This window comes from Colius striatus, chromosome Z (assembly GCF_028858725.1).
Source record: "Colius striatus isolate bColStr4 chromosome Z, bColStr4.1.hap1, whole genome shotgun sequence".
NCBI classification, from domain to species: Eukaryota; Metazoa; Chordata; class Aves; order Coliiformes; family Coliidae; genus Colius; species Colius striatus.
Genome location: NC_084790.1, coordinates 20,105,915 through 20,178,003, shown reverse-complemented (window position 1 = coordinate 20,178,003; position 72,089 = coordinate 20,105,915). Strand labels below are relative to the sequence as shown.

Below are 72,089 nucleotides of genomic sequence, written 5' to 3'. Positions count from 1 at the left end.
TTGTTGGAGTGTCCAGAAAATACTACAATTACTGTTTTGTAAGAAATAGTTTAGAGAATTAGTTATTTGTTTATGTTTGGAAGTCTCTAAATTGTAGCTAGATCATTATTCCCCACTGACTATTCTTCTTCTAAGACCCTTTTATTTTAAAGTTATACTTTCATCAAATTGAATTGTATTCCAAGTTTAAAACATACTTGCCTAACTGCTTGAAGTGCTAGGCACCCAGCTCAAAAAAAAAGTTTAAGTTGTTTCTCTCAATTTATACCATGTGTGCCTCAGCATCTCCTATGTAGAGCTAGGCAATATTTCATTGATATCATATTTGTTCTGTTAGTAAGCTTACTGTGAAACACTTGTAAAGACACACTTGCAGGTAGTGAGATTTTGTTATTAAAGCTCTAATTTTTTGTGCTGAAAGGTACTGTCTCTGACACATGGAAATTTGAAAATGCTTATATGTGTAGGCAGTAATTATATTCATGTCAGTGGTCCCATTGAGTTAATGAGATTATTAACTAGCAAAAAGTTGTTCCTACTTAGATATTTTCAGAATTACACCATCTTTGTTTCTCTGTTTTAAAAAATCTTGGAAGCTGTTTAAATGGTACCTTTTCCCTCAGATCTTCTTATTCCTTACTATTACATCTATATGTTATGGAGAAATGCCATTCAAGTCCTTTAAGCAGCTTTAAAGATCTAAGACTAATAGACTTGATACATGCCTATGCGAATGCCGTCACTTTCCTTGTTTCTTTGCGGATTCTTACAAGCATTGCAAATCAATACAACAAAGAAGTGTGATTTTTTTTTTTAATCTCAGTAGTTCTTAGTCTGTTTGTAGATGGTCTCACATTGTAAAACAAAACAAAAAAACCCACCACAATGATTATCTCCCTTTTTCACAAATAATATTTCTTTCTGTTTTTGTTGGAGGTAGGATTGTGTGGCTCCTGGTATGCTCCAATGTAGCTGGAAAAAGGCTCTTCCTTGAACACCTACAGCAAGAAAGCCAATCAGGTCCAAGAGTAGTGAGGAAGAAGTCATGCTGTCAAGGTTGTGCAAGAAAATGGTTACAAAGATCCTCTTTGAACATAAGAAGTTGAGATATATATATATATTTTTTCACTGGAATGACTTTTAAGTTACTGATAACCAAAATGTGAATGCTTGCTAGGACAAATTCCCTAATTTCTGAAGAACATGATTTCCTTCTACAGACGGTCTAAGTTATAGTTTGTTCTTAAGCTTATTCCAATGACTACATAGCAATATATCTTGATTCTATTAATTCTGCCATTTATTATAAAAGTACAAAACCTTTTATTTTGTTTTTATTATTTTTAAGATTTTCCAGTAGTGGGAGGAGATTCCTAATCCTGATTGAGATACAAATAAAATGTAAGTTTGCCTAGTGCCAGTTCAACAGAAATTTTGAAACAGCAATAAAAAAAGAATCAAATAATGTAAAACAAAAGCAAAAATTACTGCAATGGTTTAGAACAGATATTTACCATATTTTATTTTAAAAATCCCAAGGACTTCCTACTGAAAGAATTTCTAGTTGCATTAACATCAGTAGTATAACTGCCTCTATTTGAAGAGACTCAATACATTATCTAAAAAAAAAAAAATGGAAAAGTGAAAAACCTTTTAAAAATCAAAATGGTAGCAAAAAACAACTTGAATACATGTTCTTCTGTACATGTCAATATTAGCTTCTAACAGTGTGACCATGTTATGAGGTTTACAACATTAGGTGGACTTTGCAAAATGCAGCTAGCTCTTATTTCATGATGCGAGTGTAACTTACCTGCCTTATACTCCTATTGGTTAAATAGTCTATAGGCCTTGCCAATTTACTTTTAATTAAATTAAATTTAATTTTAAAATAAACAATCGCAAGGTCTTTTCCTGGAAGACTGACCTAAACATTCTCTCCAGCCACCTTTCAGACATGTAAATTTTAGGAACGATGCAGACCAGTCAGCAGAACAGTCAGTAAAATGCTCAATAGTTCTGCAACTTAAATATTTTTTATTATTATTTAGGAAAATTTAATTTATTTAAGTATTGTTAATCTAGACTTAACAATTCTGGTTATACAATGCAAAGTGTTGAGTTACATACAAATTTCCTGTTGGTTTCTGGACAACCCAGTAAACTGGCTGAAAAATAAGCCTATGCATGTATTTGAATCTAACCACATTCATCTCTCCCTCTTGGCTACAGCAATTTGAATTTTCACATATTTTTAGGACGTAATTGAGCAACTCATATTAACTTTTCCTAATAACCGTGCAGGAAAACATTACCATCAGAGAAAATCAGTCAGATACTAAGCAGAGCCCACTTCGTTATACAGTAAATGCCACTGAAACTCATTTCTTCAAAAGTTACAGTCTGGCAGGACAAAGAGTATTACAGAGGTGCTGGGAAGAGCATTATACCCTTCTGCTCTCAAAATGCACAGATCAGTTGGTAGCACTGCTGGTCCCTTAAACACCTTAGCTGAGCCTTGCATAGTTGGCTGTCAGCTTGGCTGGTCTTATTCACGTCTACATGAGCCATAAGATCCTGAGATCTGAGCCAGACCCACTTCTGGGGCTGAGCCAATCCTTGTGGATGCCTCCACAATCACATTTTAATAAAAAACTGGAAAAAGAGAGTTCTTCCTGTTCCTTCTTGTTCTGTCCTTCCTCCTTTTCTGGTTAGTGGTGCCAGAAAGAAGAGAAGCGACCATGTAGACCCCAAGGTCAGTGAGGGATGAGGGAAGAGAGGAGGAGGTGTGTTGGAGCAGAGAACCCCCTGCATCCTGTGGGCAGGAAAAGTGAAACAGAGATTTGTTTGCAATTTGTACAAGACCCCATGTCAGGGACAGTGACTATGCCCAGAAGTGCCCATGTCCCTGCGAGGGACCCTGTTTCAGAAGAAGCTGCAGCTGCTGGGAAGAACCCACACCACAGAAGTCTGCGAATGCCAGGAGGCACCTTCATCTGAGAAGAGAGAAGCGGTAGAGATCATCTGTGACAGACTGACCACATCCCCCATTCTCTACCGCACCGAGCAGCTGAGGGGGGAGGAAGTCGAGCTATCGGGAGCAGTGAGCTGAGCTTGGGAAGAAAGGAAGAATGAAGGAGTGAGATCTTAATGTGCTGGTTGTATTTTTCTCATCCTGCTCTGTTTTTGGGGTTTTGTTCTGTTCTATTTCTAGTTGGTAGTAGAATAATTTTTCCTTACTTTCTAAATCGAGTACTAGAGTCAATAAAATTGACTGGGACAAGTTGCCAAAGACATAGTTTAAGCTATGAACACTCTGCCTTAACTACCAATGTTAAATAATAAATATCTGACTGCAGATGATGACAGAGTCATCATGGTCTAGTTTTGACTGTTTATTTTGAGACAATATTTACCTTTGCAATATGTCAAACATATCAGTTAAAACAGTCAAAGAGACAGAGGACTGGAGTAAAAATCAACTTTGAAGGATACTTCACCTATTCCCTCTGTAAAGAAGTGAGCTTTAGGAGACTACAAGGAGAGATCCAGTCTTGACCTCCTGGAAGAGCTGGAAAAAGGCTCTTCCTTGAACACCTACAGCAAGAAAGCCAATCAGGTCCAAGAGTAGTGAGGAAGAAGTCATGCTGTCAAGGTTGTGCAAGAAAATGGTTACAAAGAGCAATATTTCTTCTGTGGTTTTCAATGCACATTTACAGTGCACAGAAGAAAATTTGCCCCTCTTGGATACAAACCACTATCTTTATGGTATTTAGAATGTACTCTGAGATAGCTTGGATATCTTTCTCACTGTACTGCATTGCATATTTACACTGTATTGTGTTGCATCTTAGCTTCTTAGATTATCTGGCTACATTCCATCTATGCCTTTTAGTTTACACAGTTATCCTGAACTATCTATCTGTAAAGAGGTTAATTTAAACAATAATGTGCAGCACTACAGGAACTGATTGCTTGGGCTCCTTTAGAAAGAATATATGAAAGACCTCCCTAAAGGCTGTAGTTTTCAGCTTGAAGCCCAGAAGAATGGAACTGCTACTAAGAAGCAATGACTACTATGTAAAAAGATACTCCAGAAGTACCGGGCCCTCTTGAAACTGCTTCTTGTTCCTGTTTGTCAAATACATTTTTCAGCCTGCATATGTCTGGAAATTGCAGCATTATTGTGCTGTCTGATTCACTAGCTACTTGGGAAATAAAGGATGAAGGATTGTTATAAAAATTTTTGTTTCTCCAAGTTGGAAGTCTGAATCTCACTAAATGACATTTAATTTTACTTCTGCTGTTATGTTACCATTGCTCTATATGTAGCTTGAGCTAAAAACAGCCCACAGCAACCAAAACAAAAAAAAAAGGTTTCTTTTGACACTTTATCCTGAATGTTAGAAGTCCTAAGTGCTGCATGCCATGCACTAACCAAAAATTAAGTACTCCTGCAATTTATTTCTTTAGCTTCATGTCGACTTCAATTCATCTGGTTTAAACATTTCAGATCTTAGATGCACATCAAGCAGATTTTTCTCCATAGTAGTAACAATTTCTAAGTGTCCATCAGAATCTATGTCAAAAATTAATAATTATGTGCTGAAAAATAGGTCAAAATTCTTTAATCTAGAAGTTCCTAATAAAAGAAAATATTTTTATCGTCTCTTCCCAGAATAAAAGAAAGCTTGACTATCAATTAAGGAAAAAAAAAATAAAAGAAAGAAAAAAAAATCATCTCAACCTAAAGCTGCTCTTGAAGATTAAGATACAGTCCAAATTTATTATCTTGCTTTTTCTCTGACATCTATCTAAACTTGGTCAATATGACTTTGACAAAATATGGAGTGAAAGTGCCAGTTTAATAGAAACAGTGACTTGTCTTACACTAGTCTCTAATGAAAGAGAAACATTACCTGTGATTTATGACAAATTTAGAGATGGGGTACGGAGAAGGGCTCAAACCAATAAAAATTACCAACCTGGTTCACATAATGCCATCAGCAGAAGGGATGATGAGAACAAAAAGATGAGAGCAAATGTAAGAAGAGAAGAGGAAAAGAAATATTAATGGAGAACTACAGACTGAGACTTTAGGAACTGGGAAGGAAGAAAAAGGGTAAAATGGAGCACAATAAAGCAGTGTTTGCAGAAGAAGCTGTCAAACATAGCAAGCTCAGGATCCACTGATCTAAAGGAAATTAGAAATGTGTTTCAAGTATTTTAACCATTTATTGTAGCTGCATGTTTAACAAGGGTTAATGTGCTTTCCACAGTTATACTAACTGTAGCTCAGGAAGCAGATTATTTGCTTTTAAAAACTCTGCTACCAATTATGAAACAATCAGTAAAATATCAAGTTCCACAGGTATCTCATGTCTTTTTACTTTTTTCATGGATGATAAAAGAGAATTGCATCTCACATATTTCCATCTTTCAGAGGAATTTGTGAGATTTCAAGCATGTCTCTCAAACACTGATGTGAAAGTGAGGTGTTACAATGAACATACTGAGATTTGTGGTACAGTCAGGCCTGTCTTTAAAAAAAATGGAGGGTTCTAACATCATGCTCCTAAATTTTATGGAACAGCACAAAAATCTGACATTTGTCATTCATATTTCCCGATGTTTCCCCCTCATTTGCAAGAGATTGATAGCAAATTATCCCTTTCTAAGTTCTCTAAACCTGCTGTTTTTGTGCATTCAAGGAAATATTACTTCCTTTCTTTGCATAAGGGAGCACAGAGCTAAGAAGCTTCTCCAGAAAAACCCAAGGATTGCTCTCTCTGTCATTGCTAGTGTTAAAACAGGAGGACTTTATTAGAAAAAAGTACCAGAGCAAGAGATAAATTGTATCTTTTTCATGGCTTGGTAAGAAGATGCCACTGAAATGAAGGAAAAGATAAAACTGGCATAATTCCTATGGTGTGTTTGGCAAGATTCTCTTGCCTTTCCTTTTGCAGCAACTGTGTCATCAGCTGCAGTTAGAAATAGCACACACACACTGGGGAAACACTGAAGCTTCTTTAGTAATCATACAGTATTAATAATGAGGTTTTGTTTCTTCAACCTTTCCTTCATAGTCACATTTACTAATAATGGCTGGCCCTGTCAGGCTACACTTTCTGCTCTCCCCCTGTCAGTTATTTCCAGCATTCTGCTTGCCACTGTAACTGCAAGTTCAAGCCTGTGATGTTTATGATGTAGCTTTCCTTGCTTCCTTTTCTCGGGGCAGAGAAAGAAGCTCCTTCAGATTGTGATGCAAGATAGAAGAAGGTAAAAGCACTTATCAATGTCTCATTTCAATATCGTGATGGATGACGACTCCTAGAGATGAAGAATCTAAATACCGTTAATACTGCTGCAAAACTGCAGTCCAGCCTTCTCTTGCTTTTTCTTCCCTCAGAGTCACATCAGGTGAATTTATCCACTTGAATGCATGCAGTAAGTTCTAGTTAAAAAGAAAAATGTCCTATTTAGAAGAATTTAGAATTGGAATGAAAATAAGTCTGCCATCATTGTATCATCCATCATCTATGTGCCCTTGGCAATTTTGTTTAGTCATATGTCAAAACTAAGTGAACCAGAAGCAAACTGAGATGAAAGAATAATAAACTGGAATGAGAACAACAGGGAAAAAAAAAGGAAGAAGGAAATCCAAAAAAGCTCAGAAAAACTTGCATGAGACTTTCCACCATTATTTGTTCCATTGTCACTCTGCTGTTTCTGATTTGGTTTTCTATTCAGTTCTTTTATCTCAGATTATTATTGAAAGACTCTGAAAATGTGTAGGTCACAGCATTATCCTTAGTCTCATTTTAATAGTTGTTAATATAGGAGATTGTAGATATATATTTTTGTCAATGAACCAGCAAAATAAATATCTCAGAGTAAAGAACAGTCTTTAAAGCAGTAACTGAGGAAGTCAAGAATTTTCACAAAAAGTTCCAGAAGGACTCGGAATCTAGTTTTAACCCCTAAGTTTGACAGACAATTTACAGTAATCTGAACACACCATGGATTTCAGTAGTTCCAAACTTTGCTATTTCTAAGGGGAAAAAGAGGTTCTGTGCCTTTCTACCTGTATTGCTCTCTCCTACATAATTTCAAATTCTTCAAGAGAAACACTAGCGTTTACCATACGTCTGTATGCTGCCTAGAGCAATTAGATCCTTTCGTATATTTGCCCTATAGACACTCCCATCATTGAAAAACTCAAATATTGCTATTTTTTAAAGAATTATTTTGATGTGATGTGTTCCCTTAAGAGAATTTATACTGTTCTAGTGTTTCTCCTTCCTATTGTGGCTCATTCTCACTCAAGTTTCACTCCCATCAGCAGTGCACTCAAAGCCGCAAATAATTATAACTAACAAAGATGTCCTCTTTTATTGTTTTTTTGGGGTTTTTTTTTGTGTTTTTTTTTTTTTTAAGACTGTTATGTCAAAAAGAAACTAATAGCTAGAAGCCAATGGCTGTTAGCAGGAGATATGTACCTACTCTTCTCTGCAATGGAGGAAAACAACATCTCAGTGTTAACTATTACTTAGTGACTTTTTTAGTCTGTTCTAGCAGACAAAAATGCAGCACTCTGGAGTGTGCAAGTAAATAGATTTACATATTGTAGTGTCAGGTTACAGGGTTTTCTGTTGTTCTCTGTGTGCAGCTGGATGTAGTTGCTAAATAGGATACAATTACTTGGCCAATAAACCTTGTAACGTTTGTGCTCTTTGCATAGCAAACATTTTTTACTTCAAATACAGAAAAATATATTCCCCATAAGGAAGATACATTCTGAACTAAACGATATATGATTGCATGGAGACCTTTAAGCAACAGCAACCCTGTTTTGCCTCTGGAGCACCAGGACGTGAGTATCAGTAGTTGAGTCAGTGGTTTGTCTTATGGTGCTTTCACCCTTTGGGTTTACACAAACCTGAAGGGCTGGAGCCAATCTCCAACTGGAGAAGCAAGAAATAAGCTCCCTGAAGAATCATCCTCACAATGAACAGTGCTCAGTTGTCACACCAGGATGGCTGCTCTGCCTCCACAGAGTCAGGGTGTGCTTCCCATGTGGCACCTACCAGCCACATACAGCATATGTTCCTGCCTAGAATTAGCTAGGGAATTTCTGCACCAAATCTCATCTTCCAGGTGTCACCTGAGAGTGCTTCTCAGGATCTTATGGCTCATGTAGACTTGAATAAGACCAGCCAAGCTGACAGCCAACTATGCAAGGCTCAGCTAAAGTGTTTAAGGGACCAGCAGTGCTACCAACTGATCTGTGCATTTTGAGAGCAGAAGGGTATAATGCTCTTCCCAGCACCTCTGTAATACTCTTTGTCCTGCCAGACTGTAACTTTTGAAGAAATGAGTTTCAGTGGCATTTACTGTATAACGAAGTGGGCTCTGCTTAGTATCTGACAATGATTTTCTCTGATGGTAATGTTTTCCTGCACGGTTAATAGGAAAAGTTAATATGAGTTGCTCAATTACGTCCTAAAAATATGTGAAAATTCAAATTGCTGTAGCCAAGAGGGAGAGATGAATGTGGTTAGATTCAAATACATGCATAGGCTTATTTTTCAGCCAGTTTACTGGGTTGTCCAGAAACCAACAGGAAATTTGTATGTAACTCAACACTTTGCATTGTATAACCAGAATTGTTAAGTCTAGATTAACAATACTTAAATAAATTAAATTTTCCTAAATAATAATAAAAAATATTTAAGTTGCAGAACTATTGAGCATTTTACTGACTGTTCTGCTGACTGGTCTGCATCGTTCCTAAAATTTACATGTCTGAAAGGTGGCTGGAGAGAATGTTTAGGTCAGTCTTCCAGGAAAAGACCTTGCGATTGTTTATTTTAAAATTAAATTTAATTTAATTAAAAGTAAATTGGCAAGGCCTATAGACTATTTAACCAATAGGAGTATAAGGCAGGTAAGTTACACTCGCATCATGAAATAAGAGCTAGCTGCATTTTGCAAAGTCCACCTAATGTTGTAAACCTCATAACATGGTCACACTGTTAGAAGCTAATATTGACATGTACAGAAGAACATGTATTCAAGTTGTTTTTTGCTACCATTTTGATTTTTAAAAGGTTTTTCACTTTTCCATTTTTTTTTTTTTAGATAATGTATTGAGTCTCTTCAAATAGAGGCAGTTATACTACTGATGTTAATGCAACTAGAAATTCTTTCAGTAGGAAGTCCTTGGGATTTTTAAAATAAAATATGGTAAATATCTGTTCTAAACCATTGCAGTAATTTTTGCTTTTGTTTTACATTATTTGATTCTTTTTTTATTGCTGTTTCAAAATTTCTGTTGAACTGGCACTAGGCAAACTTACATTTTATTTGTATCTCAATCAGGATTAGGAATCTCCTCCCACTACTGGAAAATCTTAAAAATAATAAAAACAAAATAAAAGGTTTTGTACTTTTATAATAAATGGCAGAATTAATAGAATCAAGATGTATTGCTATGTAGTCATTGAAATAAGCTTAAGAACAAACTATAACTTAGACCATCTGTAGAAGGAAATCATGTTCTTCAGAAATTAGGGAATTTGTCCTAGCAAGCATTCACATTTTGGTTATCAGTAACTTAAAAGTCATTCCAGTGAAAATATATATATATATATCTCAACTTCTTATGTTCAAGGAGGATCGGACCCAAAATTCACTGAAGCTTATCACCTGTGTTATCCTCTAATATTGAAGGTCTCACCAGGAAGAGCCGTATCATGCAAATTTGTGTTTAATAGCTGCTTTGAAGCCTAGAATCAAAACCCTTTTATCATTGGACTTGTCTGTCCACTTGACCACAAAACGATGGAGCTTAACAGTGCACAGAATAAATGCAATAAATCTTGAAATTTGAGGACAGTAGCAGAAACAAACTGGTTTAGACACAGTTTCAGCAATAAATTGAGGCTAAACTGTGTCTGTTGGACAAGTAACCAAGCCACAGGAGATGAATTAACACTCTCACAAGAAAAACTGCTTGTGGCAGAAGATTAAATACAGTGTTTAAATACAGAAGATTAAATACAGTGCTATGACAACAATTCACAGCACAAACTGAAAGGTTGATGAATATTGTTGCATTGACACTTACTATTTTTATTAAATAAATAATACTAATTGATTTGGATTCCATGTAGCCACTAGCATGTAGCCTAATTTTACTTTTACACCTTTCTCATTAAGATTAAATCCTGCCATGTCAGTAGCAGCACACTGCGTTTTCAGGCAGCATCAAATTACAAAAGGAGAGTTATTAATAGGAAATCATTAATTTTTGCTACTGGAGTCTCTATCCTGAAGAACAAGAAATGTGTAAAAAATGTCTTACGTATGGTTTCTACATGAAAAAGTTTAGAAATTTAAAAACTGAAAAAGTGAAACCTTCTGCAGAGTCTGCTGTGGGCTGCATATTAGTTCTGTAGCCAAGACTGTTACTCTTGTAGCATGACTCATATGTTACCAGAGACAACTGATGGAAAAATTCATTACATTAATACAATGCAGTTTTAATGGAAGTCTTTATCAAATTACTATAAATTTTTCTTCAAGTTTTGCTATTTATAAAAGACTCTAGATTTTGGTTTTCAAAATATATCATTTCTCAAACCTAGCAGAGTAGGGAAGCTATATGTAAGGGTGAGATTTGATTTCCTTGTCACTAATGGAGTTGGCTGCTATTTTAAGGAGAAATCTGATATTTGGATATTGGGGCAGAGAGGAATTAGCATAAATATTAGAAATCACTACCGTTAGTTTCAGAGCTAACAAATAATTTACATGGATAAAATAGTTTAATTCCTCAAGCTTTTAGGTTTTTTTAAAGACTTTGGAAGTTGGGTTATGTTGGTTTTGTTTATTTCATGAGTTTCTAAAAAAACACTTGTAAAACTAGAAACTAGTTTTTATAGGATTTTTTTCAATAAAACTAATGTCTCTCAAGAAAGAAATGATAAAATAGATGTGTCACTAAAAGTATAGATGTCTGTTTCCCATTGTTTTGGAATAGCTGGTCATCTTGCGGTGTGCTTACAAAAACAGTTATACAGGTAATTATGTAGCTCTTACCAGAACCTGCCACCATCGCTCACCATGTACTGCTTTGCAGTGGGAATACCTCTTCTGTTGATGCTTATTGCTGCTGCTGATCAGTATGAGAACCTGGATGTAGTTAACAGGAGACAAATCCTTGGTGGAGGTACAAAAAGTCAGTAAATCAAGGCATAAATAATGTAATTTTAAACAGATTCAATTTAAGGACTACAAGAAATAATTATTTTACCAGCATATTAAAGACAACTGAATATTTCAGGTTCCACTGGTATACTGTGATTATGTACAAAATAAAAAGAAGTGAAGCCCAGGCAACGCATATAGACAGTGTAGACTCTTTCATAATCCCTGCCATCCCATGCTTTCTGTGATAGTCAGAAAGTAAATATCACAGAAGGACTTGTGAATAATACTACAAATGTACATCCCTCATGATAATCTAATGTGACCATTTTCAAACTTTCTGCTTCCTGTTTTTTCCCCCACTAAGCATCAGCTTTTTCAGCAAACAAAAGCCCACAATGAGACATATGATCTCAATATATTTCTGTTTTCTGTATGCTTTAATTTCAAAGCAACAAAATACAGCAATATTTAGTGTTTGCAGAGGCTTTTTATCATTGTTTTCTGTCTTCTTCCAAAGATCTTTTTCTAGGTTTGATGTATTGGGGGAAGTAGCACTTTCACAGAATCACAGAATGGTAGCAGTTGGAAGGGACCTCTGAAGATCATCTAGGTCCACCTAGATCAGGTCACAAAGGAACAAGTCCAGGCAGCTCTTGAAGACCTCCAAGGAAGGAGACTCCACATCATCCCTGGACAGCCTGTGCCAGGGCTCCTTCACCCTCACAGTAAAATAGTTTCTCCTTATGTTTAAATAGAACTTTTTGTATTCTGGCTTCTTTCCATTACCCTTGTCCTGTCACTGGAGACAACAGAAAAAATTGATGCTCCAGCCTCCTGACATCCACCATTTACATATTTGTAAATATTAATGAGATCTCTCCTCAGTCTTCCCTGGACTAAACAGCCCCAGTTCCCACAGCCTCTCTCATAAGGAAGATGCTCCAGTCCCTTGATCATCTGGACTCTCTCCAGAAGTTCTCTGTCACTCTTGAGCCGGGCAGCCCAGAACTGGACACAGGACTCCAGATGAGGCCTCACCAGGGCAGAGGAGAGGGGGAGCAGAATCTCCCTCGACCTGCTGGCCACACTCTTCTTGATGCATCCCAGGATGTTATTGGCCTTCTTGGCCACGAGGGCACATTGCTGGCTCATGTTTAACTCACTGTCAACAGAAATCCCAGGTCCTTCTCTGCAGAGCTGCTCTCCAGTTTTCCTCTCCTGAGGGCCTATCTGTTTACTTTCTCATTTTTAAAAAATATTATTTATATTTGAATAGCTGCCTGATAGGAGAACAGCCAAAGAGATATTTTGGCTGTAGTCTTGTAAGAGGCTTTCACTAATCTTTTTTCTTTTTAGAGAACATTGGCTATTTGTAAATTTCCCATAAGCCAGCTGGCTGTCATAGTCTAGAACTGCATTAATGTTCAGCTTTCCTGGTCTGCTTGCAGCTTGTCAGCTGTGTATATAGTTACACCTTGCATCACTGTAGCACCATTTAACTGCAATCTTATGTAACAAATACGTACTGGCTGACGTATGCATCTAGATTTGAAAGTACCTGAATGAGTCTGGTGAATATACTGCAGTCATCAGAAATGGTGGTGCAGTTTGGGTAAGGCAGCAGTGTGGATGGGTGTACCCTTCCTGTCTTTCCAAATTTCTTTGTATTATGGAGCTAAGAAGTGGTCTGATTGCATGCAGCTTATTTTTATTGTTGCTTATGAGGTGGTACTTAAGCTGTCATGTTGCTGTAGGGTTCTTGTAAAGCAGTTTCATGACACTGCCTTCACTTTACTCCTAGAGACACTGTGAAAGTCTCCATAGCTGGAAATATCTCAGCTTCAGATAATGCCTCCAGGACTTTCCTATACCTGCACATGAGTGGCTCTGTGCTCCTCACAGGTGACAGTGAGACTTTCCGAACACACTGTTACTATCACACAGCCTCCTGTGGGTAACAGTTCTGCTCTGTACACTTCAGCCTAGACACCCTTCCCAGATGCCAGGGGCTGGTGACTTAACTGGATTACTGATGTGATAAAAGGATAGTTACCAAACAGGAGGTCTGTAGTATTACAGAGGAATGTTCTGCAGAGGGCAATTACGCAGAAGTCTGTAAGTTGTTCTGGGTCTGTCTCATCCAATTAGTCTTAAGCTTGGATGAGATTCTGTTTCCCGGTCTTCTATCAGATTCAACTAGGCCACTCCTCCTTCTACACTATCATTGACTAGCAAAAATAAATCTACAAGAGATGAATGGAGAAGACCATGATGTAAGTGCCTGGCCAATCATGGCTTTTCAGAGTGCTTAGATGTCCTACATCACATGCAAAGTATCTTCCCCCTCAGAGGTGGGTGGCATCTCCTTGTGTGTGCTTTGGTTTTATGAAGTAACCTGTCATCTGTGCAGTCATGTTTTTCCTAACAAGCAACAGAATCTACAGCCAGAAATATGCAGATACACAGGTGTGTGTAGAGGGGAGGAAGGTTAAACAGAAAGATTTTCATTTGTATGCATTGTACAGCCTACAATGCACAGTGGTATGTGACCATATGTGGTTCATAGCAGTGTCTTCTTGTGGGGATTCAGCATTGTCTCAATAGTTACAGGGTGATTTTGCTGATTCATGGAAGGAAAAAACAGAAAAAAACCCCACAGTTCAGCTTCAGTTCGGTAATTGCAAAATGAGCCTTATATTCTTCATCTGTTCCTCTGTTTTTTCACTGGTAAAATGTTATATTGACTATGCTTTCCCTCCATGCTGTCTGGCTTGGCTTTTGTCTTTCCAGTGCAAAGTAAGCTTCTCAGGACAGCGGACTTGTTCAGGAAGACATCTCAGTGTCCAGTGTATTCTCACACCAAAATTTGCAGAGTCTTTTACAAATATTAACCAAGGAAAAAATAGAAAAGAGGACAGACTTAGTCCTCATCAAACACTCTAAATGACTTTATTATCTCCCACAAAGACCAATGTCAACACGTGGACTGGTATGTATAACTCACATAGTGTCCTCAGTCCAGTCCAGGTGCTTTAGGGGAGTAGATATACTGCTGCACCAGAGTGGTTGCATGCAAGAAATCATCTGCCTTCCTGACACTCAGTTTCTTGGAGGTATTAAAAAAAGTACGTAATAAAGCTGAAGGGAAGAAAAGTGGATCCCCTCTGGTGCTGGTTTTCCAAGCCTTTATCTCCCAATTCATTTTTTTTCTCATTCAAATAACATTTTTTCTTACAAGTTGAACTGATAAAACATTGTGCTAATGTGTTTTATCCAGTGTGAAAATGCAGTGTTAATCACAGAATCTTAGAATGGTAAGGATTGAAAGGGACCTTTAGAGACCATCTAGTCCAACCCCCCTGCAGAAGCAGGTTCACCTAGATCAGGTCACATAGGAACATGTCCAGGCGGGTCTTGAAGACCTCCAAGGAAGGAGACTCCTCACCCTCCCTGGGCAGCCTGTACCAGGGCTCATCATCCCTACAGTAAAGCAGATTTTCCTTATGTTTAAGGTGAACTTTTTGTGTTCCAGCTTCATTCCATTACCCCTTGTCCGGTCACTCGACACTACAGAAAAATCCCTCATACTCCATGGGAAGGATTCACATTGGAAAAGATTGTGAAGAACTATCACCAACCATAAGTTTCATTTATTGGCTTGGTTTTTAATTTTCACCTATAAACTCTTGACTTGTGCATTGCTGTTATTCAAAGACAGCTCTTTGCAATCAATACAGCTGTTGACATAGAGTGCAGCTCCCACACTTCTTATTCCTTGCCTGTCCCTTCTATATATTTTATAGCCATCAATCACAGGATGAGAGCTTCATTCTACTCCCCACCCCTGTTTTCCATCTCAGGGAGCTGGGTACCTTGAGAATGGTCGGTCTTACTTTTTCTTGTCCTTTGTCACTATGTTTCCTCTTCATCCAATAAAGGATGGAAATTCTCTATCATTTAATTAATCCATCTTTTAAAGAGGCAGTGAAGCAGAGTTACATAATATGTCAGTTCTTTAAATTTTTCCTTTTAAACAAAAGCTTTTGCTCTTCATAGTGCAGGAAAATCCCCAAAGATTTGTAAAATTTAAAAGTACATCATATAGGTTTAATTTTCTGAGATATATGCATTTTAACTGTAACAAGTCTTGAATCTCAGTAGCTATCATGAATTTAAAATGGAATCATAAACCTAGAACTGTTTAACACTGCTATGCTATTCCATAATTATGTGCATAGTATTCTCTACAAACATGTGTTTATGAACTGTAAATTGCAAATATTCCTGCAAGATGAAAACTGAAAAATACCAAAAAGTATGTATAGCTAAGTACAGATTGAAAAATGTAAAAGTTTAAAAAAAAAAATCTCTTAGAAAAAATGTCCCCAAATTGTTCTAAATCACAATTTTAATATCTATGTTGGCTTTTGAATCTGTGTGTGAACAGTGGCATTGTGACAGATATCTTGTCTGTTGAAGAGTTTTAAATGATAAATTTTAAATGATAAATCTAGTCCATTTGATAATTTAGTCCAATTGATAAATGATTCTATTTTAATTACAGTATTGCTTAGTTCTGTCTTCCTTTGCTATTTGTGTACAAAAAGATAATACTTTCCATGCAATGTTTACTCTAAGATTAACAATTGTCGAACAGGGGTTGCTACAATAGGATTGACCTCTTTTATGACCCCCAGCATTGTGCCTGGAAGGTATAGGTGCTGGGTTGTGTGTTCTTCTCATATGGTAATCAGTGACAAATCTCCAGGAATCGGAGTAACTAGGGTGAATGTCTGCAGGAAGAACAGGGAACAACTAATCCCTATTCTGTAAGTCTCATATAAAGTCATATTCCCTGACTACCATGACTGCAACCTTCTGCACTGCTGCATGACATTCAGATTTATCCCTTCTAATACCGTCCTATTATTAGCTGGAGACTTGAAAGCATCTGCTTAAAATCTTGCTGTAGCTACAAAATAACTAGTGGTGAGCAGTGTAGCATGTGTTCAATGTTGTGTTTGTTTGGGGCTGTTACCTTGCAAAAACTATAAAGCTTAGTATCTTTGAAAGTTCTAATTTAATTACACTTTGCATAAATAAACTTCTATCTGAAATGGTTATATGCTAATCTCTTCCTCAATATCAATAGCACTTTTATTTTTTTAATTAGCTACTGTATGTAAAATTGCTTATTTGCAAGTCTATTTATTTGTTTTCAGGTTCCTCTGTATCTGATAAGCAAGTCATGTTTTGTTGCTTGTTATTTTGATGGTTTTGTTGAAAAAAAAGTAAAACTTACTTTTTCAAGCTTTATTTTTTCTTCATATTATGTGAAATTAACATAGCACATAAAGTAATTCTAGATTGTGCATCGTATTTCCTGAAAGTTTAATTATTTTTTTAAAATTATGTCTTGTTGCTTTATATTACAAGTTCAAACACAGACAATACATTTCAATAGACAAATGAACCCCTGAATGAGAAAACTGGCAAACTCAAATCTTGTATGAGTATCCTTGCCAACAGCTGTGTAGCTGTCATCCATTATCTAAGAACAGTAATCTGATATAGCTGATAAGATCTATGTGAATACGAGTATCATTTCAATGAGTGTATGAATTGGAGGAAAATTGTAAAAGCAAAGTGACTGAACAGTTTCAGGATGATGTACAAAGTGTAAGGAAAGCTATGTCTACTGGGGTTGCAATATAGAAAAAGATTACATATTGCATAAGTTTAGATGTTTTCATAGACTGTTTTATTATTTTGGACAATTCTTCTCTCTCAGGTTCTTCTGTTCTAGATAAATAATACTGTGCTTTAAGAGGCTTTTGCATTTGTCTACTGCGTTATTTGCTCCTGGAAGAAAAAAAGTGCAGGTAATGAAGGTAAGTCAGACCACATGAGCTAACTCATACTGATTGCAAAATACACCCTCAGGCAATCAGAATGGATCAAATGTGCAATTAGCCCAGGAACTCCAATATATGCCCTACAATAATTTGCATCTGGAGGAGAAATGCAGAATCGTACATTTCCACTTTCTCATCTGCAAAAGCAAGATAGCGTTTTTATGTGCCTGCTTCTCTAGGGATATCACTGATGGTTTATGATAGCACATTTAATTCTCAGCAGTGTACATTGTATGGGTTTGGGATTTTTTTTTCTTTTTTTTTAAACTAAAATATAATGCAGACCCTTCACACAAAAAGCTGTAGCTGATAAAACCACATCATGTGACTCCTCATATGAACAATCTGCATGCTTGCACAAACAAAGATTCATAGCTAGTTTTCAGAGCCTTGAGAGTGCTTTAAAGTGAAAGAGGTGAAAATACTTTTAACATAATAAAGTATATTCAATATCCCACGATTGTCTGAGAAAGTGGCACACAAATATTTTTCCATTAGAGGATGCTTTTAATTCAGAGAATCTGTTGTATTATATTTAATCATTAATTATTTTACTATTAATGATAAAGCAAAAGTGTCATTTACTGTATTCAAAAGCCTATTTGAGTAAATACTTTCCAGAGATGTTTTATGCCTATCCTATTTAATCTATATCCTATATTAAAAGATATATTGAAGTGTTAAAACTGGAATCTTAAAATGAACCACAGTTTAAGAACTGTGATTGTATTAAGAAATCCTTGTCAGGAAGCAGAAGTTAGAAGTAATTATCTGCACTTGGCAGAGATACAAAATGACAAAGTTGCCATAGCAAGAGGGGACATTTTAGCATCCTTACACATAGACACTACTGTTTTGAAATCCATTCTTTAAAAAAAGAGAAGACTGATATGTCTTCATGCATTATAAAGGATGCAGATTGAATTCGTAGGTATGATGTAGATCCACGGCTTTGATGTCATCAGTTTGGAGTCAATGATTACCATGTTTTCTGCCTAGTATTTTTTGTAATTTTACATAGGGATTCTGTTCTTGCTTTAAGTCTATTATTTGAGGGAAGTTGATTTTTTTTATGGTGATTGGATCCCTTAAGATGGTTTTAATGGATATAAGCATGTGAGAGTGGCAAAGCGTCTGTCTCAGACTACTCTCCTGAGGCTGTAAGGAAATGCTCAGTCTGAATTAATTTCTACCACAACGTTATTCTACTAGACCACTTCTTATCTTACACCAGGCAGTAAAAACTCAAGATCTACAAAATGCCGATATACTTGAATCTTTAGATGCTTCAAAATTAACAGTACTTCATAGCATTATTTTAGATAGGGAAGAAGGTAAGGAATCTTAGGTAAAGATGGCTACAGTTTGACCTAAATGTGTTGAAAGACTCAGGGAAGTAATAGGAGATGATCACTTTGAAAAAACTGCCTTCATAAACAGTGAGTTGCCTACATTTTCAGGTAAAACCTTAGAGGTGAGATGCCTTTTGTATGAGTTTTAAGTAAAGTTAAATATTCTAAAGTGCACACATCTACTTTCTGTTTTCCAATCTTCAGTTCTGCTTCTTGTACATAGACTCTGGGCTCAAAAATTTACTGAAGTCAAGAACTGGGCCCTGTGCACATGCATACATGTTACCTCTGTTTCAGAAAATCTTCTTGCACTGATTTAAATAAGTGTTTCTTGGTAATTTAATTTTGGTAATGTTGTCTTGGAAAACTTAATGTTGCTATCAGTTTGTGGCTATTTGTCTGCAGAATATGCAAATGGAACACTCATCTGGAAAAAGTACTAGGATTTTTTTCCTCAGTGTTACATGCACCAGGTGAAAGCTTAACATTTAGAATCATATTGTGCAAAAGTGAGGTTTTTGCAGTCAGAGTTTTAAGATTTTAAAAACACTGTCATATTGGCATAACTAGAAATAAAAAATGCATGAAATAAAATACACTTTCTATATTAGCAAATAAATATATTTTTGAAAACAATAAGCAAGAGCAGGCTTGACTGTGGTTATGATGGACTGAAAAGCTGCAGTGTCACATAATACTTCTCTATGTCACTGAAATTAAGTCTGAACCAGCTAGACTTCTTCCTCTTTGCATGTGAACAAAACAGGTATTTCACATCTTCCTCTGGAAAGGATGAATGATGGTCTCTGTCTCCTTAGCAGCCAGTGTTGCAGATGGGATTGGAGCTTTGAAATACAACTGGCAGGTACAAAAAAAAATTCAGGCTAGTACTAAAACTATGAATTCTTTAACTAACAACATCACAAATTCAGGAGGATTAATTCTGGTTCAAACATCACCACCATTTTGTGGCTGTAACTAAGGTAACAACATTGATAATGTGTAGCCATGATGGAGTTCAATGTCTCCCAAGCTTCTGCTCTTAAAATCTTGCACAGAAATTGTTTGAATTTGCTTGTGTTAGGGAAATAAGTACAACTAAATGCAACAGGTTTCTGTGTTGCCTTGCTTCTTAACCATCTAGGGCCTCCTGTGTGCCAAATTGCATTAAACTTATTCAAAATCAAGAAAAATTCAGAAATCAGAAAATTTCAAAATTTATCCTTTTTGTAGACAACTTTTTAAATAATATGCTGCTTTGTCACTCAATTCTGACAGAAAACTCAATACGGTATTTATTGCTTTGATTATTATTAGGTCTTATTTCTCATAGTTTTTACTCTTTTATACAAGAAAAATACATTGTTAAATGGTATATGAAAAATGTTAAAAGTATTTAAAAATGCAAGTAACTCTTGTCTTTTTTATCCTTAAATTGTGTTTTAAACTTAGCTTTTCTTTGAAAATTACTTTTTATAATGTTACAGCATTTTTATATATTTCAATAACCTGCAGCCTCACTGAGGTTGATTTTTCATGTAGTATTGCTTGCTTCCTTGATTACGATTTCAGTAATATTTCTATATTATTAAATATAAATTAAAATATTATTTAAATATTATTATAATATTTCAGAAATTTCAGTGATATTTACCACACAGTTTACTGCATGGAATTTTCTTGTTCCTGTCTTTTAAAGGAAATTCTGTGCTCAGCTGAGCTCCTGTGAGGCAGGCAGAGGACCCATGATTTACAAACTTCTCGAGTCAAGTGGTCATCCATGTGTCCAAGATGTGGTTGTACCCAGTGTTCCCATTCACGCTGGAAACTCTGTGTCTGTGTACATGTATGTGTGTTAGAAGTATATTACTGCCTGATGGTTTTGAAGTGAAAGCAAACAATAAGTTAGTCCACTAATGCAAACTCATTAATTACCCGTCTCTTGGCAAATGAGCAGGAAGACAAAGCAACTCTGTGCAGACAAGTACACATAAAAATGAGTGTACAGCAATTTAAATTGCATGCTTATCCCTTGACCAAGCAGAATAATTTAAGTTAAAATAGAAAAAAATCAACCAGAAATGTTTTGTTTAGGTCAGATACAGAAAAAGCAAATGAGATGCTTTAAATTAGATCTAGTGCCATTCAAAGCCAGTATCAGTGAACATAAACAACCTTTTTTAAACCTAACAAAAACCATCATATTTTAGGGGAAAAAAAGAGTTTTAATATTGAAATTTCAAAGTGAATTCCCTCATAGTAAAGGTGTCACTTGATTACAAAGTAACACAAGGTAATAAAAAAAAAAATTAAGAATTGTTACCCTTGGAGAACAGAAAAAAAATGGCTGTTAACATCTCCTAGCAGTGCTGCATTCTTTCAAACAACATAGTGACACCTTAGAGTACCCAGTTTTTGCAATTTTTAAGTTAGTGACTTGGCAATATTGTACTGGCAACTTAGATTGGTTTTGCCTTTTCATGAGCATTGCATCAAGCCCCACACTTCCTTACGTTCATTTGAAATCCCTATGTTAACAGTATTGCTTTAATGTAGGTAAAGCATTTTTTTAAAAAATGTGATGTTTACTTTTACACAAATGTCATAACTTTACATATGTGCTCTCTGGAATGTTAATGAAGGAACAATTATCTGTCCCAGACAGATAATAGATTGCTTTGTCCTGTATTTTTAGCTCTGCTATTTCTTTACTGTGGTGACAAAAAGGCTGAAAACAATGTTTCTTGCTGTATTTAAGAAATATGCAAGCTTACAGTCAAAACACTGTTCCTATAGCAAAAAAGCTCTAGTATCACTGCCAGTATATCTCTGTGTGGGAACAGGACTGCAAGCATCCAGTGGATACATTTGCCAATGCAGACTTCTGCAGTTATACTGTTTCTAGAACTTCCTGTAGAAGAATAGAGGATCTTCTAAACTAATACTTAATCTTTATTAAACTACATGCTGCTAGGAAGAAACAAACCTCTCTCCTCTCAAAGAACAAGTACTGGTAAGGTATTGAAGTACAGCACTTGACATGATCCCACCTTAGTTTTCTAAGGACTGAGCATTGACTATACCATCTCATTAGCACTGCATGAAGCAGAATGGAATTTTTAACATAAATGTCATACCAAAAGATTTACAGGTTGAAGAATGGCCTTGATCCAGGTTCCTATTATATTTGTGCCTATTGAGAGAGGTTAGTCCACATCCCAGTGTACAGACTCTCAGTCTAAAAAGACAGGGCATATACAATTGTTACTAAATTTGATGACAGAAAAATCCACAACTATTTAACAAGTGCAATTCAAGTAGAGGATTTTGTTGTAGTGCTAAAAGGATTTAAGAAACAGCAATATACTTGCATGCTTGCAACCTCTGACAGAGAAAACATTAATTTTTAAAAACCCCTTCTAAAATACCCAAAATTGATGTCACATCTCAGAAAGTGAAAAATAAACCATGTCCCTCCTCAACATGAAGAAGTCAGCAAACTGTAGTTTGTACTCTCTGCAAATCTGTACAGTACAAATTTACAGTCTTGTACCACACTAAAGAACTAAAGACAACCTTAACTGTCTGGATGAATGCATTTAAGAACAAAGCATGATGCAGTGTGAAAATAGAGTCCACAGCCTTTTGGAATGCAACAAAAAGTAGTTCCTGGAGCTCCATGTGGAATGTTGTATATTCATGTGTCATCAGACTCATTGGTAGGTAACGTCATGTAGCAGACAGAGCTGCTGTGCCACATGCTGGCTGCTGAAGCTGCGACTCCATACAGTTTACATCTTGCTTTCTTCTCTTGACAAATGCCAGTGTCCTGTTAAAATTATCAATGTCTTTTTTTCCCTACCCAAAGCTCAGCATTTTAAACATAGCAATGTAAATGCTTCTCTGAATGTTTTTGAGCATGTGTGTATATCAGGACTTATTCCCCCTTTTGTCTTTGCCCTCTTTTCAATCAGCTCTAAAATTAAAGTCCATTTATGCTGTTTTGCAAGGATGCTCTAGGTCTCTCAACAGTACTGAGGCAGTATTCTCTCCAAGTTAATCAGCTCTATTAAAAAGGTAATGGCTTTAACTCTGCCTGGGATAGCATGACTGTACTACTTCTGAGACCTGTGGCACTGTCTTCTGCCACAAGATGTTTATTGGCTCCTTAGAGGCCAGTATGCCTTAGTATGTGCTGAGTAACATAGCACAGGCATATTTTAAACATCTGCAACAGAACAGAACTCCTGAAATGCAGTAAGAAAATACAGGTTTTTTTTCATTAGCTTTCTCTTTGATGTGACAGTTATGAACTGATATAAAGAAGTTAAACTGCAGTCCTTTGTTTTCAAGTTCTTTAGAAACTGCAGTCTTGCTATTTAGAACTGTCACCTTAGTTTTGCTATTAAATTCAGTAGAGATAAAATAAAATCTACACTTGTACCAGACCTTCTAATGACATCTCTTTCAAGACCTCTCTTTGCGCAACTTCTTTCTCAGTGACTGGAAGGTTATCTTAAGCTCCTAATGTCTTCTAATATCAGCTGGCTTGGAAACCTGTCAAAGGCTTATCAGTAGCTCATTGCTATGGATTGTGGTAAGAGCTAATATACACTCATACCACTTGTCCAGTCCAGGAACTTCTACTAAAGTTTGTACTGAAATGTCTCCAACACATTTGCTCCCTTGTTGCATTTAAGAAGCCTTCTACCATACATAATTAAGAAATATCATTCAGGTAAAAGATGTCTCACAAATAATATCAAATAAGAATTAATGTCATTATTTGATAGAAAAAACCAGATCATATATTTCTTTTAGAACATCTTTACTTGAATAAAAAAAAAAGTTTTTGAGGGGAAAAATTAATAAAGCAGAAAAAAATTATTGCAAAGTTAAAAGATAAGGTATTAGATACTGTTTACATCACTCTTCAGAGCCTAAGATATGAACTGTTTTTATGAAGGCTTCATACCTTCTATGTTAAACAAAATCAAGTAATTAATTAATTAATTCATTAATTCTAGGTTTTTAGAGGCTAATGTCTGCTAAAAAGCTCACACTGAGATCCTGAAACACTCACTAACTTCTGCCTGGCTTATAGATTTATCTAAAGTGTTCAGTGTTTAATTGCTACCTTTATAAATATTCTTTTGTGTTTTTTTTTTCTTCTCCTAGACTTTAGCTTTTGGTTCTAGCTTCTAAATAATTTCTCTTTGTTTTCTATAGCTATATTCTCAAATTCTTTTAGAACAAAGATTTTAGACCACAAAACTAGCAAGAAAGACTCCGTCATTCATGTTTTTCCACCTCTACCATCTTATGTCAGAAAAAATCCAACTGAATTCTTCACAGAAATTCAGGTATTGCTTTTGACAAGAACAAGAACATTGAGAAGGTGTTAATGAAAGCCTAGGGTTTAGATGCTTATCATTAGCCCTCTATTTGTACTAGTAAAATATCAGTGTTCTATATGATGCTGTCCTAAAACTACAGTATTGTATACAACAGCAGGTTTGTTTGGTGTGTTATGATACTGATGTAGGACTTACCGACATAGGAATAATCAGTTTTCGGGAAAATATATACTGGTATGTGTATAGATTTGAAAAGTAAAGCTTGTAAATAATATTTAGATGAATAAGCTAAACGGTATAGACATGACGGACACTGTGTTTTTGAAGGATTATGCCGCTAGTATATCAAAGCCCTTATTAAAAAATCCTAATAAGCTACAAACATTCAACCACCTTAGTACAGATAAGACATTTAATCTGAGGACTAAGGAAAAAATAGATGTAAGTTTTGCCTAGGACTTTAGACATTTTGTAGAAGCTTGCTGTTCTTTCTCAGAAATCACAAGTTCAAATTCTGTTAGGATAGCATGCCTTTGATAGTGAAGAACTTTTAGTATATTTTGAAAAGTAAATGGAGATTACTTTTTAAAACTATTAATTGGTCATAAAGAGATATATCTGGTTTATACCTTTTAACATACAGATTTATTTTTAGCTGTTTTGGGCTACACACATGTGAACACTTAGTTCAAGGCCAAGTTACAAGTTTTATAACCTTGAAGTTACAGAATTTTCTTGCTAATAACCAGTTTTCTGAATTGATATATGTACTAGTATATACTTGTCTTGCAATATACCTCACTGAAAAAAGCAGCAGGAGTGGAAACTTCTCATGCAGTATGTATAGACACTTATAATAAAAAGAAAGACTTAATATCACTAAGCTTGGAACAGAGAAAAGACTAAACCAATCCTTGCCCCTAAACGGTTTCTTTTCTCTTTATACAGCTTACTTTGCTTTTCACTTTGTTCATAACCTAACATGAAAGTAACAAAATTTGCCTTTGCATCATAGTAACAATATGAAAGTAAGAAAAGGAGATTTTCAGTATGTAAACTTGTGACAGCCAGACAACAAATGTTTTATTTACAGTGTCGTTTGTTTAGCTCAGACTCTTTTAGGAGAAGGAGGCCAAATGCTCTTTGCCATGGTGTGATCTAGCAGAGAAGTTTTGTCGATTCTTTCCAGAATGGAAAAGAACCTTTCTTTAAGAAAGACTGAAAAACCCTGAGGAGAACCTCACTAGGCTTTTGAAAAGGGTGAAAAAACTTTCCTGATGGTCAGACATGACTGCATAAAGTTTGCTAACACTTAGGAAAGTGGGCCATCTTAAATAAAGCCTGCAAGAACACACCTGTGTTGGGGCCTGGGCTATAATGAATGTTATGGAGTTAGACAAAGATGGAGAAAGTTAGCAGTTCATCTTTGAATTGCCTTCGGTAGCAGAAAAAGAAAATAAAAGAATGCCTGTGTGACAGCAAGCTTGAGCCGGGAGGAAACTGAAACTACAGACTGTAATGGAGGTAGGGTCAAAATCAGAAGACAGGATAGAGTATTAAATTAAGCATTGTGTGATCACATGTATGTGACTAACAAATTGCAATATATGTAACTAACAATAGTATAAAGGTAAGTAAAATGTAAGGTCAGCATAACCATAGTCTAGTGTGAGAGAAAACTAACTGAATGCCAAATAGATGGGGTGATATTTTAAGCACAATAAGGTTGATGTTTTAAGTACAATAAGGATGGTGTTTTAAGACAACGAGGTTGGTGTCTAAGTTGTTACAAAAATTAAGCTTTGAGGCTTTATGCATAGTATGTGATCCTTAGTATTAACTAATTGTCATGAATTGTGGCACGTATACAGCATTTGGAAAAAGTATATAAGTGATGATTATGTGACAATAAATTTGGAGTCGATGCACATCATATTGCTGTCTGGTCGCTCCTGTCTCGCATGATAAAGAAGAACCCCTGCACACCTGCAGGGGAGTGCTAAGGGAGCAGAGGAAGAATTGTCAATAATATCTTTCTGTCTGACTTAGTCAACATGTATGTTGTCCCTGACAAGGTTATGTCAAATGTGGCTTTCAGACTTTCAAAGCTTTTCGGTCTGCTTTGGAAAATTCACTATAGAAGAAACAAGTGAATTCACGTCTGAGTGAATCCTTTGAAAATGATTTGAAATCATGTGAAAACTTTTTTTTTCATAATCTATTCATAAGAGTATTTCCAAATATGCATCAATTTCATGTCTGGTGTGTACTTCTCTAGCACTCAGAAACAAGAAGGAAGGGACAGTGGTTTCTGTTTTCATAATTTATTCTTCACTGACAGAAAGTGTCTGAGAATACATGTAGCATTGCATAAGTAATAACAAGATTTTCATACCCTTCCATAAATTTGTCTAAGCTCTTGTTCAAACATGTTCTCAGTGGCTCTGTTGAATGAGAACGTAGGTCTGTAAAGAACAACACAGAAACAGCCTCATATGAGTGGAATGTCTACATTTTGATTTGTTTGAAAAGCATCATGAATAACCGGTTGTTATAAATGAATGTACTTTCATTGACTTCAGTGCAGCTACATCAGTGTTCCTCGGTAGAAAGTCTTGTCATTAATCTCAAGAGAAAAAAGATACTGTTCTTCAAATGTTCCTGGAAGATTTTATTTGAACAAATTTTCCCTTTCTTTGCAAAATTCAGCAAAATCCAGTCTTTAACACCAGCCATTCTCTGAATAATAGAAAGATATAAATTTACATTGCTTTACTTCTTCTCTCCTTCTGTATATATCAAGAGTTTATAGTCATCCCCCAGAATGCGACATGCTAGCTTTATCTTCTGCTAAGTACACTGCCTAGAGAATTCCTTTTGCAAACAACTATTCAGAGTATTCCCATTCTTAGTGGCTAGTCAACATACAAAGAAACTGTATCTCCTTTTACCATGATGTTCTAATCCAAAACCTAATTCTGATATACACTTCTTTTTGTCAGATAGTACAAATACGTTTAACCTTTTATTTATTTAGGGCAATATAATTAGCATAATTTTAGTCAAGAAATTATTATGAAATTGACCTGATCAAAAGAAAGGACTATAATAAACAATCAAATAACTATATTGTATTATCACTTACATTAAAAAATTATAAAATTATGAATTATTATTACCATCTTTATTTTCATTATTTTATCAATCCAATTGCTGTTTTAATCAAAAGCTCTTACTACTTACATTGATAACATTCTGAAGTAGAAATGACTGAGACAGAATTGATTAATTTACATTTTATGCAAAGGTCAAGGCATCATGTGTGCCATTTTCAATGGTGAAATATTTACTTTCAGTGTTGGAATTATAGAAATGTTTATTTAGCTTATATGCTCTTTCCCAGTAAGATGAAGGCACCTTTGTTCATGCTCAAATGATCTCATTAGCGAGCAGTGAGTAGGAGATGAATGGCTGGAAACTCTTACAGTTGTTCACAGTAAACCATTGGATTAGTTTAAGATATATTGCATAAACAATTATAGGCTACTCACCTTTAGGTTGATATTACGAGAAAACAGAAGTAATGCACGCTTTCAGTTCCTCATTAAGGTTATTTGCAAGCACAAAGTAATCACGTGAGTGTTTAAACATAAGCATAGAATATACTCAAAAGTTCTAGATTGTGGTGCTGTGGTGGTTTAACCTTGGCTGGGTCCCAGGTGTCTATCAAATTGTTCTATCACGCCTTCTAAACTGGATAGGGGAGAGAAAAATCTAACAAAGGGCTCATGATCGAGATAATGACAGGGACATCATTCAGCAATTATTGTCACAGGTAAATCGGACTCAACTTGGGGAGAAATGGTTTGATTTATTTTCAATCAGAACAAAGCAGGGAAATGGGAAATATAAACCGAATCTTAAAATACCTCCTCCCACCCCTCCCTTTGCCGCTGCTCTCACTTCCCACTGCTACAGTGTGGAGTCACTCCCATGGGAAATAGTCCTCCATGAACTTTTACAATATGGGTCCTTCCCACAGGATACACTTCATGAACTGCTCCAATGAGGGCCTCATCCACAGGGACAACAGTCCTCCAGGAACAAGTTGCTCCAGCATGAGTCCCTCACAGGGTCACAAGTCATGGCAGAAAACCTGATCCAGTGTGGGTTCCTCTATCCATGGGTTTGCAGGTTCTTCCAGGAATTTGCTCCAAGGCAGACTTTCCACTGAATCACAGGCTCCTTCAGGCATCAACCTGCTCCAGCTTGAGGTCCTCCATGGGCTGCGAGTGGGTCTCTGCTCCACCGTGGCCTCCATGGGCTACAAGGGGACAGCTGCCTCACCATAGCAGGTCACAGGGAAATCTCTCCTCCATTGCCTGGGCACCTCCTCTGCCTCCTTCTCCAGTGACCTTGGTGTTTCAAAATATATTGCTTTCACATTCTCACTCCCTTCTGCTGCTGCCATTTTTGCCTCTACACAGCAACTTTTTCCCTTTCTCAAAATATGTTAATCATAGAGGTGTTATCTCCATTACTAATTAGCTCAGCCTTGGTCAGTGGCAGATTCATCTAGCATTGGCCCCATCACACACAGGAGAAGCTTCCAGCAGCTCTTTTTTAAAGGCAGCACACCTGCAGCCCCTCACTACCAAAACCTGGCCACATACACCCACTACAGGTACATCAAATTAATACCTGATAATTTGGTGGTGCTCTGTTAAAATGATTTGATGCTATTCTACTCAAGTTTCTATGTCATAATTTCACATTTCTTCTAAAGAAAGCAGTGAGTGAAATTCCACATAACTCTGAAGTGAGCATGACCCAGCAGGTTACTGTCCAGAAGCAGTGGAAGCCGCCTGCTACCTCAGAGATGAGGAGCCGGGACCCAGGGTAATCCCAGTGCCAGTAATGTCTGCCTCAATATACAGTTTCAAGGAGTGCTGAAATTAGGGTCTTGGGCTACGGGCAAGGTTGATGGGATGTCCCACGGGAAACTGGTGAGACCTACTAAGGCTTATGAGTTCTCTCAGGGCCCTGACAGGCCTCCTATGTGTCTCAATAATTAAGTTTCTCTGATACCCCTGAAAGAAGAGTAGCATTCCAACAATTAGGTAGTGCTGTTTCTCCTCCAAGAAAATTTTTGTGTTGAACTACCAATAGCCAGATTTTAACATGCTAAATTTTCTCATCACATTGACGGTGAAACAGATTGGACATGTACTTAAAGCAACGGGAAAACTGTAGAAAGCAGACAGTTGCAGTTGGGAGTAATCCTACCCACCCTGTCCTCTCCATCTTCACCCCAGGTGAATTTCTGTTCAAACGGTAAGGGCCTGGATTTAGGATGATGTATTTAGATTTTGGAGCTATTCTATGATATTGGTACCAGTGGAATGTTACCAGTGGAAAAGGAAACTAAAGAAAGTTGTTCATCAATTTAAGAATAGGGTACACATTTTAAGCCAGATGTTGAGTACTACTGTATATGACAAAAAGGGAGAGAGGACTTTCAAGTCCCAGTGTCTTCAACTCTCGTGACTGGTTTTCTGCCAGAGCACTGAACATTTCACAAAATGAGGCCAGAATACATGGTTCTGCTACTAATGCTAATATTATCACTTCTGCATATGAAGCTCTGGGGCTGAGTTAGAACTAACTGTAGCTTTAGAATTTCCTATGATGATGTCATTGCAAAAAAATATTGCCCAATTTTGCAGCAACGAAAGTGAAGATGTGCCAGTTTATGTGTTTAGGCAGAATTGTGTTATCTAGTGCTTAGCTCCTGTATGCTCCCTCAAAAAATATAGAGTGTCTGGTTTCAAATAAGAATAAAATCACAGCTACCTACGACAGTATTTTTTTCCTCTTTTGTCATTATTGCCTCCACAAGTAGGATACAAGCCAGCTATTTTTATCTATAAGATTATTTGCCTCAAACTCTGGGTTCAGTTGTCTGCATGTGGTTTAGTTTGTTTGACATTTCTGAGAGAGACCTGTCTCCAAAGGGTGAATTCAGCAAACGACAGAATGAAGCAGTAATGATGGGTACGACACAGAAACGATTTAAGATGAAAGGTGCATTTGAACATTCAAGAAACTAGAACAATCTAAGAACGAGACTCTACTGTTGGAAAAGCTCATGGTTCCCACTGAAGAGAAGATTTTCCAGAGACTGAAGACTTTTCTGTTTTTTAAAGCTGCTCAGTTATTTTTACGTCATATTTTCCCTTAAAAAATGAAAAAGTTCAGTTCATCTTCCATTAATCATTTAGATAAAACACATTTAGATGCACTTTAAAAAGACCTCAACCCTAGCATGCTGTACAATTTTATGAATGGGAGTGTCACTATTTTGATGTCTAAAATGGGAAATAAACTGCTCTGGAAATCTGTCTGCCATTGTGGCTGCTGAACTCTCCATCAGTTCTGGCCGTCTGGAAAGAACGTAAGTACTCCCAGCTTAACAAAAAAAAAAAAAAAAAAAGAAAAGAAAAAAGAAAGACAACATATACTTACAGTAAATATTCACAGAATAAATGGTTCTTATGTTTTTGTTTTGTTTTTGGTATGTATTCCAAAAGATTTAGGAGCTCTTCGAATTCCAGAGAGTTAAATGTTTCCAAGCAGTTTTGTGTATTAGCATAATTCTGGAGTTGAAAAGAATCTCTTAATATTTCTTTTGACAAATACACACATTAATCCAAGGCCAAGAGGGGGAAAGATGAGGTTCAAGGCATCCGTTAAAGTCTGGACTGCTTCAGGCATGACAGTACACTCTTGTTGGATCAATTAACTGGACCAGCCATGTGAAAACAGTTGGTAGGATGTACACAGATGAATAAGTTCTTTAATTTTTCATACAGCTACAAGCTGGAAAATAGTCATAAGAGACAGAGTAAATAGCCAAGCTTGGCTACACAGCAGACTTTAAGGAGAGAAGAACAAAAGTTTCTGCCAACTCAAGCAGAGACACTACAGGAACAAGCAAATCTGGGGAAACTACTCCAGGTTTTGTTCCACTTAACAAATGAACAATTCATCACCAAAATGGTTCATTCTTTAATTTTCCTTCTTGCTTTGCACAAACTCCCATACACTAGAAACACACAACATCACCAATCTTGGCCAGACAAACACTGATTTCCTTCCAAAATGACTGGAGTTCTTTTCCTCAAAGTCAGTTTTGGCTTGTAAACTCACAGGAGATATGTTTATTTTTCCAGAAGTTTATTTAAACAGATAAGGTGAAGAAGTAATTTTGATAAATCTGTTTGTATAGAATGCCCTGCATTGTTTGGGTTTGTTTCTTTCTTTTTGTTTATTTCTCTTGCAGAGAAGATACACTGTTTTCATGATCTCACATGTAAGACCCTTCAAAAGTGGCTGCACATCTCCAGGACTTCAGATGCTGGTTAAGTGACCAACAGGGACCAAAAGCCTCCTTTGAAAGTCCTGTTCCTGAAGCATATTGGGGTTTTTGATTTTTTTTTTAATAGTTTAAAAAAAAAATAAAAATCTTTGCCTCAGCATCTGCATAAGTCAGGACATGGGTAATTCAATATAAAATCTGAAGTGCTAAGAATTAATTGAAATTCCTAAACTTTACACGTGAGAGCTATGCACAGACTGTAAAGTGAGTCAGGATCAAGAGTTGGTTGAGAATTAGAAAAGCCTGTTTTTTTTTCTTAGTGTCTGTGTAAGCACCACACAGCTTTAGAGTTTTCTGTGGAGGAATTAAGTGAACCTACTGCTTCTAAGCCCAAGAGAGAACATGTACATAGAAAGGCATGTTTCATGGCACAGATCATAAATGCCTGTGTCCAAAAGTGTTATGGTGTTTCCCCTGACACTAGAGTTTAGAGGTAAAAAAAAAAAGGGATATGTTACTTGCTTTCAGCGATTTGCTGCATTCATTGTATTTGGTAATCCATACTTTCCACTCTTGTGCACTTTCTGAACATGAGAAGATGTTCATCAACACTAATCAGCTGAAACATAAGTTCTGAGAAACAATTGTCCATGGAGTTCATGTATGTAAAAACATCATAACAGCTATTTTGAAAGTAGCTTTTCAAAAGTTTATTGTGGGACTGGAATTGCATTATCTGCACATAATATTTAATTCCATGGTTCTGTGTTGTGCAGTTTCAAAAGCACTTTTATACTGAGAAATTCAGAATTTCAAGTGTGGCATAGCATTGGCATTTGTTTAATCTTATCTAGTTCTCCCCCTCCAAAAAACTGAAGAGGAAATAGAGTACTATATAAATGACAAAGGGAGCTTCCTCTCCTTTCTGTGCTGAGAAAACAGAAAGCCACAGAAAAGGCAGTTCCACGGGAGTCAGAAGAATTTTTCATTGTGTGATTTTGGACTTTCAAAACCAGTGACACAGATGATGAGCAGGCATAAGGTGGACACATTTTCTAGTGAAAGGGTCCAAGTGTTAGATTTTGTCTAAGACATCTGAGCCTGACAGACTTATGTGGAGCACTTCTGAGCCTCTGTCACTTGGTTGTAGAAGTGACTCTGCCATTAATTTGTCCCACACCGAGGAAAGTCATTTTTAGTTCATCCACACCCCAACATCTAGATCTACCTGTTTTAATTTTTCTTAAAGTCAATATAAAGCTGACGGAAGTTCACTGTCTGTCTGAAGAAATGAATATAGTAACCTTACAATTTTTAGTTTTGAAACTGAATGTTGAATTGTATGTTACTTAATTTTATGTAAATCAGCTTTGCTCCACTGAAGTTCAGTTGCATCAGCAGGAAAGCATGACCATTATATAGCATTTGTGCTTTGCATTTGAGTAATACACAAAACCTTTATTTGTATGTTATATGTATAGACATAAATATTTAATTAGTAAAAACATTTTAATTATTAAGGAAAAAACAAAACATAAACTGAATTCAGATCAAAGAAAAATGAGGTTTAAGTTCAACACAAGTATATGAACTATCTGAAAGGTTTGCAATTTCACAAAAAGAAATAAAAGTGTTTTGCCTATTAAACATTTTAAACATTGAAGCTGTACCTTCTTGAGGGAATGTATCATGCACTCTGTTATTAATATCAGTCTGCTAGGTTACACTTTCTACTTGAATACAGCTCTATGTTATGCTTAAAAGAATTCCTGCAAATTATAATTCTTAAAAAGAGGGATCCTTACCTGTTACAAATCAAAAAAGACCATCTACTTCTGTGTAAGACCAACATCGACCACTCACAACATAGTGAAATGAGATGTTCACCCGCTTGTAGTTCCTACTCCAAACCACGAATCAAGGACATTTGTGTGGATCTTAATGCAAAGCAGTAAGTCTGTAAGTCCTCCTAAAAAGGACAGCAGTGGCTTTTTTAACTCTTGAAAATTAGGCATTTGCCTGGAGATATGTGGCTTAGAGGAAGGCTTGACCGATGAGTGAAGAGGACCAACAGCCTAATACTGATCTGAATGATAGAATCACAGAATCTTAAGGGTTGGAAGGGACCTCGAAAGATCATCTAGTCCAACCTCTCTGCCACAGCAGAACCACCCAGAGTAGGTCACATAGGAACTTGTCCAGGTGGGTTTTGAATGTCCCCAGAGAAGGAGACTCCACAACTCATCTGGGCAGGCCATTCCAGTGCTCCAACACTCTCACAGTGAAGAAATTCTTCCCTGTATTTCCTGGAACCTTTAGTGTTCCAGCTTATACCCATTACCCCTTGTCCTATCATTGGACATCACTAAGAAGAGCCTGACTTCATCCTCCTGACACTCACTCTTTACATATTTGTAACCATTAATGAGGTCATCCCTCAGCCTCCTCCAAGCTAAAGAGTCCCAGCTCCCTCAGCCTTTCGTCATAAGAGAGGTGTTCCACTCTCTTCATCATCTGAGTGGCCCTGAGCTGAATTGTCTTCAGCAGCTCCCTGTCCTTCTTCAACTGAGAGGCCCAGAACTGGACACAATATTCCAGATGTGGTCTCATAAGGGCCGAGTAGAGGGGAAGAAGAACCCCTCACTGCCCGCAGCCCTTCTAATACACCCAAGGATGCCATTGGCCTTATTGGCCACGAGGGCACATTGCTGGCTCATGCTCATCCTGCTGCCCACCAAGAACCCTTGGTCCCTTTTCCCTACACTGCTCTCTAACAGGTCATTCCCCAATCTGTACTGGGTACATGGGGTCATTCTTTCCCAGATGCAAGACTCTACACTTGCCTTGTTGAATTTCATTAGATTTCTCTCTGTCCAACTCTCCAGCCTGTCCAGGTCTTGTTGAATGGCCACACAACCTTCTGGTGTGTCAGCCACTCCTCCTAGTTTAGTATCACCAGCAAACTTGCTGACAGTGCCCTCTGTTCCCTCATCAAGGTCATTAATGAATATATTGAACAGTACAGGTCCCAGCACTGACCCTTGAGGGACTCCACTAGATACAGGCTTCCAACTAGACCCTGCCCCATTGATCACAACTCTCTGCCTTCTTTCACTCAACCAGTTAACAACTCACCTCACTACTTGATCATCCAGCCATCTATCCACCTGGTTACATCTTCATAAAAGGCTATCAGGTTGGCCAAACATGACTTTCCCTTGGTAAAGCCATGTTGACTGCTCCCAATGACTCTCTTGTCCTTTAAATATCTGGAGACAGCACCCAGGATAAGCAGTTCCATCACCTTTCAAGGGATGGAGGTGAGGCTGATTGGTCTATAGTTACCTGGCTCCTCCTTCTTGCCCTTTTTGAAGACTGGAGTGACATTTGCTTTCCTCTAGTCCTCACACACCTCTCCTGTTCTCCACAAGTTACTGAAGATGATGGAGAGTGGTTTAGCATGACTTCTGCCAGCTTTCTCAGCACCTGCGGGTGCATCCCATCAGGGCCCATGGATTGATGTACATCATAGAATCATGGAATAGTAGGGTTGAAAGAAACCTTTAGACATCATCTAGTCAAACCCCACTGCAGAAGCAGGTTCACCTAGATCAGGTCACATAGGAACATGTCCAGGCGGGTCTTGAAGACCTCTAAGGAAGAAGTCTCCACACACTCCCTGGGCAGCTTGTTCCAGTGCTCAAGTGATCCTTAACCCAGTCCTCATCAACTAAACAAAAAATCCTTTAATCTGAATGCCTCTGGAGTCTGAGGCTCCTGAGCACAATCTCCAGCAGTACAGACAGAGACAAAGAAGGCATTCAGTAACTCCGCCTTCTCTGTATCCTGTCACCAGGGCACTTGCCTCATTCAACAGTGGGCCTACATTGCCTCTAATATTAGTTTTATCTGCAATGTATTTGAAGAAGCCCTTCTTATTGTCCTTGACATCCCTTGCAAGGTACAACTCCAACAACACTTTAGCTTTCCTAGTTGTCTCCCTACATCCTCTGACAACAGCCTCATATTCATCCCAAGTGGCCATTCTTTCCTTCCATAATCTATAGACTCTCTTTTTCCACTTGAGTTTACCCAATAGTTCCCTGTTTAACTATGGAGGTCTCCTGGCTCCCTTGCTTGATTTCCTACCCGATGAGATGCTTTGGTCTTGAGCCTGGAAAAAGTGATCTTTGAACATAAAGAAGAGTGTAGCCAGCAGGTCAAGGGAGGTTCTTCTCCCCCTCTACTCTGCCCTGAAGAGGCCTCACCTGGAGTCCTGTGTCCAGTTCTGGGCTCCCCAGCTCAAGAGGGACAGAGAACTTCTGGAGAGAGTCCAGTGCAGGGCCATCAAGATGATCAGGGGACTGGAACACCTTTCATATGAGGAAAGGCTGCGGGAACTGGGCCTGTTTAGTCTACAAAAGAGGAGACTGAGGGAGGATCTCATTAATATTTACAAATATTAGCAGTTTAGTCTGGAGAAGAGGAGACTGAGGGGTGATCTTATTAACATTTATAAATGTCTAAAGGGTGGGTGTCAGGAGGTTGGGACATCCCTTTTTTCTATAGTAGCTAGCAACAGGACAAGAGGTAATGGGATGAAGCTGGAACACAAAAAGTTCCACTTAAATCTAAGAAAAAACTATTTCATTGTGAGGGTGAGGGAGCCCTGGTACAGGCTGCCCAGAGTGGTTGTGGAGTCTCCTTCCTTGGAGGTCTTCAAGACCCGCCTAGACATGTTCCTATGTGACCTGATCTAGGTGAACCTGCTTCTGCAGGAGGGTTGGACTAAATCTCTAAAGGTCTCTTCCAATCCCTACCATTCTATGATTCTATGATTCTACGAACAGATACCAACTATCTTGGGCCCCTTTCTCTTCTAATACCCTGTCCCAAGAGATGCCCCATAGTAATTGCTTGAAATGGCCAAAGTTGGCCCTGCTAAAGTCCAGGGTTACAATCCTGCTTGGTATTCTGTTCCTACCATACAGGATTCTGAACTCTACTATCTCGTGGTCGCTGCAGCCAAAGTTGCCCTCAACCTTTACCATTTCAATCAGACTCTGCTTGTTTGTGAGTACAACATCCAATAGTGCTCCTCTCCTAGTTGGCACATCCATCATTTGCATCACGAAGTTACCATTGATGCACTGAGGGAACCTCCTGGACTGTAAGTAGCTAGCTGTATAGGTCTTCCAGTAGATGTCTGGGTCGTTGAAATCCCCCATGAGAACAAAGGCCTGTGATTTTGAGACTGCTCCGAGCTGTATGTAGAAGCCCTCATCAACTTCCCCATCCTGATCAGGTGGTGTGTAAATAGACACCCACAACAGTGTCACACATGCCAGCCTGCCCCTTAATTCTCACCCATAAACTCCCAACTTGTCCCTCATTCTCACCTGGAGAGAATTCAGTACGTTCACATCAGCAACTCTACCACCTTTTTTCTAAAAAGGACACAGCTGTCCACGACCACACTCCAGGCATGTGAGCTGTCCCACTTTGTCTCTGCAATAGCCACCAGATCATAATCCCTTGCCCGTACACAGACTTCGAGCTCTTCCTGTTTATTCCCCATGCTGTTTGCATTAGTATAGAGGCATTTCAAGAAGGAAGCCAATCATGTAGGATTCACCCTGGCACTGGCTTGCCACCCTTAGGCTAAACTTCATTGGGCCTCATTTTATCCCCTTACCTCTTCAAAATTAGTTTTAACCTGTTCTATGAGCCCTACTAACTCATTTGCAAGGATCTTTCTCCCCTTTTGAGACAGATGAACTCCACCTGTCACCACATCTAGCATCATGAAAATTTCACCATGGTCAAAAAACCCAAAGTTGTGTTGGTGGCACCAGTCTCTGAGCCACCTGTTAATCAGCTTTACTTTCCTTATTTCTTCAATATTCCTCACTGCCATTAGAGGGATGGAGAAGAACACTACTTGTGCTCTAGCATTCTTCCCAGTGCTCAGAAGTCCTCGTCAATACCAACCTGCAATACCAACAGCAGGTAACAGGGTGCGAGTTTCCTGGCAACATCTCTAACCCAGGCCCCTGCAAGGCAGCAGACCTCTCTGTGGGATGTGTCCAGTTGACATATGGGGCCTGAAGTAAGTGAAAGAGAAGATGCCACCATAGGCACAGGATCAGAAATGGAATTGTAATGGGTTCATGTGGAGATGCTTTTGCTCAGTAATAGGGAGAGGGGGCTGTAGTGCTGCACCTGTAAACAGTTACCAAAACTTCCCCCAGCTCTGGGTTTGGAGCCACCTCCAGCCCGGCCAGGCCAATCTGGCGCCTCTGCCATCACCGTTTAAAAATGAGTACTTGTAGTGCATAGGAGCAAGTGGAAGAGTGAGGGAGGAAAGAGGAGGAATGCTGGACTGGAGACCCCTCTGCAACCTGTGATGGGAGAGCAGCTGTCCCCCTGTAACGCATAGAGCACAATGGCAGGACAGAAGCTGCCAACAGCTCCAGGAGGACCCTGTGCCAATGGGGGTGATTGTTGCGGATCCCGTGCTAGAGGAAGTGAAGAGCTGCAGCCCTCAGGATGAACATCCATCAGAGCAGCCTGTGCAGGGCTGCCTGGAGTGTGAGGGACCCCATTGTGGAGCAGGGAGGACTGGTGAGGAGCCTGCCTGCCCTGAGGAGAGACAAGTGACAGGAGCCATTGGAACAAGACTGACTGAAACCCCCATTGCCTGCTCCCCTGTGCTGTTCAGCAGGGGAGGAGGTAAAGACACCAGGAAGTGGATCTTAAAGGACTGGTCATACCCTTCAACATTGCCCTACTCTGTTGCTTTTAGTTGGATGTTTCTGTTTGTTATGCGTTTGGTTGGTGGTAGATTAATTTCTGCTTCTTCCCCAAGTTGGGTAGTCTTGTCTGTTTAGAATGGGACCATCAGTGGTGAGTGAACCCTCCCTTTAGGGAGTTCCAAGTGCCCTTGGTACTTTTTCCCCATCCTGCCAGGAAGTGGAGGAGTGAGCAAATGGCTGTTCATGATTTTGTTGCTGGCTGGGCCTAAACCATAACAGAGACCTAGAGAGACCTAGGTGGTGAGAAGCTGGCTGCACTGCTGGAAATTTCTTGCAGTAGTGCCGTCTCCGCAGGCTACAAGGTCTAACAGTTACAAACCTAGACAATAAGAAAAGGAGTAGGATTTTTTGAAAGGAGAATGTGTTCCAGCATCAGTAGAAATACAGAGTTTAAGAAAGCACTTGCCACTTTGACTGGTATGAAGCTGTCACCTGTCCCTAGTGACCCACAGAGCTCTTTCGTGTGTCATGTTCCAGAAACACAAATAGCTTGAGCCTGCAAAAAGATGAGGATGAAAGCTCCGCTATATCATAGCCCAAGAACAAGAACAACAGAGTCCTTATAGCTGTCCTAAGAAGGATTATCTGTGGCAAATAACAGGGAGACCAGTGCAGGAGGCTTGACTCTTGTTCCATTGGCCCTACAAAAGACACAAGGAAACTGAGAAGTGCTGAACTCATGCCTACAGTCCACACAGTAAGTGTTCAGTTGGCCTTACAAGTGCTTTCTAGTCATGTCAAGCAAGAACTACATTTTCCTGAACATTGTAATATATCAGTAGTATTGTACACAAGTTCTGCAGTATTTTCTCTTGGAAATTCTGAAATATCTATCTCTAATAAGGTATAAATAGTGTACTGAGGACTTTTCATGCACTTCACAACACTATGGCATGAGCATCTGTAGAATCATTATACTTTTGTGAAGACTGTATTATGTCAGGTAACTAGAGAAAGATACTTTGGATTATCAGCATTTTGAACAGGCATCTGTCCAAACTATTTCCAAAAAACAATGGAACTCCTAAGCGAAATATTAACTAAGATGTTATATTAATTATTTGACAATCTCCACCTGCTAACTTTACACTACTGTGTTAGTCCACAAGTGGTATTTACACAAGCTATTTGAGGATTTTAAGCCAACACAAGTCTAGATAAGCCTTACCTAGACATCCATAATGAAATAGATTCTCCAAGTAGAGACAGTAAATAGCTTGGATACATTTGGCCAGATGGGGTTTGAGTGTGAGGTCTGTTCATTTGGGTAGTGGTGGGGGACTCATTCATCCTCAGCTACTGTTGATCACAAGCCATGTATGTTCTGAGTAGTGACGATACAGTGTTTCAGATCTTGAAACACAAGATTCTGTACACTAATTTACTAGATTTATATTTAATTTTTTCTTCTTTTAAAGCAAATTTTCACATTTTTATAAAGACTACATAAAAATGTCTTTCAGTTTGAAAGAAGTTGTTTATGTTCTTTAATAGCTTGCCAGTTTTATTTTTATTTGTTATTTTTTCAGTCCATATCTAGTGACAACTTCTGAGTCCTATGGATGGTTAGTCATACCAATCTACTATTTACTCACAATATTCTTCTATGTGCATTTAAGATGCAATTTACCCCTGCAGAGAGAGCTGGAAAGAGTAAATTGGTAAGAGTTTTATACACTCCTTCAACAATGAAAGAGCCTAACCCCTTTTTCTGCAAAGTTTCCATTTCAAAGATGCAGAATAGAAAGCAAGATTATTTTGAAACCAGGAATTATTTTCTGGAACACAATAAAACCATTTTGCATTGAAAAGTAAAGTAATTGTTTTGCAAATTGTGTTGCTCGTGTAAGTCTATAATTACTGTTAACATGACATGCTTATAAGTCAGTTGCAGCATAAGCACATCATTCCTTATGTGTGGAAATCTGCCAGCTGAAATACAGACTACTGCTGGCAGCAAAACCACTGCATACTAAAGACATAAATTTGTCATCTTAAACAGGTGCTGTAGCCTGTGACCTTGACATCCAATTTATACTCTTTGTCAAGTGTATTAGATTTCATAGGCAAAATGTGGATGTACATTAGCTGTCTTCACATGGTGTTTTAAGTGACATGTATCTTTTAAAAAGCAAGAATTTCACACTTAAATGCCAACAAATTAAATAGTACCTGTGACCTATAACATCTTCTTTGTGTATGTTGGGGAGTGAGGAATCCTCTTTTTTAATTTTCATGGAAAAGGAAGGACACTGAAGGAAGGACATTTCTGAAAAGCATTGACTGTATGGGCACTTTCCAGCATCCCACAGCAATATACTGCTGTTGCCACAATAACCATCTAACATAAAACATTATATTCCTCTGTGTCTTGGATGGAAGTCACATGTGATTATCATTATTACTTTTGTCTTTCCCAGACTCATGAGAAAAGATTAAATTAATTCAGCTGTGCTTTGGGTTTTTTGCTACTATAGGCTGCTAGTCATAGACAGAAAAGCTATTAAACTGCCTGATGATTTTCAGGATGCTGGATTCCTTATTGATTTTGTTGAGCTTTGGAAATCTAGTCAGTTCTTCTCAGTTTACAATGCCATCAGTAATCTTTAAGTTAGAAATAAAGCAGATATGGATGTTGCCATAATTGGGAATGAGAGGCTGGATATAACAACCCTCTCATGCTGGGTACCTGAAAGCATGATATTGAGACAACTGTGAGATATTGAAATGACAAAAGCAGTAATCAATCCAGGTAATTTTAAGCTGAATAGTTAGAAAACATCAAAGGTTCAAGCAAATAAAATAAGAACCTCAAGCTCCCCTGAGAGTTTAAAACCTAGATCTAATGGTGGCAATCTCGCAAAGTCATGGAGAAGCAACAGAAAATGGACAATGTCACACTGATGAAGATGATCAAGTATCTTGTCTGTGAAAAGGACCATTAACTTCTCCTTTCTGCACAGTTTCTTAATCCTCTAAGGCATCATCCAAAAATAAACAAAGGAAATTTTTATTCCAATCATATATAACAAGCTCATATGAGATATAATGTTTTTTGGACAGTTCTAATGCTCATCCTATACACCAAATGCATGATTCCAGGATTTCTGCAAAGACCATACACAATCAGTTATGCATGAGTAACCTCCTTTTACACTGAAAATGATGTATGGAGAGTGTAGTAACAGGAAAACTGCAGTTTGTGATAAAAGAAGAAATCCAACAATGAGATGCCAACAGTTCATCATCTGATCTAACCTTCACACTACAGTTACTTTGTTTTTCATGTCTCAGTTGCTGTTTAAGTCATAATGGTTGGCTAAAAGCTATTTAAGGGGAAGAGAAAAGCCAGCCATTAAAATAGCATTTTGAACAACACAGGGGAAGAGCTGATGACCTGTGTCAGAATCCACTGGGTGGAAGGAATCTTTCATAACAAAAAAACTGAGGATATTTACTGAATATTAATTTCCGCTATGCCTAACTAGATATGAAAAGCTATCTGGGATATTTTATTGTTAATATAACTAAAAAAAATGAAGATTAATTATTCCTTTTCCTGAAATGTCCTTCATTCTATTTGCCACGTGACCTGTTCCTATTTGGGATTCAATATTTTGACATTTGAGTATAACTGAAGGATAAAGACTGGAGGTTTGTGACTTTTGGTACTGAAAGTTGGATTTACACAGTATTTTTTCAGTCTTTCCCTAGATTTGTGATTTGTCACACAGGCAAGGAATTGACAAAATGGTTTCTATTCATGCCTTACAGTCCTGTTTGCCAAATTGAATGGTATTTGTGGATTGGCAGGTGGTTGATGTCTACGTACATGCTAATCTCATGTCCACGCTCATTTTTCTGCAGAATTAACCATTCAGGGTTTTTTTAAGTCATAAGTAGCTCTTTCCAAGTGCTTCACACTACTGCAGAGATCTGCAGAAAAAGACCTCTTCATCTGCACATTGTTTGCATAAGTGTGAACCTCAATTTTCTTGCCTTAGCATAGGCAAGAAAAGTGTTCATACGTAAACTGATGCCTCAGAGATGTTCCTCTGTGCACAGTCTAATAGAATGAACCTTCAGTACAAAATTTCATGAAAGTTGGTCTTCAAGAACAGAAATATTTACTCTCAAATTTAGCACTAATTTCACTGTTGGTTTAAATCCATTGCAGGTTTCACTAATTAAGAAATACATGTTAGCATGACTTAACCAAGTAAGCACAAATTAATTAACAAAGCAGTGAATCATTTGTAAAAAAGAGTTACTGCCTAGAGCTTTGTTATCTGACTGTCTGAACTAACCTACATGCTAATATTTTTTTACAATATACTACAATCCTGCTTATCTGACAGGTTCTGGTGAAGAACAGGTTGTATACCCTAAAGCCATATAAACCCTGTAACTCTCCTATAGCTATAGGAATAAACTGCTTCTGCCCTGACCTCAACGAAGTTGAATGCTCATCATTACCATGTCCGCAGGATGGTAAAAAATTTCTCTTTTTGAAACTTAAATTCAGTCTGCATTTTATAAACACCAGGTTTTACAACTTTTCTCAGGCAAAACTTCTGACAAAATTTAATGAATATTTAGCCTGAAGACAATGGACTGTAGGCCTCTGATCAATTTCTTTTTAATGATTCTAGTTCCATAGAATAAACTAATGGATGTGTAGGACTGAATGGAAGCTGTAAGCCCTGTGTTCCTGGGGCTGGCTAAACACCAGGCTGACAATGGGAAGCAGTGAATTAATTCCCTGTTTCACTTTGCTTGTATATGTGATTTTTGCTGTACCTCTTGAACTATCTATCTCAACCCACAAATTTTCTCACTTTTACTCATCTCCTCCACCCCACCAGGGAGAAGTGAGTGTGTGGCTCTGTGGGGCTTAGTTGCTGGCTGGGGTTAACCAAATAAGTCAATTTATTTGGCTTCAGTTTCCAAAGAGCTGTGCCATGATTCAATAGAATTTCAGCTTAGGAAAATCCAAATTTCTGCTAGGAAATATGGATATAGTTTTGTATGTCTCTGAAAGGAACTCTGTGGTGAAAAACCATGACCCCTTAAGTCTGTATTGTGTTTCTAGTTGTCTGCAAGTGGCCACTTATTTCAAAGAAAAGGAAGATATTTTCCACTGTCATGGTTTCATTAATCTTCCCTGTGTACCGACAGTTAAGTTTTGCATAGTTAAGGAAAAAGGTTACATTTCTGCTACTTTGTCTTTCTTCTACCTTTTCGTTTCAGTAAGAGAGAAGGAGGCTAAATCTAACCTACTATTCATCAAACACTCATATAGCCCAACAGGAATTACATACCTCCAGAAAAAAACATCTGTTGCACAGTAATAACTGGGATTGTCTTCTGCCATGCAGCATTCTTCCTTCCTGAGTGATCCTTAAGCCAGTGCTGTCAAATCAGAATATTTCAGCCCCCGTGGGAAAAAGTGATTTCCCACCACTCACGTAGCACCATCCAGCAACCCTGAAAATTTCCATTCACTAAACAGCAGCAAAGCTCCATTATTTTCCTCTTTGTTCTTGTTATAAAAATGTAGCTCACATATGGTGTGGGAGGGAAATGCTACAGAGTGCATTTAGAGGACATATATTGTTGAATTAGAATTGCCACTAAAAGTGCATTTTAAAAGTCACTGAAAAAGAGAAAACCAGAGTAAACAACTGATACATTAGATACTGATCTGGTCTGATTCAGATACAAGCATCGTAATAGTCACAAGTATAAATATATAAATATAAAATATTCATTTTTTTACCTTAATTTTTGATCTCTGTAACCACAATTATCAGGGTAATTTTTCTGAGCATCTAGCCTCTACACTTGACTATCAAGATTTTTCAAGTGCTGTAAGCAAGATGCAGATTTCTGTTTAACAGCCTCGTCTTCCTATGTGGGCTGCCATTTGGTGCATACAACCGAGCAGATACCAACTTTACTTTCACTGAGATATTATTGTAGTCCCTGCCTGTGCTACAGAGTCATTAAGTCATATGTGAACCACTACTGTTTAAAATACTAGCACTTGAACTCTTTCCTTCTTTCTCTTTTTCCTTTTTTTTAAAAAAGTTTTAAAAGTTTTTTAAAAAATAATTTGTATGTAAAATGAACTTGTAATACTTTGTAGGATATTCCATAGGGTTGTTATTTCTGTGGATGAGAAAGTCATATGTTATCCCTCTGAATGGCAAAGTAGAGTAATAAAAGTGCACTGATAAAAATGTGAAGTGCTTTAAACACCCCAAAATACCAGCTATATGTCTAGATGCTCTTTTCTGAAGATTTTATACACAAAACAATGCCTTCCTTGCCTAAGAGGTTGTCCTTGAATATGAAACAGGCATGGTTTTGCTTTTGACATTGACCGGCTGTACCTGAAAAATATGTTGTACTCAACACAAAGGATTGTTTGACTTCGGTCAGAGATGACAGATGGAAAATTTCTTTGTGCATTTTTATTTCATGCACTGTTCTTTGATTATTTTTTTTAGTCTCTTTTGCTAATGCTTGCAGTAATGGAAGCTTTTATATGAGCAAACGCCTAAGCTATCTGTATTTGTGTCTTCTCTTCCTTCCAAAGAATGACAGCTATCTACCAAGGCTCTGTATGAGGGCCAAACAATTCCTGGTCCCCTAAAGCTCATTTCTCCCATGCACGGTGTATTGCTCATGGTTACTCTGAAGATTGAATCCAGACAATAGAAAAGGTCACTCTGCCCTATCGAGTGACGCTTGAAGTGATTTATGCCTGAGCTGTAGCCATTCACCCTCAAAAGCAACTGGAGGCTCAGAAGCTTATCTCCAGTGATGAACCCTTTGCTCTGCTGAAAGGCAAGCTTCATATGTTCAAAAAGGTGTGACAGGAAAAGTATGGTGTGTTGCTCTCTCTGGTTATGCTCCTACACTTGTTCATGTCATGACCAGATTGTGAAGCTGAGTCCCTCTTCAAAGTGCCTATTGTAATTATTGAGTTCAGGGACCATAGGAAGGAAGAAGAACCTATGACCACACCATGGTACTGTAAACAGGAGAGTCTAATGCTGAAGAGATAAACAGAGGAAGAAGAAAAAGACACAGGAGGTGAAAAGCAGCATATGGGCTGAATCTGAGAATGTTCTAGTGCTGCTTCCATGAGTGTCTGTTACTCTCTCACAATTCATTAATTTTAAAAGACTCCTGAAAGCCTGAGAACTGTTAGATGAGCAGTCTTGAAATACATTAAATCCTTTTGGAAAATTGAGAAAAAGCAGCGCCCCAGGTGCTTGGTACAAGAACAGGCTAAGGAAGAAAAAGTGGCTTCTCTTTGCTTTCCAGACCACTTTGCTCCAATTAGTACAAAGGTATGGGAAACTGGAGGATGTCAGGCTTCAATAGAAAACTGTCGTTAAGATTGTGTGGTTAAATCCACTAGAAGAAACATCAGTTTAGATGAGAAAAGGGCTGCTGCCTGACAGCAGTGATTGACATTGTCTCAGGTGCCTTTATCTATGTTCTCACCTAGGCTAAGAACTAGCCTCTGGAGCAAAGGGAGAAACTGAGGCATCCAATGATACTGAGCTTTGAGAAAGGGCATGTCTCAAATGTTAAATATGCATGCACCTCTCTTGATCCTGACAGCAAACCAGGTCCAGCATGGGGTCCTCTCTCCACGGGTTCACAGATCCCGCCAGGAGCCAGCTCCAGTACAGGCTTCATAGAGTCACTTCTCCTTTGGGCCTATGCCCACTCCACTGTGGGGTCCTCCACAAGCTGTAAGTGCATCTCAGCTACTATTATGGACTTCCATGGGCTGACTGGAGACAAGCTGCTTCACCATAGTCTTCAGCACAGGTCTCCTCCAGTGCCTGGGCACCTCCTCTACCTCATTCTCACTCCCTTCCTCCCCTGTATTTTTGCATCTGTGCAGTAAACTTTTCCCTCTGCTCAAATATGTTAATCACAGAAGTGTTACCTCCATCACTAATTGGCTCAGCCTAGGCCAGCAGTGGGTCTATCTTAGAGCTGACTGGCACTAGACCTATCAGATAGAGGGGAAGATTTTATCAGCTTTTTTGTTTTAAAGAAGCCATCCCTGTGGCTCCTCACTACCAAAATCTGGCCACACAAAACCACTACATATGTGCAACCAAATTATTTCATTAACTCACATGCCTTCATGAATATCATGTGGGTACAACAACCCCATGAACAAAGAAATCACCTGAATGTAGCTTCTGAATGTCTTTTCTGTTTCCTGATAACTCTCTCATTTTCCCAGTAAATCCAGAGCTTAAAACAAGCTTGTCAACATATATGAAATATAGTTATTTGCTGAAGATTTTTTAAAGTAATGTTGGTTTAAAAACTGTTGTACATATCTACAGGGTACAACTGAAATTGCTCTGACAATTATTTTAAGAAACTCTTACATGGAATGGTATATTGCTGTGTCTCACCATATCCATTACACCCTTAAAATACAGCCCTCTAAAGTGCTCTGAAGTTTCTTCATATAGAGGTATTAAAGAACACTCAAGTACACCAAATAATAGTTTATCCTCACCTGTTCAAAAGTGGTCTCATACAATGTCACAGAGCAGCTCTTAACCATAACTTCAGAAATTCAGTCTTTCCAGGTGCAGATCTGCTGACAGTTTATGCAACCTTGAGTTTTGAAGCTGGCTTATTCACTTCAGAAGTTACCAGAAGGTGAGGCATAGAGGGAAGAACTCACACAGAGTTTATCTCTTTCCTCTGAAGTCCCAACTGAATCAGAAGACTTCTGGTATTCCTTAGGAAGGGACTGGTGGTGAAAACTAAGCCTGAATCAGTTTTGTGTGGGATACCTCTTCAGTTGTCTGTGCTACATCTCCAAGTCGAAGGATGCTTGGATACACTCCTAAATTTTGAGCAAGACATCCTTCTCTAGCCAGGGGCAATTCTACTCACTTTAGTCATGAATTATAAAACATTCTCTTTCAAATCTGGACCATAAACCCAAATATACAAATATTTAAATATCACACAAATTCTCAGTTAATTGAACGCAGATGTAAGTGTAAAGCAAAAGCATTCCTTGTCTTTATCAACACTGAGCAGTTTATTTTTGAAATGTCCTATTTTATTTTTTTGTTATTATAGAATCTTTGCAAGGTGGGCACACTTACATAAACAAATCAAATTACAGAAGGAGGTCTTTCAAGGTATGGATTTGCTCTGCATCTTTGCATTAAGAGTGCTGCAAAACATACTTTAGTGCCCAGCTGATATAATCCAAGCACCTTTTCTGTTAGTGGTGCTAGGGTTGAAACCACGCACCAAGACACTACTTAACACACCCCTTCCTGTTACACACAGCATCCTGAAATGTACAGGATTGCAACAAGTCAGACACAAGTCCTTCCATTTTTAGTGCACCAAATGAAATTAATATGAAAATCATAGGGAGTAGTTTTTAGGGAATCTGTAATAATTATTAATAGCTAAATTTGTAGATAAATATATGCAATGTTGGTACTCTTTGTGAATAAGAACAATAATCAGTTTGTGAAAGTAGTTATTTATATGTCCTTGAGTTACAAATTTATTTATGGAAATTAACATCATCTTAAATATTGAGCAAAATATTTTCTGCTAAGAGAACAACATGTTTTTTTTCTGTCTCCCTGATTCTCAGCCAACTTCAACTTTGCTCAACTTCTACAACCACTGTGTTACTTTGGTGATGAATGATGAAAACTTTCTCATTCAAAAAAACTCAAATCAGTACTCTCAGCTAAATTTTTCGGTAAAGAACTGACAAATTTAAAACAGCAGAATAGCTATTTTTCTAGTTATATTTATAGATAAAAGTTCATATTTAATTACATTAAATGTAAACCCATACTCCTCCTAGGTGATTGGTCTCCTGTTAGATCAGTTCCATTTTATTCAGTTGATGCTGAGGATTTGTTTCCTTGTGTAACATACTACATTATTATTAGGTGCAGAGATTAAAATAGATTCATTTTCTGACAGAAATGGATTTTAAATTGTACCTTAGATATTATTCTAATGTACTTTGAAACTTACAAAAGTTTGGAAGTGTTTGACCTGTTGCATTTTCAGGAATTTGCATCCAAAAAAGCTGCATGATACAGTATGAGTAATGTCTGAACAGATGGATTTTCAGCTCCATAGCAATAGCTAGAAATCTGAGGCAGAGTAGGGCAGTGATATATTATTGTTTTCCCTTTATCAGCCTTAGTAACACCATCTGGCTTTCAATTATGGAACTGCAACAAAGCCTATTTTCTCTTTATCACCATATGGTACCTTACTGTCAAGCAACCGAGTCATACGACAAATTTAACTGAAAGTTTTAAGAGTTTCATCCATGCAACTTGCAAGGTAAACAGAAGCTGAAAGGCTGCATATGAAGTGCTAAAATAAGCAGTCTAAGGATATAGGCACTGGAAACTGATCAGCTGCACATTCAGGGAGAGACGGCGAACTGATCTGCTTTTGGCCTGGCTCAGCCAACAGCCTCCCAAATGATTTCTGAGACACAGTGTTTAGATGTGGCCACCCTTGTTCAGAAACTGTGAGAACGTGACAGTAGGAGCGTGGCCAGACTGTTTTAAGTGCCACCTAGGCCATAGAATGGCCCCTGGGACTACTTAATTCACTAGCACAGGAGTCCCGCTGTTCAGGAAAAGTGATGTTACTGTTCCTACCCATCCAAAATGTGAGGAAGAGCTATCAAGTTGTGTCTTATTTTACCAAGTGACACAAGGCTTTCTGCTGTCTGCAACTGCTGTACATGGCATTGTTATGTAATGCACTGATCTTTCTGGAATATTTCTATCGCTGTGCAAAGAATCTTGATGACAGCAAAAACGGTTCTGGGTTAGAGAGACTGTTCTTTGTGCATGACATTTTTGTTAAAATTAATAGCTTTGACGATACTCACTGAAATACTACCAAAAAATTCATGCTCATTTGAAAGTAACTTGATTTTGGGTGTCACTGAAAATAAATTGTAGGTTAACTAACAACTATTTTAAGGTTTAAGAGGAAGAAAACAGATTATGAATAAAGGTTGGAAGTAATGGTGCCAGTCTTAAGATGTCCACCTAAATTTCCCTCTCTGCAGCAAATGATGTTGGATTTTTTTCATTCTTTGACGGTCAATAAAATTATTGCTCTTGTATTGTATGACAAGTACTAGAACTTTGGTGAAATTATCCATAAACAATGTTTTATAACTTAGAGCAGCTTTTGAACAGCAGCAATAGCTAGATCCTGTTCCTCAGAAGAAAATAAATGTTCTGTATCTAGCCTTGGAAATCACTGAGAGAAAAATGCTAATTTCAAAAATGAAGGTTGGGTTCACCTGTGAGATACTCCTACTTTACACTGCCAAATTACACTTTCTTAATGCTATTGGCATAATACTTTTCACAGAAATTGAAGTAAAGTAATAGTGAATAAGCTTCAGAAAACATTAAGAAAATGATCAACTAGTTTTCTGTTTGATTTCATATGATTGTGATATAAGAATTGTTCAGTGCTTTTCTCAAAGTCTTTCTACTTCCAACATTTGTGTAATCTTCAAAGAAAACAGAAGTACATGATGCCGTCATCTATAACTTAAGCAGGTGAACAGGGATACATCATAACTTTACTTTTTTGAGAGTTTACATTTGCTATGTCCCTGCTTCTGCAAAAATAAAGTAGGTAACTAAGCACAGAAAACAATCTTCTGTGCAGATAGAGACACGTACAATCCTGGCCTTTCTGACTTGAAAAATTAGGGGAAAAAAAGCTTATCTTCCAGGAACTGAATGTTTAGTAAATGAGAAGTAGTTCTATTTAGTAGTTCTAGGTTTCTTATTCCTATTTATGAGGAACTGCTTCTTCAGAAGTATTTGGTGTCCTCTAAAAAATTAAAATTTCTTATTTGTACTTTCTAGAAATACATGATTCGTGCTTGCTGAGTAATGAAGTAGGAAATCTGACAGGTGATTAAAAATACAATATGGTGAAACATTAACCTTTTTTATGAAAAAAGGAGAACAGAGTATTTATTGGTTCTGACATTTTTACTACTGAGTAGGGTTACCTACCACACTGAAAACTGGTACGGCTAGGAAGAACTCGTGGATTCCCATTGAGGAATTAATGCAGGATGCACAAAAGCTATTCAGGACTACAGAATGGTATAATTTTGGTAAACATAATAATTTGAATTCACGGATAAATACCTGTGTTGATTCTCACACAGATGTTGAGTCTCATGGCACTGAATTCAAAATTGTATCTATCTTGCCACAAAAAATGCAAGTCCCATTCATGCAGCAGTTGTACCTTCTGCACAGGTCGTTTTCTCATTCAGCAAACCAAAAACATTACCTCCAGCATAGATGGGAACAGTCTCACCTCCTCCAGCTCTGACAGGCAATGCATCCTGTTGACAACTGGGAGAGCTATGCAACACCAATGTGCCCACTCTTGGATTTAACCAATTTAACCACTGTTACAGGCTTCACTGTAAACATTCCAAGTACGGTCTTTCAGTGAATGAAGAAGAGTCTCATTTAAATCCACTGACCAACTTTAAACTCAACAGAACATTTGTTTATTCTGTTCAAACCATTTCTCAAACAGTCAAATGGATGGGGTGCATAGGTGAAAGCAGCTGGACTACGAGGTATTAAGACACTGATTAAAAACGGTGGCAACATAAAAAGTTTGGAAATCTTTGATTTCCAATTTATTTTTTGAGTTCTCTTTCAAGGTTAAAAATAGTTTTATATAATAATCTTAATTTTTTCAATTAATTATTTTTCAAAAGAAACTCTAAATTATTGTAGAAGCATTAAAAAGTATCTTTTCAAAATATTTTAAGTCTTCAGTTCTTTTAGCACTAAAAGTACTATTTGGAAACTTTAAACCATACACTGGTACGTGTATGTGGATGCCAAGCCTTTTTTTTTTTAATTATTACTCTTTTTGTTTGCAGATAAAGGTACACTTTACGATAAAGTTCAAATTACAATTCAGCCTATGATTTCATTCTACCTAGATGCCAAAAAATATTCTAAAACCTGGGGCAAAGAAAACATGAGAACACCATGGTAAACTGAACTCTTAAGAAATTTGTGAGGCTAAGCATTTGTATAAATCTGAAAATATCTACTGTAGATGTCTAAAATAATAGGAAAAGTAGTTCTAAAAGTTTAAATTCTTGCTACAGAAAACTCAAGAGTGCTACAAGTGTGACAGGAAGAAATGTTTACATGACAAATATAGCAGAAGTATTTTTGATACATTTAATATTTCTTGCTAAATAGTCAGTGATTCTAAGATTAATTTCATTTGTTTTAAAGAGACACTGTCATCTTTACTTACCATACAGATGAAGCTAATGCAAAATCATTCCTGTTCCTATAGAAACTGCATTTTTGGAGTCTATTGCAAAGAAAGCACAGTTCTGATCTTCTTTTTCCTTCTTTTTCCAGAGCTTGTGGCAAAAAGAAAGTACAGCACACTTTCAAAGGCCCTTTCCAATTAGAGCTAATAGTGTCTTTTAAAAATGCGTTTAGATTGCGTTATGCACGTAAATCCCTGGAGTAAAAAAAAAAAGAGGCCCAGCTTCGATTTTTCTACAGAGACCCAACTGTATGTACAGAAACATTTGGCTTCCTCTTCTGCATTGTTGTTTGAGCTCTTCTGAAAGCTAAATACTTACAACTGAAAGGAAACAGTAAGACTTTCAAGGTACAGTAAGGCTTGGCACCCTACTGTAGAAGCTTCCTTTGTGATTCACAAAATATGTACAATGCACTGAACTGGTCATCACAGACAAGATTTGACTGAAGACATGCAGGAGAGTTCTTAAGGTTTTGTGTTGCTTGATCATTTGATTAAGCTCCCTTTGGTGATGTGCTCTTCTTGATTGTAAATCTCTAAATTAATGCAAAATTTAAGTGACTTAATATTTTTCAGATTTTACTTGTAGCACCTCCTCACTTCAAAAAAAAAACCCCTGATGGGTACAGCAACAGCCTTAGTATTTCCTGGTTCTATTTTTAGTCTGTAGTAATTCAGCTTCTATATAGGTATCCTGCTTTATCTCCCACTTAAAGAACACTCACGAGGTAGCAGTATCCAGGAAAGACTTCCATTTATCTTGTTGTCAGTACACTTCTTGGAGTAGATGGAGTACTCCATCTTGCTGTTTATAAACCATCGGAAAAATTACACTTAACTGGCAAATTTTAGATACCTCTACATGCAGTATAAAATTTCCATCAGATATGAAAACATCAGTGTAATTTCCTCAGAACAGTGAACTCTTTGTTTTACTAGCACTCAACAGACACCACAGCAATGTTTTCTGGAAATTTGTTTTAACTAACTACAGCTCAACATACAGGTCTCAGTAGTGACAGCTTTGCTTACGCACACACTGAGACCACTTGCAGGAACCCTGTATTATATGGTCAGCACCTTCTAAAAATGAGTTCACTTTAAAAAGCCAATTGCTGAAATGCTTTAGAATCAGAACAGGAAGTTTACTTTATGAAAATAGCTTTACCAGGTATCATTTATTGCTGGTTCTCTCCACACTTTGTAAGAACTTTCAGTTATTTTACAATGGGTTTCTCTTCAATTCTAAGCTACTCCATATAAAGTAGTAGAAGCCACAGTTCTGCTGCGTGGATAAACTGTATGGCACATGACTGTGGATTAGCAGTGCTTCCTTTTATTGATAAGTGCATTGCATGTTATTACAGCACCTCCAGAAATAGAGCCAAGGTCAAGATACTGCTCTTTCGCTTTGTATCTATTAGTGGCTAAAGATAGCTAGCTGCTCTTCCTTAGTATTAGCAACCTTATTCAGGTGCTTTATGTTAGAGTTGGGAGATAGAACAAGAAATCTGGGTGAATATAGAAGCTGACTACACAGTGGAAAGTTTCTGCTGTAAAGAGAAGAGTTTCCTTACCTCTGAAGTATGGCTACCAGGACTACTGCTTGAGATGCTTCTTGAAAAAAAACCCAAAACAACCACATCACCTTTGATAAAATGTTGGCACTAAATGAACAAAGAATTGTGTTTCGTCTTCCTTTATTCTAAGTCTTCCATTGTCAATAAAACCTGTGCCTGAGTTTTGAAGAACGTGGTTATGTGTATTTTATCTCCTAGACTGCTATGCTAACTAACATTTAATTAACTCAACTATGTATACACCCATGTTTGTACATGTGCAAAAGTGAAGCAAGAGTGTAAAAAAAACCCCAAGAAACTCAGTTACCATTGAATTATTTGTAGCTTTCACATTAGTGTTCCTACTGGTAAAATAAATTCCTGAAACATGCCAATTTTTCATTGGTTTTATAACATGAAGGTTTCTGGGGATCGCAGCCTTCTGCCAGGTTTCTACAGATGGATGCAATTTGCTGCTGGTTAAAAAAAAAAAAAAAAAACAAAAAAACCCAAACCAGTAAAAAAAGTAAAATATCATTCTTAGAATCATCTTGGGGAACTAGCATCGCTGGTCCTGAATTACTCAACACAAACCTGACACTCCACATCCTCCGATAAAAAAGGTGTTAAACGCAACTATTTCAGAGTGTGCAAAAGACATAAAGTGGGGAATTGAGCTCCAGAAACCACATACTACTGGCTTCTGAAAATGCAGGGAGGAACCTGTGGGGCAACAGCTTTTCCAGCAGCAAGAACAAGCCAAGCAGGCAGCAAAGAGGCCGGAGACGCCCTCACACCACTGATGCGTCCACGTCCTTAGCGCAGACCAGCCTCGGACGCTGCCACCTACAGAACACAAGGCAGAGGGCAGCTGTCCTTGATTCGCAACGGCCGCCCGCATCCTATCGGTCCCACTGCCGTGGACGGCGGTGAGGCTCAGCCGTCGCCTGCCGGGGCCTCCCCTCGGAGAGGTGCGCCCTCACCCCGCTGCGCCCGCCGAACAAGCGCCCGTCTCTCTCCCACTGCCCCGAGCCGTGCCGTCGGGCGGGAGCGGGACGGTCCCGGTGCGCGCCGCGGGACCACGCTGGAAGCGAACCAGCGCCCTCTCCGCCACGCCGCGTTGGAAATGGCCGCCCAGCCGTGCGGTGCTCCCCCTCCTCCGCGCCCCCTCCCCCCGCCCCAAAGGAGACACACTCCCACCCGCGGCACGCTGCGGAGGCGCCGGGGGAGGGCTGGGTGTTCCGAAGTCCATGGCATAGCCCCGCACCGAGAGGCGGCCCCGGTCTCCCTGGGAAGGGGCGGGGTGGGAGTAGGGGTGGAAGAGTGTGCGCGGGGAGGGGATCGCCCGCGCCATCGCCCGCGCGGGGGAAGGCGGGGGTGCCACGACTCGCAGAGGTGCGGGGGCTCCAGCGGGAGCCCGGCCCGCGCGCGCCCCCCTACTCAAGGCGGCTGCGTGCCCACGGTGGCGAGCTGCCGCCGGGACAGGGAGAGCCTCGCCGCAGCCCGCCAGGGACCAGGGTGGGGGCTCGGGCGCCCGCCCCTCTGCGCACCGCTCTGCCTTTCCGAGGTGCCGCCGCCGCCTCGGCGGGACTCGCCCGTGTGCGAGCCGCTGCGCGGAAGGAGCCGCTCCGCCTCTGACAGAGACGCGCCCCCCCCCCCCCCACTTTCGCCCGCCCTCACCTCGAGCTGGCGCTGCCTCGCCGCGCTGCTGGCGCTGCCGCTTCGCCCGCCGCTCGTCCACCCGCCCGCCACCGCGTCCCGCCGCCGTCCCCCTGGTGCCGAGCTCCGCCGAGGGGCAGGCGACCACCCCTCGGCCCCGCCACCCGGCTGCGGCTGCCGCGCCCCTCGCGCCCCGCTACGGGAAGGGGCAGCGGCAACTGCCAGGCGGGAGGAGAGGAACCGCCGGCAGCTTGGTCAGCGCGCTGCGGCCGGGTCTCCGGGGATGGACTGGGCTTCGCCCTCAGCCTGCCCGCGGAGAGGAGGGCGGTAACCGGCTGCCCAGCCTGTCGGGGAGGAGAGATACCCCCGCCTGCAGCGCGGGGCTGACACGACCCTGCTAACGCCCGATTAAATGTCACGGCTCCCCGGCTGCTTCCCGCCGCCGCCCCGTGCGTCGCTCACCTCGGGAGGGGGCTGTGAAGGTGGCGGCAGAGGCAGCCCCGGCTGCCTCTCGCCGTGAGGGAGCGCCCAGGCAGCCACCAGGTAAGCGACGGAGGAACTCCCCGGTGCCGTCGGGGGTGGCTGCCGCGGGGAGTCCGCCCGTCAGGGTAGAGTAACTTTCGGGGGCGGGGGGACGATAGGAGGAGACCGCAGCGCGGTGGCTGCGCCCCCTCGCCCCGCCGTGCGCTACAGCGGGGAGTGGGTTGCGGGGAACGAGAGGCGGCGGGACGGGGCTAAACGGGCCCCTTCCTTGTCCAGTTTCGTCCTCGACCCCCCTTTCCCCCGCCCAACAAGGCCCTCGGGTGCGCGGCAGACGACACTGCCTGCCGGGCGGCGGGATGGGATTCGGGGTGAACCAGGCGGGGGGGTGGGGGGGGCATGCCCAGCATCACCGCCCCCATCCCGAGGAAGATCTTTCCACGCCGAGCTGGAAGCCGTATGATGGGGGGCAGGAGTCCTCCGGGGGCTACAAGCGATGTGACACAAACACAATAGTCCTTTGTCACCAGCGAAGTGATGCGCTTACACCTGTGTCCGCTGCCATGGTGGATGTGCTCTCTGGAGTACGTGCATCAGTAAAGCGAGCTTTGAGGGAGGAAGGGGTGATGGGGGGGGAAAGGTCGGGGGGGTTGCAGTGAAGACCTTCTGCAAAGCAAATTCTGAATACCTGCAGTTAAAAGAGCAGCTCAAAGTACGTGCAGGTGGTCCCGAACATACCTAGAAGAAAAAAAAAAACCCACAAGAAAATCACCTGCCTTTATATTATTTCTCCAGTCTTTTGATTCTAAATTACAAGGTTTTGTGAGTCCTGTCCCACAGTTCCTGGAGTAAACATCAAATGTTCTGAAGCATTTTTCAACTATAGATTTCCTTGCGAAGCAGAGAACTGCAGTCTTTCTCATTGTATGCTGCTGTTTCAAAATGCTGTTCTTTCAGAAGACCTTCTCATTTAAAAAGTGAAACGTCTGAACGATTCAAAAATAAATCATATATGAACTTGCATTGCCTGCCAAGTGCTGGGCGGGGGAGAGGAGGGGGTGGGGGCAGGGGCAAGGAGCACACAGCTTTTTTGTGCCTTTGTCATGAAAATGAGCCATGAAGTCTTTATTTCAGTCAAAACTATAGCACTAAGGAACTGTAAGTGACAAATAGTTTGTGTAATGTTCAGGGAGGTAAACCATGACCTGTAAAGCATGCACCCAGAAGTTCTGAAGCCTTACTCTGCTTCCTACAGTGATGCATCTGGGATTGAGTGGTCTGCAAAGTAAAACGTGTCCGAGATTTCACCTTAAACTGCTATATGTACCCTAAAAGAATTATATAGCATTTATTCATCATTTAGGAGGAACAACAGTGGTGTCTACATGGAAAAAAAATGGTAGGAGGTGGAAGAAAGGATACTTTTCTAAGTTTCTCTATGTTCCAGTGAAAAGCACAGAATTAAAGATATGGTCAATCTCCCTGCTGTATGCAGTAAAAGCACCAGTGGTTCCATTAAGGGCTACACCCTTTCCAGGAAGTGCTTCCCTACAAAGGTGATGCTGTGGTGTGATCTACTTTGCTACATTACAGACCACACAGGAGGGTGTACTAACCTTGATATGTTCCTATTCCTACTATATGTATAAATATCCCAGTCAAAATATGATTTGGGATTTTTCCTTCAGATGAGCACTTAAAGTGATTGATTCTTCAGCTACTCTGCCACGTTCTTACTTTCTTACTTGAAATGTAGTGATTTTGACAGTAGCTAATCTGTGTGCAGCAGAACAGTGATATTATTCCGTTTAGGTAAACAGAAGATCCTTGAAAACTATTTTTGCTGCTCTGAATTTACTCTTGAGTAAGTAGGATTAACATCTATGTAGGTGAACAAAATAAGGTGTGATCTACATGTGAACAGTGTGGTTTGGTAGCACAAGAGGTATCAGGGATTTTTTGTTATTATTTTGGAATCCAGACATTCTGTGAAAGAGCTCTAGGTGGAAATGTTATCCTACGTAGCAGCAGCAAGAGATGAAGGAATACAAAATATTAGAGAAGCTTGTTAGTTTAGACAGCTGTCCATGGGTACTGTGATTAGTACTATGTTGGCATGCCACTGTGAACTAATACTGTGGATTTGGGTATCCTGCAGTTAAAAGACCAAAGTAAGTTGATGTTGGTAGTTCTGAAGCTGTATCATTTTCCTCCAACACAGAAAGGTAAGGAAGTCTGGAGACTGGAGTATTAGTTACTCTGTGCTGAGTGTAAAAATGCAAGTCTATGTTAGAGGCTTTTTCATGTCTTATATTTAGACCATTCAAATAAGATAAATACAGGGTGGGTGTGGTTACCAGCAAGGCTATAGATGAGGTTTCTAGAAGGATTCTTGTGGTGGTTTTTATTATTCCTGCAGGTATGACTGTTGCCTCATTAGGGGTTTGGTGTTTTCTTTGTGTACCTTTTTACTATCTAAACCTCAGGGAATTAAGCAGAGAAAAAAGGTTAAGGAGTTCTGAAGGCTTTGTATATGGTTGTCTGTTGGGTCATTGGCTCATCTTTTGTGAGAAAAAGCCAGATAAGGGACAAGTGCATCAGTTTCAGTAAATTTATATAATATTAGGTGTGTGCATTGCTGCATTCCCCTTTTGTCAAGGAGTTTGTTCAGCTACTTGTTCTATAACACGTTATGTTAAATACATTGTAATTCTATGTACTTTCTCTTCACTGTATCTGTTGTACAGATATTCAGGACATTTAAGAAAATTCTATTTCTAATTAGTCACTGATTGACATTCCTATGTCATTATAAGGCTGATTTGGCTAAGCTCTGTCTAATTATGAATTTTCATAAATTATTGCTCATTTCTAATTAGTACAATGACTAGTTTAACCACTTATTTTCCTTTTTTTTTTCAGCTCATATATTTCCCCTAATTTGAGAGCATAAACTGAAGCTTTTCCTTCTTTCCTGGAGTGTCTGTTCTGCTGTCTTAAAAAAACCCATAAAAAATATGAGACCACTCTATAAAGAATGAAATCAAAGTGTTTGAAATTTATAGGCACTGCTCCTCAATAATTATGTTCATGCAGCATACCAATCGATGCTTTCTATGCTGAGATATCAGTATTATTCCCATGAGATATGCTGAGTAGAGCTCATGTTTAAGTTGCTTGCCATCTCATAAGCCTTTTGATTCCTGGGGACAATTATATTTCTTAATGATGAAAATATGTAGAAGGAGGAAACACAGAATATGAACTGTCATCAGTGTTGTGTAATGACATTTTGGTGACCCATTTTCTGTTGATAAAATGCAAATCTTATGACATTTTTCTCCCTCTTCCTTTCAGCAACTATCCTATAATGCAGTAGTTCATGAGATTATTTATGATCATACTGATCAGAGTTGTTATTTGATTAAAGTCTAATCACTCATTCCCTTTGAAACTTGAAGTAGATATCTGTATCAGCAGATTGTAGGCATGTCTTGTTATATATCGATATCCTGTTTGTGTTTTCAGCTTCAGATTATTATTATGAAAATCATAGTAGGTCAGTGTGGATACTTAGTGAACATTTTCCATGAGACAGAATTAATGAACAGTTTAACCCATCTTGCAGAAGTAGTCCTAGTTACGTATACATAGAAATAAGAGTACATAGAAATGAATGTTTTCTTGAAAGTGGAAATACTTCGGGCTGCTTCTTACTGTTGAGTAGCACCTTAGCTAATCTCTTTTGTAGTTTTTTCATAATAGACAAGAAAGTCCCTTTGGTTTTGGAGTCTCAGAAAAGCTGAGCCATACTACACTTGGTGGATTTTAAATTACTTCCTCAAAGTAGGATGATTTAAAAAAAAAAAAAAGTTTCAGAATACTAATGTATCTGAAGGAAATGGGCTTGTGTTTTTGTCAACGGCCTAATTACATTTTCCAGATAGAAAGAAAATTGAGAAAAAATGTTTTTTAAATACACAGGTATAGCAACATAACTTATTAGCTGTTGATCTCAAAATTAAAGTTGTGATGCCAGAAAAAATAACTAAGATAGTAGCAAAATCCTGTCATCACTGGTAATAAAACTGTAATGCATTTGAAAAGTGTGAACAGAATTAAGTTCAACAGAAAGATTTGTCTGTATAAAATCTGACTTTATTGTGGAGTTTGTTTGATTAACTGCAAAATGTCTATCCTTTGGTCAAATGAAGAAGAGTAATTATTCTGCAGTCCTGTTTTTTGTTTGTGTGTTTGTGATTAATATTTTATTACTTTTAATAATCTTATATTCTATTTTTACATTTTAAAATTAAAATCTAATATCTTCTTAAAACCATTCTTTAAGTGAAAACATTTTCTTTCAAATGGTAAAAAACCACTTGTATGCTATAAAACTAAGACATCTTAAGTCTTACATGCAATGATAATGTGATTTTACTTTGTATTTATACTTCTAAAATATTGCATTTTTTCTGATATTCACATTTGAGAGCGACCAGTGGTCACCAGATCAGATGAACTTAATTGGACATCTTCCCCCCAAAACTACGAAGTAATTATTAAGTAATATACTTGTCCTCTGTGTTGAAAAGTTGTTAAGAGATGCAGGGTTTGACATTTGCTGAGTCAGGGCAAAAGGCACCCTGAAACTCTATGAATGCAGAGCCCCATCTCTAGGGAAGAGTATGATTTCACTGCAGTTCTTTTTCTCGTAGTTTAGTTATAACTGAGAGTGTGATATGGGGGATCAAACCATTAGAGAAACCAGATAGACTGGCCATAGAGCTGTACAGCTACTTAGACTGTCAACTGCTATCCTCTTTCTGATCAGTCTTTCTTCCTGTTATCTCCTTCACTTTGTCTTGTTTCTGAGGAAACAGGATACACTTTTCGGCAAATAATAATTAAACTATTACTTTCCTTGCTTCATATACTGCATTTCAACTTATGATTTGGTGACATCCTCATGGAACAGCAGCAGATACTGGCCGTGAAGAGCTTTGCAAGAGAGCGTATTTTGAGGAAAAACTCACCTTGGCTTTTTCAGGATTTTGCTTCCTTTAAAGGAGAAAAGTTTATGTTTCTCTATGGCCATCATCAAGTCCACTTCCATTCCCAGTGCTTGTGGACATCCTAAATGATATTTTGCCATGATTGGCCTATGCCAAGCAGTTTATTAGGACAGTACTGAAATTAATTTATAGCCTGATTTTTTTTTACACTTAAGCCATATGACACAGCTATGAAGAAAAATTACATGCATACAGTTTGGATCTTTGAAAGAAATAAGAACATTCAGACTTTCAAAATTATTTTGGGGAAAAAAAAGCTCTGAGCATTAACACCATCTTTAGTTAATTCCACTCAAAGATAGGTTAAATGGATACCTGTATCTTATAAATGCATTACTGAGATCTGTAACGTCTTTTCTGTTATTCCTTATGGTGTAGTAAATTCTTGGTGCCATCAGGCAAGCAGTTGTCATGAGGATTTGTAGTCAGACTGGTAGGCAGCAGTTGGGAAATCTGGTTGTCCGGGTGGACAGACTGGGTTATAAAGACTGGAGCTAACATCAGGACAGAGACAAGGAGAGAAACAAGCTCATTGCAAATAAGAAATTCTGCATCTTTGTAGACCCTGGAGAAAAAAAAAAAAAGGAAGATTTGAAGATTGTGAGACCTTGCCACTCAGCCATCTTCTGATCCTTAGCTGGGATAAACGATACAGCTGACAGTCCCAGTTAAGAGAATGTAGGCTTTGTGGCTGCTTGTGACAAAATCCCATGTTTCTGAAATGGAAATAGGGAAGGTTAAAGTGGTAATGATGGTGGTTTATGCCTGTCCGCAAACGAGAGAGCCAGCCAAACCTGTGGCCTCCTAGACTCAGTGTGGCTGACCATTCTCAAAAGTAGCCAGCTTCACTTAAGCTTAAAAATTCTGATGCAGTTTTCAAGGCTTAACCATAATTGTTCTGAAAGGGGAGTGTATGTTACTATTCCTGTCAAAGGTGTTAGTATCAGGAGATGCAAAAAAACTAAACACTCATCTCTAAGGGCATTGTTGAAATACAAGACTTACTTTACAGGTTCCTCTGAACGTTTCCAGTGCTAAATGTAGCTATTCAGACTAGGGCAATTCTATAGACAAAGAGGTGCCATTTATAATTTCATTCAATAGAAATGATTATATTCACTAGTAGTAATAGGGATAGATTTTTTTCTTTGAAATCCATGCAAAAATTTAATGTTAATAATGTATGTGAGGGTGAGCAATGAAAAATTAGTTGCCTTTAGGTCAGTATATGAGATGATCTGAAGAATAAGCAAAATTCTGCATTAGTGCATGACTTTATAGCCCTTTGGTTTATCAACCTTTTTTTTTTTTTTTTTTTTTTTTGTCATGGAATACTGACCATGACCAACCAGATATGATGAGAAAACACTGTCTTGTGCCAGCCTTTCACTTTTTTCCCACATGAACTGGCACATCTTACAATGCAAAGGAATCCCTTGAGCTATAGACAAATGCAAAGACAGGAGATGTTAGTTTATTGCAATTTGAGTAGTGGAAGCCTTCAGAGAGTGAGTGGACCAGTTTAATTTGACATAAAAGTTTCTTTTTGTTTCCAGTGTAAATAGACCCTAGTGCAAACAATAATTAGTTCCAATTGAGAATTGTTCAGATTTCCTAGACTAGGTTATAAAGTGGATAATAGAATCAAAAAAGCTTAAAAAAAGGTCTTTGTTTCTGTTATCTCTGTAGAGGATGAGTAGGAAGTAGTTAACTTAGAGTTACTACAAAGGTAGTGAAGAGAGATATCAAGATAAAAAGTGGTGGAAGAACTGTGGAAATTACACTTCAGTAAATCACAAGGATGCAATGGCTTGCTTCCAGTATTTGTGTAGGAAGTACATAGCTAAGCATCTGAGTGACTTCAGAACCTGTAATTTATTTTTAAATACCCTGTCTGTGATGGAGGATAGCCAACTATTAGAAGAAAAATTATTTGAGGAATTAATAGTAAATCCAATCCCAAATAAGTCATTGAGAAACATAAATTAAGTCAACAACCTAAACCACCTAGATGAACGTGTTATGAGGATATGAGACTACTGCTTACCTTAAGGAGGAAAGTGCGCAGGTCTTCTGGTGGAAGTAATCCTGCCCAGCCTCCTTCTCGCTGTCAGCATGACACAGTGTACAATTACAATCTTACTGTTAAATGCTTCTCTTACTGGTAACTTGTTCCTTCAAACTGTTCATGTGTTTTTATGAACAGCTTGATTAAAGGGACAAAGTTTCATATGTGTTATTAAAAAATAAAAAAGGATTGTGAATAAATTGACATTGTAGTTGTCTATAGGAAACACTTCTGTAAGGTTTTTTGTTTTGCTCATACCATCTTCTGCAAATTAAAGTTATGTTGAGTCGTTAGGTCTCTCCTCTTCTTTAAGGGTTAGAGTTTTCAGGACAGGAGTCATTTGGGATTTTGGAAAACTAGTTCTTGTGAAGAAATAGATATAATTTCTACTTCTACATTGAAGTAATTAAGTACTAGGCAGTGTTATGCATTGGGGATTGCCAAATAAGTCATCAAATATCTCCTGTGAAACAAAATAGAATGAAAAGACAAGTTAAAATGGTTTGTACATTAAAACAAACAAATAAACAAATTAACAAACATTCTAATTAGGTATATTTCAGTAATTATTTTGAACTTCCCCTATGTGAAAAGCTTTTGTAGTTTTTAAAACAGACAAAGGTAAAACAGAAAAAATTCTTGTCATGAGTAGATAATTAGAATCCTACATATATATTGAAATTAACATGCTAAAGCTTTGCAATGCAAAAAGATAGACATATGATCAGGGAATTTAATAATACATATCCTAGTTTCTGTGATTATATATTTTCCCATTGGACAAACAAAAAGTCATATAATGGGAAGATAAATTTGAATTGCAAAATATTTTAGAATTAATAATACATTAACCAAACAGTATTGAAGTAGGAATTTCAGGAGAGTTTCTCTTTTCCAAATCTGTAGATTTATTATATGCAGATGAACTGTTTTTAACTGCATTAGAAGAGCAAAACACGAAAAAAAGAGTGCCTGCTCTGAATACCATAACAAAATCTTTTGCGTTATATCATGGTATACAATTGCATTTGGGGGCTTTAGCCATTCTTCTGGGGCTTTAGCTGTTTCGCTGAAGCAATTCATATTGCTCTAAAGTAAAGATTCCAGACAGTAAGGACCATCAATTTAATTGTTACTCTTTTGGTTACTGCACCATTAACCAGCTTGACTTACATGGCTCTTTCACCAGCACATGCTACTCTTCCTAGTATTGCTTAAAAATGATCCAGATGTTACTTTTCAGTGTGAGTAGTTAGTAGCCTCTGAATACTCGCATTAGCACTTAGTTATAATCATGTAGTATGCTATGTCAATGCACAATCTTGATATTAGATTAAAAAAAAACCAAATTAATTTTTTTTTTTTTTACTTCTTAGTATTGCTTGATTTTACTTTAAAGGAGCTTTTAATAAGTATTTGAGATTTTCTGTTTCGTTTGAATACAGGTCAGGTGATCACTGCAGTTGAAGAAAAGAGATTATGATTAGACCACCAGCCACCAACAGTTGATTTCTTGTTCAATTTAGGGTAACTACTGAATATTTGGTGTGTCTAAAGGTAATGACTTTTTTTTTACTGTTGCCTCTTATAAAATAATGAAGCTATTGCTATAGCTCTTATTTAGCTGTAAAATGGAGTTTTACAGGAAGTAAGGAGACATTCCATATAGGAAAATTAATGTTCTTCAACATTTTTGATGTTGTCTAACAGTATGAGAAAACTGTATTGTGTCTATGGCTGCTGGATTTTACACTTAAAAGTTGTAATCAAGATCATATTATTATTAGCTATATTTTATTCACATGCTATCTACGTCTTGACAGTATATGGAAGGACATTGAATAAGTGCCTGTAATATATCAAGAACTTATATTTCTGCTTGAAATTTATCCTTCCTAACTATACAGTGTTTCTTTTGTTACTAGTTACATTTTGTAGGTTTTCTGGACACGTGATAAAACACTGTACCAGAACAGTAGAGAGGAGGACATACAGATAACTGGTATATTTAAAAAAAATATTGGTTTTGAATGAAATAGATTCAGTTATTGTTGTCTTCAAGTACAATCACCCTTGGTCAACATTTATTTTGGTCAACATGGAGATTGAAAGGGAGAACAAGACACTGATGTAGGACCTACCTAGACTTTCGTAAGCTTATTTAAAGATGGTGTCAGACATGCAGAGTCAGTTTGGAGCAATTGTGTCATGGATATGTCATCTTCATCATCTGTCAAAGTGCAACATGTTCTGTTGTAACATTTTCTTGAATATAATATGGTTATACCTCCAATTTGAAGTTAATTATGAATATCTGAAAGGTAAGGCCTTTCACCCGTGACCAGTATGCATTGTTACACATAGACTATGCAACTGGCAAAACTCCATAATTTACTGTTAGCTCAGTCTTTCTGAAGAACATAGAAAACTGCAGAAAGTAATCGTGCATCGTCCTTTCTACTGATTCAAGTTAGAGCAATAAGTTATATTTTGAGTTTACTACAAGGATTTAGAGTACTAAGGCTCACTGAAATTGCCATAAGGAGAAAGAGACACAACTTCAAACTTTTTAAAAACTTCTGTGTTTGTAGTTGCAGAAAAGACCTGTTACTCATCTGGTAATTCAAGCTCATGTCCATTTTAAAGGAGCTGTGGACAGTTTTGCCAGCATGTTCCTGCAATTTTGAAATCTGAGACCCAAAATACTGTTTCAGTGATTTGTAGTTGTTATGCAGATACTCTAGAGGGAAGTATGCAAACAATACATTAACAACAGTTACTGATCATGAAATATTTGATAAGTTAAAAAATGGGCAATATTTCTACTTTCTGCATTGGATAAGAATTTTCATTCACACAATCTATTATATAAGAATATTTGCAGTTGAGATTCTTAACTAAGCTCTTGTGGTATTTGATTTAGAGTTCAACAGGACAGATGTCAAAAAAACTTAGACCTGTTTGTGAAATACATACCTTCCTCTTTCTCCTGTAGTTTAATTCCATGCAATAATTATTAGTACATTCTTCAAAGGTAACAACAGAGATATTACTCACCGATACTTCTTTGCTGTTACTCTTGGAATACTGGAAATATTAACTGCTTTCCTAACGCTTTGTAGTTAGGTATGATGACAGGTTCTTCCTGTTAAACTATTACCTGTAACATTTTTACTTTGGAAAAACAAATGCTGAACTTTCTTGAAGTGGTCTAAGTGCATGTACTCTGATGTAACTCATTTTTCCCATACAACATGCTACACAAATGTTTTGCCTTGGAAAGTAAGATGAGAATGAAACTCAGTTATTGATAGTATTCACTCTATTTGCAACACATATTAATGCTGACTTCTATATTTATGATGACAATCACTAGATGGCACTGCTCCATGGTCTTTGTAAGTTGTTACGTTTTTTTCTTAAGTATTCATTTGCTCTTCTGATACATAATATAGTGAATTGTTACTGATTTTGTGGTATCATTTCTCAGTGATTTGTGGCAAATAACAAAAATCATTCATTAAAATAACTTCTGAGGTGGGTTAAAATCCTAAGTGTTGGTGTTTTGGTTAAATGTTTGGCAAGAGGCTGTTTGGAAAGAGGAGAAATACGCTGTTTGACAGTCTGTGTTTCATGACTAGTGAATAGACAGGGTCAGACAAAAAAGCTATGATGGGTATATCCTTCAGATTCTGCATCACTGATATCTTCTCCAGTTGTAAGTCAGCATGTAAATGTATCTTTTACTTCTTGGCAGGAAGGTGATCGTGTAATCCTAAATTTGCTAGCTGACAATGCTAGCTTTTCTAATCTTAAATTGCGCAGTTGTCAATGCAGTCAATGCAGCCTTTAGCCAAGTGCATAATGAAAAGGAAGACATAGAAGACTTAATCTTTTCTATCGCTGTAGCCTAGCAAGGTGTATGGCTGATGCTGTTTATTCAACAGATTTCTGTGAATAGACTAGTGTAAGGGCTTCAACTCCAATTTAAAACCATACTTGGGACATTATCACTGCAACAACACTGTTAGTAAACAGCAATGAAAAAAAGCCTAGCAGACCTAAAACCAAAATCAGCAATACCCTGCCAAACTAAGGAAGCAGGAGCTGTTGTTTTTATGTGGCTTATTACAAGTCTTTAAAGTGCTATCACTAAAGTTAAATATGCTATGATAATGAAGTTCAGTAGGACTTCTGTAAAGGGTACTGTCTTACAAATCCTTATCCATTGTTTTGTTTCACTACTGGATTATTTTTTTCATTATTATGGCACCCCGGCACAGTGGGACTCTAACCCTGTCTCATTTATTTGAAGAACAGTATAAAAGAGCACACTTGTCTAATAGCTGTATATAAATGGAACTGCTTTTGATCTCAAATAAAGCTGGCTCAGCACTGTCTTAACTTCTTGCTGGAAATACTGTAAGGCAGTTTTTAACCTGAAGTTGATTGAGATTCTCTTAACATCAAACTCACTGTGTTGTTCTCTCAAGAGTAGGTGTCAATACTGTCAGTAATGGCAGCCACTAGGCATTAGCTTTGTCAAATTTTAAATGATTAAAGAGTTAGATACTCATTTCTAAGCTTGTCATTTGCAAAGGACTCTACACTTTCGAATTACAATAGTGATTGGCGCTGTGCATGTGATTTTGAGGCTGATTCCAGGAAAAGGATTTGCCAGTCTAGCCTTTAGTGAAAATTAAATTTACACTCCCATGTATTCATACTATATAGTGTAAAGATTGGAAAATTTTGAATTAAAGCCTCTTTTCCAGTATGTAAATTTTAAATGATTATTATAATACCATGTTTATCTTTTCTGTTCTCTAAAGCTTTTTGTTACCAGTTTATTTTTCTTTCTTTTTAATAAAGTGCGATCACCTAAGAGCAACAGTATTTTGCCTGAGACTTTCAGAAAATAGTTTTGGAAGACAAAACTTTTAATTCTTTTAGAGAAAATACTGAAGTTATTTCATGAATTACTTTTCACCATAGCCTTTTTTAATAACTAATATGAAGTGAAATAGTTCTTAAATTAAAGATATATAAGTAAATATATAGTTAATCTGATCATTCTTCTGAAATTATAATTTTAAATAATCTGAAAATTTATTTCTGGTGATGATAATTTATCTTAGCAATAGCTAGATGAAAATAAATTATGCACATCTTTGAATAGTTTTGGAACTTCATGAATGATTGCCAAAGAAATCTATAAAATCTAGTTTATTTAATAATTCATAATTTTTTATATGAAAATCCTGAAGACCTGAGTGTGGGATTGACATGGTAATACACTGTTCAAGAGGTTGTCAATTTACATATTTTTAATTAGCAGTTCCAGATTAAAGTAGACTGTAGCATGAAGTAGTAGTGATAATAGCTTTGAATTAGAAGAGTCTTAAGTCGGAGATTTGTTTGCTCTAGATATAGAGACTGATGTTGATGCAACAATCAAGTCTTTGATAGAAACATATCAGTACAGGAACACTTTTGTAGCCTATTGTTTTTTAAACAGTCTGCTAGTGCCTTATTTCTGAGTGTTGTTTGAGCTGTTTTGTTTCGAGAATTACATTTATAGACTCTACATATGTTGTAGTGAGGAAGCCTTCTCCACCAGCTCCTGAGTTAGCAGCCCCATTATGAATATGTCTCACTAGTGGCTGGAATCTGAACTTCAGTCTGTATTTGTTTCTGGATGTAGTTCCCTGAACTGGTGAATTTCTTAAGAGAGACTGAATGAACTGTGACCAAATTATACAAGAAACTGTCATATAGACTGTGCTGTAACAGCAGAAAAGTCTTTAAATGAGTCATTTTCTTTTAGTGCTAGGAAAGTGATTTTAGTAACACAGGAAAACATTGTTTTGCCTAAGGCTGTTCTGTCTCTACTTGACTCAAGCAAGAGTCAAACTGAGATGCCTTCCCCAACTTCTCTTATTGCCTTGCTTTCAGTTATAGCTGTAAAAGGCTATAGTTTATATGCTTCCGTGTCAGGAAAATGAGTCTGCCACATTTCTGCCTTTGGTTCTTTGTAGTAAATTTATTAAAGATAAGAACCACTCTTTTAGGAAAAAAAAATGAGGAAACCCTCCCAAATTTTGTGGCACATAACTTCTTTTTTTTGGTTGTTTCATAGTAGTAGTATGAAGTAGTAATCTGATTACTTTGAAAATATTCAATAGTGGTTTATTTGCAAGGTCTTAGAAATCGTGGGAGTTTCAGATATTTCCTGCTTTGTATTTTAAAATGACTGTAAGTTGTCCAGTTTGCTTCACTCTAAGTACTAGAATTTAAACAAAAAAAATTAAAAGATATCCGTGTACACTTCTGAACATATGCATAAGTAAGAAAAACTTACTTTGCAGTGTAAGAAGCAATACAGTCACAACAATACTTTGGGGCTATACTTTGTATGAGGGTAGAATATATTTATATGTAAAATACTACTTTCCTTATTAATATAATACATATAGAAAACAGCTCCTTTATATGTACTTAAACAAAAAATATTTTACAGTTTTTTATGTACTGTGGTTATGGCTACATAGCCTTACAAATGTACTTTGCAAACTTTTAATTTTACCATGGGCTGTTACGACTTTATAGAAAGAAACATATTCCCAAGCTGTAAAAAATCCTACATGTTTATTACATAAGCTAAACAGAAACACTTTTCAATGGTGAACCATATAATGGAAAATAGCTTGATACAGCACTACAAGCACACTTGCAAATCTCTTGGAGACATCTGATGAGCTTTTCAACACTCTATACTTAGTATATTTGCACAGTAACCCAGAATTTTAAACATGATAAATTTATACTTTTTATATCACATAAATTAGTCTGTGTAATGAAACTGTACTTGATATAAGTCTCAGGAGCTTAACTGAATTGTCTCAAATGAACAGCCTAAATTGTACAGAATAAGCATATTGTTTTTGTATTGCACTACTTTTGTTGTTGTGGTAGCAGTAGTAGTAATTTAAGTAATTTACTCATCTCTACAGATGCTTTGTCAAGGCTAAATATTGAAAGTCTTGGCAGTGAACTTGAGAGGAGGAGTTATTTCCAATATCCATTTCTGAAAAGGCCTGTGCTAGAGTATGCACATCTGTCTTTTGTTGCTTTTTCTGAGTGTTTTTGAAACATATGAAACTGTATGTTTCCTAACTGTACAGCTCTTAATATGCGTGTCTCAAGCATCTGATAAACTAGATGGAGTTCAAGCCCAAAATATCTCTCTTAGGTAAAGGAGACACTTTTCCAAAGGAACAGACAGATTCCCTAGGTCATCAGTCTGTGGGTCTTTGAATTAACATGTGCAAACCAACCCTGGAGAGCTGGATTTGTGAACTCAACACTTGGAGATTATATCACAAGGAAAATAATTAAAGACTCTTAAGTATTTTCTTTTTTTTTAATTTTTGAAATTTAAACAAGACCACATTATCTTAGTAAAGAGTGAGTAATCTACCTCTTAAGCACTGCTTTCTTGAAGGTGGAACAGGAGAAGTTAGTTTTTAATAAGCATATCTATGCATATTCGTACAGAACCTTATATTTTTTCAAGAAATTCAGCATTTCTTGGAAAAATTTAATTTTTATTTTGAAGATGAATAATTTTTGGACTTACTACTGTCGTAACTTCTTTACAGTTCTATCACCAAGAAAGAAAAGTGAATGTTCCTTACAATGGAAAAATGAAAGTTTTGTTGAACTATAGCTGTAACAGTAGATATATTTTCATTATTTGCTTTTTAACAGTTAATCTCACAAGGAAATTGGACTGAAAAATATATCTGAAGGTTCTCTAAATAAGCACAATAAAAATAATTTCATAAAGGAATCCTAGTCGAAAGGTACATGTTGTGTAATGATTGCTGAAGGAAAGAGGTAGACCAATATGTCAGATCAATAGATACATACTTAAATAGGGGTGTAAATAAACTGTGCTGAAATTTTTAAGCAATTATTGAATTCATCCACTTTTAGATTTTGTTGTGGGGCTTTTTTAATTATTATTTAAAGGAAAAAAATATCTAAGAAGGACTTTGTAAGTAATGCCACCATGTTATTGTTTGACTTCCATTAAACAGGGTTAAATACCACATTGAAATGCTGCTGTAATTCAGTTGCAATGGAGCAGCCACTCGAGTGGTACAAACTGTTGTATTAAAAGGGTTATGTAAAGGAACTCAAGATTTACTCAACTGTTTTAGTAGCATTCTTGCTTTGATTTAACCTGAGAGTTGATTAATAATGTTATTGGAAATGACATGGACTATTTTGCTTTAGAAATGTGTGATCATTGAAAAGTGGAATTGCACACCCTTTTCAGCACTTCCCCAGGTTCAAAGTCACTGCTGAACTTACGACTTTGCCTTTTTTTTTCCCTTAAGAATACACCTTTTTTGTTCTAATGTTATCCAAATTATATCATGATTACAGGCTTTTCTTGAATGTGTATTGCTGTCACTAGGCTATTTTTTTTGAGACAAATGTAGGTCTTCATACAAGAAGCAATGCTGACACAAAGTTTAAAAAATGGATCTCATTACCAATAAGTATTGTACAAATATGTCTGTTCAGCATCTTATTTCATGGGACTTTTTCCCACGATGTTGTTTGAAAAACAAAATGTAGATTTCAAAAGACTGGTATCTACATTCTGTAGACCTCTGCAAAAGGCCCTCTTTTGAAAACTGTCATGCTAGTAGAATGATATTCTTTCTTCAGTACAGCTTTTGATTCTGTATGAAGCATACCATTTGGTGAAAGTGACAGATTCACTCTTATTTCTGCCCAAGGAAGCAAAATGTTTTACAAATTAAAAAAAAAAAAAAAAAAAGAAAAAAAAGAAGAAAAGAAAAAAGAGTAGGTATCATTTGTTGGTAAATGTTTTATCTTTGATTATATCCTTTGCTGTCATTAATGCTGTTATGATCAAAAGGCAAAAAATTGACTTACAAGTGTAAAACTTTATTACTGTGAACATTTAGTAAATTTTCACTTGTTTTGTCAGGGTGGTGTAAAAAGTAATAGAAGAAATGAAGATATATGAAAATTGTAATTTAAGAAGAGATGTAGGTGCCTCATAAGTGTCGTTGAAAGGAATAATAGATGTGATTGAATATGTGAAAAGTCAAATAAACATGGACATATTTAGACAAATTAGGATCTTCATCTTGCCAATCAAGATCAGTGACACTGCATGTTGATATAATTCCACGGTCCAACAGGTTTATGTCACATTGACATATGTTTGCACATAAATTTCTGGGTTTTTTTTTCACTCAAGATAGGCTGAATAGTGCTGCAAATAATAATAAAAAAAACAGCTTATTCCCACCAGTCTTTCTCTCACCTTATCTTCTTTGCTACTATAGGTTCATCTATAACTGGTTATCCCACTCTCTGATTTCTGGTTAAGACATCAGCCACAGACAATCAGTACTTGATTGCAGAGGTTTCTAAGTCACAAATCAGGAGACTGAGCTACATGGGAGCTGGTGAAATATGTGATTTATAGGTATTTAGATCTTAAGGGCTGCAATAAAGTATGTAAAGAAGAGACTAAGTAATCGTGTCCTCAGAGAAGAGATTGATATCCAGGACTTTCATTATTGGATGTTGAAGCTGAGAAGAGTATGTTACTTTAACATGATATTGCTATAATAGAATCATAGAATCTTTTAGATTGGAAAAGGCCTTCAAGATCATCGAATCCAACTGTAAACATTGCCAAGCCCACCACTAAAACATGTCACTAAGTACCACATCTACACGTAATTTAAGTAC

At 37.8% G+C, this 72,089-nt stretch overlaps 1 protein-coding gene across 1 annotated transcript; it reads left to right on the top strand.

Annotated features, from left to right (window-relative positions):
* Positions 1 to 24,141: 24,141 nt before the first annotated feature.
* On the top strand, positions 24,142 to 54,993 carry LOC133628877 (basic salivary proline-rich protein 2-like). Its single transcript, XM_062018806.1, has 2 exons — positions 24,142 to 24,279; positions 53,824 to 54,993. The coding sequence occupies exons 1-2, from the start codon at positions 24,142 to 24,144 to the stop codon at positions 54,991 to 54,993; spliced, it is 1,308 nt and encodes a 435-aa protein (XP_061874790.1).
* Positions 54,994 to 72,089: the final 17,096 nt, after the last annotated feature.

Bases quoted from the DNA above. Each gene is read 5' to 3' on its own strand.
- LOC133628877 (XM_062018806.1), top strand. From the start codon at position 24,142: ATGACGGACACTGTGTTTTTGAAGGATTATGCCGCTAGTATATCAAAG. The intron at 24,280-53,823 runs GTAAGTTTTGCC...CCACGTCCTTAG, and splicing joins GGACTAAGGAAAAAATAGAT to CGCAGACCAGCCTCGGACGC.